Source organism: Oncorhynchus mykiss, chromosome 15 (genome assembly GCF_057628025.1).
Source record: "Oncorhynchus mykiss isolate SJ-2025 chromosome 15, ASM5762802v1, whole genome shotgun sequence".
Classification (NCBI taxonomy): Eukaryota; Metazoa; Chordata; class Actinopteri; order Salmoniformes; family Salmonidae; genus Oncorhynchus; species Oncorhynchus mykiss.
In genome coordinates, this window is record NC_143036.1 from 15,088,491 (window position 1) to 15,160,579 (window position 72,089).

Below are 72,089 nucleotides of genomic sequence, written 5' to 3' on the forward strand. Positions count from 1 at the left end.
TGGCCCATTTCTCCTGACAGAGCTGGTGTAACTGAGTCAGGTTTGTAGGCCTCCTTGCTCGCACACGCGTTTTCCTCCAAACATAACGATGGACATTGTGGCCAAACACTTCTATTTGTATTTCATCAGACCAGAGGACATTTCTCCAAAAAGTACAATCTTTGTCCCCATGTGCCGTTGCAACCCGTAGTCTGGCTTTTGTACCGGTTTCCTCCAGCATCTTCACAAGGTCCTTTGCTGTTGTTCTGGGATTGATTTGCACTTTTCACACCAATGTACAATAATCACTAGGAGATAGAACACGTCTCCTTCCTGAGCGGTATGACAGCTGCATGGTGTTTATACTTGCATGGTATTGTTTGAAGGTTGGCCTTGAAATACATCCACAGGTACACCTCCAATTGACTCAAATGATGTCAATTAGCCTATCAGAAGCTTCTAAAGCCACGACATCATTTTCTGGAATTTTCCAAGCTGTTTAAAGGCACAGTCAACTTAGTGTATGTAAACTTCTGACCCACTGAAATTGTGATACAGTGAATTATAAGTGAAATAATCTGTCTGTAAACAATTGTTTGAAAAATGATTTGTGTCATGCACAAAGTAGATTTCCTAACCGACTTGCCAAAACTATAGTTTGTTAACGAGAAATTTGTGGAGTGGTTGAAAAATGTAACCTAAGTGTATGTAAACTTCCGACTTCATTTGTATGTTGATGCTAATATGATGTATAATATTCAATCATGTTTCTATATGATAACAATAGCGTAATATATTTAATATGCCATAAACCATTTAAAAAAAAGTTTCACTAATTAATTTTAATAAACTTAATCATTATGACACACCCTTCACTATTGTCTACATAACCTGGTTCAAGTATTCATGACATTACCCTGAGGAAGGCACAGTGATGGCGAAGCATTGGTATATAAAATTGTTGGGAGTTTATATATGGAGCGTGCGACTTTCTTTATTTTGATAGTTTATAGTTTATTTGCCGTTAGTCAGCACCTCCACACAAAATACTTTTCTGGGTGTGCGCCAGCTCATGTTTTTCAATCTAGTATTACAAACTCAGTCAGGGACTGGTGAAAAATTAAAGTGAAGACACTTGCCAGTTGGTCAGTGCATGCTCGGAGTACATGTCCTGGTAATCCGTTTGGCCTGTTTAAAGGTCTTACTCAAATCGGATACGGAGAGTGTGATCACACAGCCATCCGGAACAGCTGGTGCTCTCATGCATATTTCAGTGTTACTTGCCTTGAAGCGAGCATAGAAGTAATTTAGCTCATCTGGTAGGTTTGTGTCACTGGGCAGCTCGCGGCTGTGCTTCCCTTTGTAGTCTGTAATAGTTTGCAAGCCCTTAGTACGATTCAATCTTAGTCTTGCATTGACGCTTTTCCTGTTTGATGGTTCGTTGGTGGGTATAGCGGGATTTCATATAAACTTCCAGGTTAGAGTCCCGCTCCTTGAAAGCGGCAGCTCTACCCTTTAACTCAGTGTGGATGTTGCCTGTAATGCATGGCTTCTGGTTGGGTATGTACGTATGGTCACTGTGGGGACGACGTCATTGATGCACTTATTGATGAAGCCAGTGACTGATTGGGTGTACTCAATGCCATCGGAGGAATCCCAGAACATATTCCAGTCCGTGCTAGCAAAACAGTCCTGTAGCTTAGCATCTGACCATTTCTTATTGACCACTGGTGCTTCCTGTTTTTGCTTGTAAGCAGAAATCAGGAGGATAGAATTATGGACAGATTTGCCAAATGGAGGGCAAGGGAGAGCTTTGTACGTGTCTCTGTGTATGGAGTAAAGGTGGTCTAGAGTTTTTTCCCCCTCTGGTTGCACCTTTAACATACTGGTAGAGATTAGGTAGAACGGATTTAAGTTTCCCTGCATTGAAGTCCCTGGCCACTAGCAGCGCCGCCTCTGGATGAGTGTTTTCCTGTTTGCTTATGGCCGTATACAGCTCATTGAGTGCGGACTTAGTGCCAGCATCGGTCTGTGGTGGTATGTAGACAGCTACGAAAAATATAGTTGTAAACTCTCTCGGTAAATAGTGTGGTCTACAGCTTATCATGAGATACTCTGCCTCAGGGGAGCAAAATCAACTTCCTTAGATTTCATGCACCAGCTGTTGTTTACAAATATACATAGGCCGCAGCCCCTTGTCCTTCCAGAATCCGCTGTTCTATCCTGCTGAAAAAGCTTAAAACCCGCCAGCTTGTATGTTAATCATCGTCGTTCAGCCACGACTCAGTGAAACATAAGATATTACAGTTTTTAATGTCCTTTTGGTAGGATATACGTGCTCATAATGCGTCTATTTTATTATCGATTGATTGTACGTTGGCTAATGGGACCGATGGTAAAGGTAGTTGACCCTCTCTGCGACGGATCCTTACAAGGCACCAGGATCATCGTCCTCGATATCTCTGTCTTTTCCTCCTGCGAATGACGGGGATGAGGGCCCTGTCGGGCGTCCGAAGTAAATCCTTCCGGTCCGACTCGTTGAAGAGGAATACCTCCAGTACGGGGTGAGTAATCGCTGCCCTGATATCAAGAAGCTCTTTTCGGTCATAAGACACGGTGGCAGAAACATTATGTACAAAATAAGTCACAAATAACGCGAAAAAACATACACAATAGCACAATTGGTAACAGGATCGTAAACCGGCAGTCATCTCCTTCAGAGACATATATAATCAACTGTCTGTCCTCTGATCTGACACCCCCAGACAGCCAAGCTGAGTTGTGTCCACCGCCTGAGGACATTCTTGAACTGTCACATGCGATCTGCGTTTTTAATCAAAACAACATGCACACACTACCTGATGAGACAGAGATGGTAACCTACTTGTCTACAACACACACAGCAGTTTATACAAGGAATGTGTGTGTGTCCAGCGCTCTGATGTTCAACCAGACTAATTATCTGAATCAACAGAGTAAAGAGCAGTGGAGGGGCACTGACACACACAAACACATGTGGGGTGGCAGGTAGTGGTTAGAGCGTTGGACTAGTAACCGAAAGGTCGCAAGATCGAATTCCCGAGCCGACAAGGTAAAAACCAGTCGTTCTACCCCTGAACAAGGCAGTTAACCCACTGTTCCTAAGCCATCAATGAAAATAAGAATTTGTTCTTAACTGACTTGCCCAGTTAAATAAAGGTCAAATTAAATGTGTGTGTATGTTTGGGTAGGTAAGGTAGCCTGAGACAGAGTAACTGATACTGTGGCTCTCCCTACCCCTAGGGTGACAGGTTGGTTGAGGTTTTTTTATTTGATTAAAATCGGCACACATCCATAATATTCATCTTTAGAACACTGGAATATAAAAGTCTGTTTCAATTTCCTGGAGATATGAAGTCCAGAAACTGTCTTTATGTCATCAGAAAGAAAGACATCTAAAACAGGAAGGAAGGCCACAGTGCGGGGTTGCCATAGAAACCTTGTATGCTCACACACACACACACACACACACACACACACACACACACACACACACACACACACACACACACTAACAGCAGGTAAAGGTGTTCCAGGTATTTTGAGTAGCGTGGTGTCAGAGTACTAGTGAGGCTATGCCCTTGATCCAGAACACTCCAATCAGATAGCAGGAAACAAAAAAATAAGCAAGCCTTTTCAACACAAACAGACAAGAAGGGATTGGAATCGTCTGTCATTGATGTTGATTTCTGGCACAAACTAGTTCGTCTGAACTCTGCCCGAGGGATGATGTAACACTCTGGCTCCAGCGTGAGGTGACGTCATCAACATGCGGGTGAAAAGGAGGGTGAAAAGTCATTTAAATAAACTCCTCTTAATCTTCTCCACCTCCATCTGAAAAAGACAAACACCAAATGTAATGTATAGCTAAGATGAAAAATGTAGCAGCGGTAAATGAATGTTGTTCAGCACTAGATGTGTTCACCTGCATAGTAAGGCGGAACCTCTTCTCCTCGTCCAGGTCACTGGACAACTGCTTCATCTCCTGCCTGGGACAAAGACACCAGTCACTCACACTATTAAACAAACAAACAAACAAACAAACAAACACACACACACACCTGTGTTGGCTCTTCAGCAGTTCTACAGAGGCTCTCAGCTCTCTCAGTTGTTCCCTTAGCTCCTCCAGGGTGGGTGTCGGCCTGGGCTCAGGGGAGGGGCTTATACATGAAGAGGTGGGTTTTGCGTATGAAGGGGAGGGGCTTATAGGACGGAGGGCTAAGCCTTCTGTCGACGGTGGGTGAAGGACAGCAGGCTTGGGTGGCAGCACACCCTTACTGTCAGGTACCTGTGGGGTATGTCACAAATCAGGATTCATGAGTTAGCCAGCTAACTTACTTAAATGTTTGGAAATAACTTTTAAGGAACTTTTTAGGAAGATATGCTTGAAATGGGCATGGATTGATTCTATTGTTTCAACCAGCAACTCATACACAGGTCTAGGTTAATTAATACACCAGAAATCCTTTTTATTTTTCGCAAGCCAACTTGATGGTCCGGGAATACACAAACACACACAGTATACTACACACAATATACTCTGATTCACTGCTAAAATGTAATTAAACACATTTAAATTCAACAAATTCTTACAGTGATGGTGGGAAGTGCTTTCCTCTGAGAGACATCTACTGTTCTAGGACACAAGGAGTCCTGCAGCTCCTCCTTTTCTCTGTCCTTCCCCCTTCTCTGCTCCTCTACCGCAGGAGAGTCCAGCAGGTCAATACTGGACAGAGAAGACTGCGAGAGAGAAGAGGAGAGAGGTGTCACCCAGACATGTTAAAGAAAAGAATGTGTGCGTGTGTGTGTGCGTGCGTACACTTACTGTGCTGATGATCAAGGAGCGTGGTCTGCGGATGAGGACTCTTGGTCGCATTGCGGTGGGATGGCTTAGTTTCTCTCTAGACAAGAATAGCGAGTCCAAATAAACCACATCTACACACAGACACACATTATATTGTCAATCCACAGTAACACATAACATAACATCTTACCAGAGAACAGGCACAAACAAACACACAGTTCCCTGACCAATATGAAGCCTAGGGCAGCTAATTCCTCACATATGGACAGAGAGAGAGAGAGAGAGAGAGAACTGAGGATCTTCATTCATATTCAAACCTCTCTGTCTCTTAAGTCAGCCAAGTCCCTACTCTGATTGGACTAGTGTCCTGTCACATAACTGTCAAACTGCCCCAGGTCTGCCCCTTGTCCTCTCAGTCAAACTCACCAATGTCTTTTGACATGTCAGAGGCAGGATCTGGAGTCACAGCCCCACCCTCAGACTTAGGGCTCTCACACCTGAACAGGCAGACCAGTTGACAACTTTAGTGTGTGTGTGTGTGTGTGTGTGTGTGTGTGTGTGTGTGTGTGTGTGTGTGTGTGTGTGTGTGTGTGTGTGTGTGTATGTACTGACGGTACAGAAGGAGGTCTCTCAGGTCTGTCTGGGCCTCGGGGAGGGAGGTGGGAGGAGCTTGTCTTTGGTGGGTGTTTTTTTTTTGGAGGGATGGACGGAAGGGCGGGCTTAGGGATCTCTCCAACCTTCACCTCCTCACCTACACACAAACACACACAAACACATACACGTATACGGACAGGATAAGTGGGGATGTCACATGCGCGCGCACACACACACACACACAGTGTAGAGGTGAGGTGTGAGCCAGCTGAAGAGGTGAAGAGTGTTAAGGCAGGCAGGCTGAATAGGGCCATATAGGGTAGTAGTCAGGCTGCAGCAAGCCGAAGCAGGCATTGTAGATGATTGTGGAATAGTGTAGTATAGTAATGGTAGTAGTAGTAGCTCTGTTGTCATCAGATCTGTGAGGCAGAGTTAGTAGCTTTTTTTTATAGTATTACTGTAGTAGTACTGTAGTACCTTTGTTGTCGTCAGGTGGTCTGTGAGGCATGTGTTCTGGGCGCTCCGGGGGTACCTTCCTGACCTCTGACTTTTTATCTACAGGTCACATAGGGGTCAGCGGTCAACTGAGGGTGACATTTTTGACACTCTTCCCTATAGATATCTCTATCTTTGGTTCTCTCCCTGTTTATTTATCACCATTCGGTTATATGCCTGTTTAATTACCACCATTGCTCCTAGTTTCTATCTCTCTCCCTTACACACACTAACACAAAACAGAGAAGAGCAGAGACGGAAATAGAGAGATGATTGAGACAAGCACAAAACGGTATCAGTGACGATGGGGGATTACCTGTGGAGAGAGGAGATGGGGGGATTACCTGTGGAGAGAGGAGATGGGGGGATTACCTGTGGAGAGAGGAGATGGGGGGATTACCTGTGGAGAGAGGAGATGGAGGATTACCTGTGGAGAGAGGAGATGGAGGATTACCTTTGGAGAGAGGAGATGGGGCATTACCTGTGGAGAGAGGAGATGGGGCATTACCTGTGGAGAGAGGAGATGGAGGATTACCTGTGGAGAGAGGAGATGGGGCATTACCTGTGGAGAGAGGAGATGGAGGATTACCTGTGGAGAGAGGAGATGGGGGATTACCTGTGGAGAGAGGAGATGGGGCATTACCTGTGGAGAGAGGAGATGGAGGATTACCTGTGGAGAGAGGAGATGGAGGTTTACCTGTGGTGTGTTTACCCGAAGGGACGCTGGGGGGAGGCGGCTTCTTTGGTCTCTGCAAACGCACACAAAAAAAACACTAAGTGATTTTGCTCTCATGGAATGTCATTCCTTGAACACCATAATAACAGTACAAATCAAATGATATTTGCGCGTCTTACCTCTTTCTCTACATCAGGTATTAACAGCTTGACAAAGTTATCAGGGAAGACTCCCTTTCTCCCCCCTATCTCCCCCATCCACCACCCCGTGTCAGCACAGTCCTACAACACACAGAATCCACATACACAGGTTAAACATGCTAGGCTTGGGCGGTATACCGTATAAACTCTATACCGGGGTATTTGGAAATAGCCATGGGATGGCTTTTCAATACCGTTGAAACTATTTTAATAATTTGAATATTTGTAGCTACTTTAAGTAAATACCTGCAGTCAACTTGTGCAATACATTAGGAGATAAAGCAGATCACATTCTTCATTTCACCTGTCACATTATCTTACATTAGGAAGCTTAACGTAGTTCCCCACAACAGTTGAGCCAGTCACGTTAGGAAGCTTAACGTAGTTCCCCACAACAGTTGAGCCAGTCACGTGTTTGTGAGTCCAGCTGAGTATTGACAGGGGTCACGGTTTATATTGAAAGTCAACAGTGTTTTTGTTGCTACAATAGAGTGATCAGGGACGTGCAGCTATAGTTTCCCTTCACAGAAAATACATCAGTGCACCACATTCGGCAGAAAACAGCTTTATTGTCATCAGATGACTACAGAAGTGCGATGCTAATTGGCTGGCAGCCACACAAGTAAATTAGTTTACAGTGAAAAAGCAAGGTATTTCTTTGCAAAAAATTATGCATGGCCATCATATTTCTAATGTTTATCATATAAAGAATGTAACCAGCTACATTTCCTAATGTTTCGCTTAAAGTTAATCTTGTATTTTACCGGAAAAAAATAGGCTGGCTACACCAAGAAAAGTACCAGAGAAAAGTAGTTCCACATCAGTCACAGCGCTGTCTGCTGATAGAATGCCAGTTCGTGAATTCTCATCCGAGTGGAGAAGCGCAACTGAAGCAAAATTAGAAATTACAATAAGAAGCAAGTTAGATCTGCTCTTTACCAAACACAGCAATATATTTCTTATGCATTTGATCTTTTTAGTTTATTTTCATTTGCGCTCGTTAGCAAATTTAGCTAGCAGCCTCCATGGAAATTCACCTTTAGTTATGCTAACTTTGTTAGCATTCTGGTAAAAGATGCCCAATGGGTATTTTGGTGCCCCCTCGTGTACCAAACTAGTAATACAGTCAATTCCAACGTGAGAGAAGGACAGTCTGGATACAACCCAAGCACAATACACACCGGGGTTGGGGTCAATTAAAATGTCATTTGAAATTGCAATTACATTTTTGAATTCACTCATGAAGGGGAGCATTTATGTTGAATACAAAACAATCTTCCAGTTATGCAATTGTAATTGGACTGTTTGAATTTAATTGGAATTGAATGGGCCCTATATGGATAGGCCTAAATTGAAATGTTTCTTACAGAAGAAATGTGAAAAGCATATGCATAACCATGGCGGAAATTGAAAGGGAACAGTTTGGATATTAGGGGATTATTATTATTATGATTTATTTTTCATTTTAGGGGAGGATCAGCTTAATATTGCGGAAAGAATGTTGCTTCCATCAATGTAATTGTCTGCATCATTTCCGATCCCCCATATATTTTTGGGGTAAATATATATGTCCATTTATATACACATATGCATACATATTCATACATATTCATACCTATATAGATATACATACTTTTTTTTAGAATATACCTTTATTATTCCCCACAAACCCTACCACCCCTCGCCCAATTGGAGTAAACTAATAAGCAATAACACTTAGGCTTCTACATTCGGTTTATACATCTTATACACATTTTACAACTATCTATTTTACAGTAGTTATATTTTGTTGGTTTTTAGTCCTTCCTCTTTTTCTGATGTCCATCCAGTTTGATTTCTATTTGTAACTGTGCTATTTCACAAAATGTATGAACCTATATACATTCTACAGACCCCGTATGTTTTACATTGGTTATCTTGTTATTAGTCCCACCCTTCAGCTCCATTCAACCCATTCAATTTTGCACGCCCAATTTTTCAGTTTTTGATTTGTTAAAAAAGTTTGAAATATCCAATAAATGTCGTTCCACTTCATGATTGTGTCCCACTTGTTGTTGATTCTTCACAAAAAATACAGTTTTATATCTTTATGTTTGAAGCCTGAAATGTGGCAAAAGGTCGCAAAGTTCAAGGGGGCCGAATACTTTCGCAAGGCACTGTACCTTGAGGATCTGTTTGAACTATTTGCACATTTGGATCAAAATGACTGTTATTTAAAACCTTCACCCCTTTTGAATTTCTTTGCCCCTGGGAGAAATATATTCCCCCCCCCCCCCCCAAGTCCTTTTTTCACAAAACTTCATCTAAAATTGTTGAATGAGTTTCCTGTAAACAATAGATATTATATTTATTTTCTTTTATCCAGGTAAATACTGTCTTTTCTTATTATCTGCTAAACCATTACAATTGTAACTGGCTATACTTATTTCACCATTTACCATAATGAGACACAACTTTCAATTCTATTTGTCAAAATATATGTTTGTAAACGTAACATTAAAAAGTAACACTATGATTGAGTGTCCATATAGCTGTACCATGATATTTGTATTGCTACTAAGTAAACCTCCAATTGGTCCCCACTAAAAGCCCTCCCCATCCCGAGTTGGGTTGTCATCCCAATGCCCGGTAGACCACCCCCGACCCCACAGTGCCATTTACAGAACAGTAGATCAACCGCCAAATGCATTTCCATCGCCCTCACCTAGATTTGTATTATATATAGCCATCAAAAAAATATATATCTTTTTTTTAAATCCTGTTTCTTATTTTCCATAATTAGCTATTAATATTTGTAGTAATGTAGGCAATTTATGCAAAGAATTACCTCTCACCAGTCTCACCATTACCAAAATTACATTATTACAAGCAATTATTATATTAGCGAACAATTATTGTGAATCATCCTATATTGTCCCTAACATCTTTCACTTCTTCGCAACAGTTGTGGGATACACACATACACACACACACTCATACACACACTCATACACACACACACACTCATACACACTCATACACACTCAACCCTTTCCCCCCACACAACCATAGGCTCACATTCTCAACAGTTCCACCATCCCAGAGCCCTGCAAGACTGTGCAGAAATGGGGAGATTTTATGAACCATTGTCATGTCCTAGATGATGGGAGGTCAAATGTACCCCTTTCCCTGAAACACGGTCCCCCGTATTGACCATAATTCCCAAGCATCTCCATGCAGTCAGACTTTTGATTTTGTACCACCAGGGCCATAATAATATACCCCCTCTCTGAATGTCAGAGTGTGACCCCCTCCCCATGGGTTACTGCAGCTAGTGTTGCCAGCACTGCCACTGCCTGGGTGGGGGCACCCCACCGGAATCCCCACCAGCTAGGTACAAGGTCGTCAAGGTTCTCATTAGCAGCTTTGAGAATTTCCTTGTATAGTATGCTCTCCCTTTAGGGGGCTTTGGCTTTGCAGGACCAACCCAGCCAAGCAGCCTCAGAATCTTTAGGGAGCAGTGCTGCTCTCGGTCTCTGACCGCATTTTGGCTGCATACAGACCGCTTACAGCAGGCCCATAAAACAGTTAGGGACTTCTCCTTAGTATCTGGGTCATTCAGGTGGGTGTCTGGGGTATAGGGTTGTGGACCGTTCCATCAATATAGGATCATAAATAAATAAAGAAGATGTAGAATTCATTATAAAAGTATATCCATCATCTGAACAACATTGAAAGCTCCCTCACACCCCCGCTCGCAGAAATACATAGGTTCTGGGATATGCAACCATTTCCTTTCTCACTCAATGCCACACTTCCCCAAACATAACACAATAACACACACTCCACCATCCACACATACTGCGCCTTCTGTTTACTGAGTTTTTATCTCCACCATGTTGAATTAGTGCTTTTGTGTTCCAATTAGTTATATTTGAAGATATATAGAAAAGCTATATTTGTTATTGTATTATTTCAATCCATAACTGGGACAGAATTGTGTTTCATTATTTTCCTCGTCTATAAGAACTTTGTCATTTTTAAAATATCCATGGAGTAGTCTTTGTGTCTCTGAACAACTGGTTATCAATATATAGTTTATTGACGACGAAAGCTACTCGTTTCCTTTTAATCTAGTTTCCTTGAAAATTGGATACAGAACTTTACGCCGTTCTGCAATGTCCTTCGGGAACTGGTCATTCAGGTGAGGACACAACAGTTCACCTGACAAGACTGAATCCAAACATTACACTGTTGACTGTGTGATCATTTTACATTTACTGGACTTTTTGCTGCATTTGTTGATAAAGAAATCTGAAAATGTTCTGGATATATTTGGGGTAGGTGCAATCTGGGTCAGGTGGGCATCACTTGAAGGTCTGTTCTATTGCCAACATGACTAGCTAAGTTATAAAATACAATATGAGATGGAATAGTCTTTGGTGCGTATAGAAAGGTGTGTATTCAGGTCCGTATAGACTCCTCCTGTTCAGGACTCACAGGTGTTTGACTTGCTTGTATGACATCAAAGCGGTATTTATTATAATCCTCAACGTCTCATCTTTCAAAATATATAGTCCTTTTTTATTTACATAATTTCCCTCAGACCAAAAATCTGCAAAGGTTGCCCAGTTAGCAGGAGGGATGGGAGCAACTTCTTGGCGTGCGGTGCTCAAGTTCAAAACGGCTGTCAGTCAAAATCCACACAGCGCTGTGAACGGAAGAGCCAGAGCTCTGACATCATGTATAGCATGTTACTGTATAGCCACAGTGTTCCAACTTAGGTGCTTATTAGTGCCCAAATCTGCCATTTTAAACCCGTATACGGGTAAGAGTAGAAAGAGCTACTTGAATTAGAATTCAATATTTATACATCTCCCCGTTAATGGATTTAATGCACTTCAAATAAAGAATTTACTCCAGAATTTGAATTAAATGGAATTTGGAATTTACAGGTAGAGGGAATTTAAATGGAATTGAATTTGTGGAATTAACCCCAAACCTGACACACACATGCACAACCGCATGCATGGACACTCAGAGGTTAGACACACACACCCTGTTGATTATGGTGACAATCTCTCCCTCTTTCATTGACAGCTCATCTTCGTTATGGGCGTCGTACGGGAAGATGACCTTACACAGCTCACGGCCTGGGAACCAATCAGAATACAGACACTCACGTTGAATCCCAAAACTCAGGTATATTAAAGTAAATCAAGAGACTAAGCAGGTGTGAATCTTTATCTTATTCTAGGTGTGAAACAGGAAGTGAGAGACTGTCTAGAATAACCCAGGCCCCTCCCTCTCACCTTTCACCATGCGTTCAGGTTCTGCCTTCATGGTTTCCAGGGAAACAGAGGGCGATTTCCTAACCTGTGTCTAGAGGAGAAGAGGGAAACACACAGGAAACTACATTCCCAGAATACTCCATTTGCGATCAATTCCGGACAGACTGGGCTCTGTCTGTCACACACACACACACAGAGCCCGGTCTGTTTCAAACACACACACTTCTCTGTTTCACACTCAGAAGAACATCCCAACTCCTCTCCCCCTTTCTCTCCACCCTGCCTCTCTCTCTCCCTCCCTCCCTCCCTCCCTCCCTCCCTCCCTCCCTCCAGTCCCAGTTCCCTCTCCCTCCACAACTTCCTCCCTCTCTCTCTGCAAAATATCGTACATACAACAGCAAACGCACACACAGCCTGACACGTACCCAAACTCTCACACACACACACACAAAATTGATTATCACACGCATACACACGCTGACACTGTTTAATATACTCATACACAAACACTACACAAGACATACCCTAAACCAAACATGACCCTGCCATCATCCACACAGTCCCGTTATAAATCAGACTCCATTGTAATACAACGAGTGTGTGACAAGTGAAAAGGAGAGAGAACAAAGTGAAGAGAGAAAGAGAGACAGAAGGAGAGAGAGTAAAGTGAATAGAGTGGGGGGAGAGAGAGAGAGAGAACAAAGTGAAGAGAGAGAGAAAAGGAGAGAGAACAAAGTGAAGAGAGAGAGGAAGAGAGTGAGCGAGAGAGCGAGAGAGAAAAGGAGAGAGAACAAAGTGACAAGAGAGAGAGAGCAAATTGAAAAGAGAGGGAGGGAGAGAGAGAGAACTAAGTGAAGTGAATAGCGAGAGAGCAAGAGAGCAAAGTGAAGTGAGAGAGAGAACAAAGTGAAGAGAGAGAGAGAGAACAAAGTGAAGAGAGAGAGAACAAAGTGAAGTGAGAGAGAGAGAACAAAGTGAAGTGAGAGAGAGAGAACAAAGTGAAGTGAGAGAGAGAGAACAAAGTGAAGTGAGAGAGAGAACAAAGTGAAGTGAGAGAGAGAACAAAGTGAGAGAGAGAGAGAACAAAGTGAGAGAGAGAGAGAACAAAGTGAAGTGAGAGAGAGAGAGAGAACAAAGTGAAGAGAGAGAGAGAGAGAGAACAAAGTGAAGAGAGAGAGAGAGAACAAAGTGAAGAGAGAGAGAGAGAGAGAACAAAGTGAAGAGAGAGAGAGAGAGAGAACAAAGTGAAGAGAGAGAGAGAGAGAGAACAAAGTGAAGAGAGAGAGAGAGAGAGAACAAAGTGAAGAGAGAGAGAGAGAGAGAACAAAGTGAAGAGAGAGAGAGAGAGAACAAAGTGAAGAGAGAGAGAGAGAGAGAGAGAACAAAGTGAAGAGAGAGAGAGAGAGAGAGAGAACAAAGTGAAGAGAGAGAGAGAGAGAGAGAACAAAGTGAAGAGAGAGAGAGAGAGAGAGAACAAAGTGAAGTGAGAGAGAGAGAGAGAGAACAAAGTGAAGAGAGAGAGAGAGAGAACAAAGTGAAGAGAGAGAGAGAGAGAACAAAGTGAAGAGAGAGAGAGAGAGAACAAAGTGAAGTGAGAGAGAGAGAGAACAAAGTGAAGAGAGAGAGAGAACAAAGTGAAGTGAGAGAGAGAGCGAACAAAGTGAAGTGAGAGAGAGAGAACAAAGTGAAGTGAGAGAGAGAGAACAAAGTGAAGTGAGAGAGAGAGAGAGAGAGAACAAAGTGAAGTGAGAGAGAGAACAAAGTGAAGTGAGAGAGAGAGAGAGAACAAAGTGAAGAGAGAGAGAGAGAGAGAGAACAAAGTGAAGAGAGAGAGAGAGAGAGAACAAAGTGAAGTGAGAGAGAGAGAGAGAACAAAGTGAAGTGAGAGAGAGAGAACAAAGTGAAGTGAGAGAGAGAGAGAGAACAAAGTGAAGAGAGAGAGAGAGAGAGAGAACAAAGTGAAGTGAGAGAGAGAGAGAGAACAAAGTGAAGTGAGAGAGAGAACAAAGTGAAGTGAGAGAGAGAGAGAGAGAGAACAAAGTGAAGAGAGAGAGAGAACAAAGTGAAGAGAGAGAGAGAGAGAGAGAACAAAGTGAAGTGAGAGAGAGAGAACAAAGTGAAGTGAGAGAGAGAGAGAGAACAAAGTGAAGTGAGAGAGAGAACAAAGTGAAGTGAGAGAGAGAGAGAGAACAAAGTGAAGTGAGAGAGAGAGAGAGAACAAAGTGAAGAGAGAGAGAACAAAGTGAAGTGAGAGAGAGAGAGAGAGAACAAAGTGAAGTGAGAGAGAGAGAGAACAAAGTGAAGTGAGAGAGAGAGAGAGAACAAAGTGAAGTGAGAGAGAGAGAGAGAACAAAGTGAAGAGAGAGAGAGAACAAAGTGAAGAGAGAGAGAGAGAGAACAAAGTGAAGAGAGAGAGAGAGAGAGAACAAAGTGAAGAGAGAGAGAGAGAACAAAGTGAAGAGAGAGAGAGAGAGAGAACAAAGTGAAGTGAGAGAGAGAGAGAGAACAAAGTGAAGTGAGAGAGAGAGAGAACAAAGTGAAGAGAGAGAGAGAGAGAACAAAGTGAAGAGAGAGAGAGAGAGAGAACAAAGTGAAGTGAGAGAGAGAGAGAGAACAAAGTGAAGTGAGAGAGAGAGAGAACAAAGTGAAGTGAGAGAGAGAGAGAGAGAGAGAGAACAAAGTGAAGTGAGAGAGAGAACAAAGTGAAGTGAGAGAGAGAGAGAGAGAACAAAGTGGTGAGAGAGAGAGAGAGAACAAAGTGAAGAGAGAGAGAGAGAGAGAACAAAGTGAAGAGAGAGAGAGAGAGAGAGAGAAAAGTGAAGAGAGAGAGAGAGAGAAAACAAAGTGAAGAGAGAGAGAGAGAGAAAACAAAGTGAAGAGAGAGAGAGAGAGAGAACAAAGTGAAGAGAGAGAGAGAGAGAGAACAAAGTGAAGAGAGAGAGAGAGAGAGAACAAAGTGAAGTGAGAGAGAGAGAGAGAACAAAGTGAAGTGAGAGAGAGAGAGAGAACAAAGTGAAGTGAGAGAGAGAGAGAGAACAAAGTGAAGTGAGAGAGAGAGAGAGAACAAAGTGAAGTGAGAGAGAGAGAACAAAGTGAAGTGAGAGAGAGAGAGAGAACAAAGTGAAGTGAGAGAGAACAAAGTGAAGTGAGAGAGAGAGAGAGAGAACAAAGTGAAGAGAGAGAGAGAACAAAGTGAAGTGAGAGAGAGAGAGAGAACAAAGTGAAGAGAGAGAGAGAGAGAGAACAAAGTGAAGAGAGAGAGAGAACAAAGTGAAGAGAGAGAGAGAACAAAGTGAAGAGAGAGAGAGAACAAAGTGAAGAGAGAGAGAGAACAAAGTGAAGAGAGAGAGAGAACAAAGTGAAGAGAGAGAGAGAACAAAGTGAAGAGAGAGAACAAAGTGAAGAGAGAGAACAAAGTGAAGAGAGAGAACAAAGTGAAGAGAGAGAACAAAGTGAAGAGATAGAGAGAGAGGACAAAGTGAAGAGAGAGGGAGAGAAAAGGAGAGAACAAAGTGGAGAGGGAGAGAAGTGAAGAGAGAGCGAGAGAACAAACTGAAGAGAGAAAGAGAGAGAGAGAGAGGAGAGAACAAAGTGAAGAGAGAGAGAGAGAGAGAGAGCAAAATGGAGAGGGAGAGAGAGAGAGGAGAGAACAAAGTGAAGAGAGAGAGAGAGAGCAAAGTCAAGAGAGGGAGAGAGAACACGGTGAGAAAGAGAGAGAGCGAGAGAACAAAGTGAAGAGAGAGAGAAAAGGAGAGATGTAGGCTTGTCTTACCCTAGTCCTGTGGTTCTAGACACAGCCCTGCTATATCAGCCCTGCCAGCCACAGTGACTCAGTGTGTGTCTGTGTGTGTGTACATGTAGGTAAAAACCTCTACTGCCTCTCCCTCCCTCCCTTCCTCCCTCCATTACTCCCTGTAGAGCGCTCTCACATGCCTTCATCATTGAACGGTGTGTGTGATATAATATGAGGTACTTCCTGAAACTGAAAGACAGGAAGAGGAGGAGCCTGGAATGGACTTCCTTCCTCCCATTTACACGTAAACACTGACATCGTGTTTACGTGTAACTTGTCGTGCAGCGTTTCCCAAACTCGGTCCTTGGGACCCCAAGGGGTGCACGTTTTGGTTTTTGCCCTAACACTACACAGCTGATTCAAATTATCAAAGCTTGATGAGTTGATTATTTGAATCAGCTGTGTAGTGCTAGGGGGAAAACTAAATGTACATCTTTGTGGTTCCAAGGACCGAGTTTGGGAAATTATTTTGTAGTGTATTTCAGGGTTAAAAAGGCTTCCAAACATTTGTGATTTTCCCTTTAAAAATGTCAGACATGATTTACCCTAAAGAAAAATGTCCATGAATTATAATCCATATAATAATTCACATTTCCTGCTGCTGAATAATTATTTTCATGCTTTAGCAAACTAGCTCAAATTAAAATCCTACATCTGTATGCACCATTAAAGGGATAGTTCAGGCATAATCTATATTTGGGTTGTGTCTGAAGGCCCATAGTGACAGAATCCACAATAGTCCATTGTTTCCTTCTGCCATAGCTAGGAGCTTACATAATTAGGATAATCTAAATTCATAAATTTAAACAGCTGGACTATTGTGGATTCTGTCACTATGGGCTTTCAGACAACTCAAGGTAACTATCCCTTTAAGTTTGTGTGCGTGCATCACCTTCTCTCCCTCCGTGTCCATGTCTCCAGATGCAGGTCTCAGTTTGATGGGCTGGTCTTTAAAGATGTCACCGAACCCAAACCCTCGAACCTGGAGACACACGTTACCACCACTATAGTTACCACGACAATACTGTTCTAACACATTACACTTATCATGAAACTGTTATTAAACTACACACACAAACACACCTTCTTGGGTTGAATCTCTCCACTATCAGAGCGACTCTCTCCTCCGTCACTCTCGCTGCCTGGACTGTCTTTACCTACACACACACACACACACACACACACAATTACTATTTATGCTAACAATTGATTAGAAACCAAGTTGAGTTCAGCAGAATCATGTAACAATGTTCTTTAATTCTGTTACATCATATGAATATTGATCTGCCATTTCATGCATATAAAAAACATTTGATCAGTAACCAGGTTTCCGTTCAACCTTTTTATGTGTGTAAAAGTACACGTTGGATAAAAATATGTCACGACAGGCCTGACGGAAAACTTTCCAAATGTCAACAAAACTAAATCCACTAGACAAGGTGGTGAAATGAATTATACGCATTGATATAACAACCATCATATAGAAGTCAGCTTGGAGTCCTGCGATGGATGACATGTTGTGTGGTCCTCCCACTACGACTCGTGGGGAAACCATGCAGTTTATTAGACTACAGATGAAATACGTTATGATGAATTTCACAGGGTGGTGAAAGTGCATGGTAATGAGCTTGAGGGTCTTATTCTGGTGACATGATTGATGCTTGACTGCCATTTGACAAATAGAAATCCATAATCATCTCATCATGTAGACTAGACAACCCTCACAGTCTGCCCGCACTGTATCTGCGAGCTGTTGGCTGGAGTAGAGTTGAAAATGCGATAGAAACACATTGAATTTAATAATTTTTATTCGGTATGTGAAAATATAAGGCAAAAAGTAAATGTTGTGTGCAGTACCTCATCACGCACTGATTTTTATCCGTAACATGTCTCTTGGTGGAAACACACCACTGGTGGGAAAATGCATATTTACTTTATGCAGATTTTAGAATATTTGCATGAAAATCTGTTACCAATTGGATGGAAACCTAGCTAGTGATGGTTTGTGCATGTGCATGGCTATGATGAGTGTGTGACTCACTGGTCTTGTTGCTGCGTAGCTCCTCTTGTGATGACCTAGTGGATGTGTCTAGTGAAGGGGGCGTGTCCTCCAGCTCTATGGTGAAGTTGGAGGGAAACATCCCTGTCTTACCGTTCAGACTGCCCTGCCACCAGCCCTCCTCCACCTGAACACATGAAACATCCCTGTCTTACCGTTCAGACTGCCCTCCCACACCGTTCAGACTGCCCTCCCACCAGCCCTCCTCCACCTGAACACATGAAACATCCCTGTCATACCGTTCAGACTGCCCTGCCACCAGCCCTCCTCCACCTGAACACATGAAACATCCCTGTCATACCGTTCAGACTGCCCTGCCACCAGCCCTCCTCCACCTGAACACATGAAACATCCCTGTCATACCGTTCAGACTCCCCTGCCACCAGCCCTCCTCCACCTGAACACATGAAACATCCCTGTCATACCGTTCAGACTGCCCTGCCACCAGCCCTCCTCCACCTGAACACATGAAACATCCCTGTCATACCGTTCAGACTGCCTTGCCACCAGCCCTCCTCCACCTGAACACATGAAACATCCCTGTCATACCGTTCAGACTGCCCTGCCACCAGCCCTGCTCCACCTGAACACATGAAACATCCCTGTCATACCGTTCAGACTGCCCTGCCACCAGCCCTCCTCCACCTGAACACATGAAACATCCCTGTCATACCGTTCAGACTGCCCTGCCACCAGCCCTCCTCCACCTGAACACATGAAACATCCCTGTCATACCGTTCAGACTGCCCTGCCACCAGCCCTCCTCCACCTGAACACATGAAACATCCCTGTCATACCGTTCAGACTGCCCTGCCACCAGCCCTCCTCCACCTGAACACATGAAACATCCCTGTCATACCGTTCAGACTGCCCTGCCACCAGCCCTCCTCCACCTGAACACATGAAACATCCCTGTCATACCGTTCAGACTGCCCTGCCACCAGCCCTCCTCCACCTGAACACATGAAACATCCCTGTCATACCGTTCAGACTGTCCTCCCACCAGCCCTCCTCCACCTGAACACATGAAACATCCCTGTCATACCGTTCAGACTGCCCTGCCACCAGCCCTCCTCCACCTGAACACACAAGTCAATATTGTAATGAAACAGGAAGGGAGAGTGAAGTTGTCTGAAGATGAAAATTGAAAGCACAAGGTTCTGGTCGGGAGCCCTGCATGTTCTCCATGGTGTAAGACAGCTAGCTCCCGTGGAGGAGCTAATATACATGACTGTGAACACAGGGTCACTACAGTATTATAATGTGGTTTAACAGATCTGTCATGTGGCCACCAGAGGGGGAAGTTACTACAGTAAAGAAAAAGTTGAAAACGACACACCCAAACACACAGTGAGCCTCCCCTCTCACCTCCCCCAGATGTCAGCCTCCCCTCTCAATTCCCCCAGTATGTCAGCCTCCCCTCTCACCTCCCCCAGAATGTCAGCCTCCCCTCTCAATTCCCCCAGTATGTCAGCCTCCCCTCTCACCTCCCCCAGTATGTCAGCCTCCCTGCTCAACTCCCCCAGTATGTCAGCCTCCCTGCTCAACTCCCCCAGTATGTCAGCCTCCCCTCTCACCTCCCCCAGTATGTCAGCCTCCCCTCTCACCTCCCCCAGTATGTCAGCCTCCCCTCTCACCTCCCCCAGTATGTCAGCCTCCCCTCTCACCTCCCCCAGTATGTCAGCCTCCCCTCTCACCTCCCCCAGTATGTCAGCCTCCCCTCTCACCTCCCCCAGTATGTCAGCCTCCCCTCTCACCTCCCCCAGTATGTCAGCCTCCCCTCTCACCTCCCCCAGTATGTGGATGACATCTCCTATCTTCAGCTCTAACTCATCCTCGTTCTGGGGAACATAGCTGAAGGAAGCCTTACACCTCCTCTGGGGGGTCTGATCTCCTGGAACACACACACACACACACACACACACACTAGTATATTATAACTATTTATTATGTTCACAAATATTATTTGTTGCCCACTGCACACGTACATATATATATATATATATATATATATATATATATATATATATATATATATATATATATATATATATATATATATATAATGTACGTGTGCAGTGGGCAACAAATAATATTTGTGAACATAATAAATCTTTACACATATATACATATATACATATATATACATATATACACACACACACTACCGGTCAAAAGTTTTAGAACACCTACTCATTCAAGGGTTTTTCTTTATTTTTACTATTTTCTACATTGTAGAATAATAGTGAATACATCAACACTATGAAATAACACATTTGGAATCATGTAGTAACCAAAAAAGTGTTAAACAATATATTTTATATTTGAGATTCTTCAACAGCCACCTTTTGCCTTGATGACAGCTTTACACACTCTTGGCATTCTATCAACCAGCTTAATGACGTAGCCACCTGGAATGCATTTCAATTAACAGGTGTGCTTTCTTAAAAGGTAATTTGTAGAATTTCTTTCCTTCTTAATGAATTTGAGCCAATCAGTTGTGATGTGACAAGGTAGGGGTGCTATACAGAAGACAGCTTTATTTGGTAAAAGACCAAGTCCATATTATGGCAAGAACAGCTCAAAAAAGCAAAGAGAAATGACTTTAAGACATGAAGGTCAGTATACGGAAAATTTCAAGAACTTTGAAGGTTTCTTCAAGTGCAGTCGCAGAAACCATCAAGCACTATGATGAAACTGGCTCTCATGAGGACCGCCACAGGAATGGAAGAGCCAAAGTTACCTCTGCGGCAGAGGATAAGTTCATTACCAGTGGAAATTTGTCCTTTGGTCTGATGAGTCCAAATTTGAGATTTTTGGCTCCAACCAGAGGGATGCAGGGATCATCCATTCACCTACTTTGCATCTCACAAAGACACAGCTGTTGGAACAAAAAATCTCAAATTTGGAATCATCAGACCAAAGGACAGATTTCCACTGATCCAATGTCCATTGCTTGTGTTTCTTGGCCCAAGTAAGTCTCTTCTTCTTATTGGTGTCCTTTAGTAATGGTTTCTTTGCAGCAATTCGACTATGAAGGACTGATACAGTCTCCCCTGAACAGTTGATGTTGAGATGTGTCTGATACTTGAAATCTGTGAAGCATTTATCTGGGCTGCAAAATGAGGTGTAGTTAAATCTAATGAATTTATCCTCTGCAGCAGAGGTAACTCTGGGTCTTCCTTTCCTGTGGCGGTCCTCATGAGAGACAGTTTCATCAAAGCGCTTCATGGTTTTTGAGACTGCACTTGAAGAAACCTTCAAAGTTCTTGACATTTTCTGGATTGACTGACCTTCATGTCTTAAAAGTAATGATGGAATGTCATTTCTCTTTGCTTTGTTTGAGCTGTTCTTACCATAATATGGACTTGGTCTTTTACCAAATAAAGCGATCCTCTGTATACCACCCCTACCTTCTCACAACACAACTGATTGCATTAAGAAGGAAAGAAATTCCACAAATTAACTTTTAACAAGGCACACCTGTTAACTAAAATGCATTCCAGGTGACTACCTCAATAAGCTGGTTGAGAGAATGCCAAGAGTGTGCATTCAAGGCAAAGGGTGGCTACTTTGAAGAATATCAAATATAATTTATTTATTTATTTGTTGAACACTTTTTTTGGTTACTATATGAATCCATGTGTTATTTCATAGTTTGTCTTCACTATTATTCTACAATGTAGAAAATAGTAAAAAATAAAGAAAAACCCTGGAATCAGTAGGTGTGTCCTCTTGACTGATACTGTATACTGATACTGAAGTCGGAAGTTTACATACACCATAGCCAAATACATTTAAACTCAGTTTAACAATTCCTGACATTTAATCCTAGTAAAAATTCCCTGTCAGAGGTCAGTTAGGATCACCACTTTATTTTAAGAATGTGAAAATGTCAGAATAATAGTAGAGTAGTATTAGTATTAATAGAGTAGTATTAGTAGTAATAGTATTTAATTCAGTATTTCATCACATTCCCAGTGGGTCAGAAGTTTACATACACTCAAGTAGTATTTGGTAGCATTGCCTTTAAATGGTTTAACTTGGGTCAAACATTTCGGGTAGCCTTCCACAAGCTTCCAACAATGGGTACATTTTGGCCCATTCTGGTGTAACTGAGGCAGGTTTGTAGGCCTCCTTGCTTGCACACGCCTTTTAATTTCTGCCCGCAAATGTTCTATAGGATTGAGGTCAGGGCTTTGTGATGGCCACTCCAATACATTGACTTTGCTGTCCTTAAGCCATTTTGCCACAACTTTGGAAGTATGCTTGGGGTCATTTTCCATTTTGAAGACCCATTTGCGACCAAGCTTTAACTTCCTGACTGATGTCTTGAGATGTTGCTTCAATATATCCACATCATTTTCCTTTCCTCATGATGCCATCTATTTTGTGAAGTGCACCAGTCCCTCCTGCAGCAAAGCACCTCCACAACATGATGCTGCCACCCCCGTGCTTCACGGTTGGGATGGTGTTCTTCGGCTTGCAAGCCTCTCCCTTTTTCCTCCAAACATAACGATGGTCATTATGGCCAAACAGTTCTATTTTTGTTTCATCAGACCAGAGGACATTTCTCCAAAAAGTATGATCTTTGTCCCCATGTGCAGCTGCAAACCGTAGTCTGGCTTTTTTTATGGTGGTTTTGGAGCAGTGGCTTCTTCCTTGCTGAGCGGCCTTTCAGGTTATGCCGATATAGGACTCGTTTTACTGTGGATATAGATACTTTTGTACCAGTTTCCTCCAGCATCTTCACAAGGTCCTTTGCTGTTGTTCTGGGATTGATTTGCACTTTTCGCACCAAAGTACGTTCTCTAGGAGGCAGAACGCGTCTCCTGCCTGAGGGTTATTTTTTTCTGAAGTCTTGGATGATTTATTTTGATTTTCCCATGATGTTAAGCAAAGAGGCACTGAGTTTGAAGGTAGGCCTTAAAATACATCCACAGGTACACCTCAAATTGACTCAAATAATGTTAATTAGCATATCAGAAGCTTCTAAAGCCATGACATCATTTTCTGGAATTTTCCAAGCTGTTTAAAAGGCACAGTCAACATAGTGTATGTAAACTTCTGACCCACTGGAATTGTGATACAGTGAATTATAGGTGAAATAATCAGTCTGTAAACAATTGTTGGAAAAAATTACTTGTGTCAGGCACAAAGTAGATGTCCTAACTGACTTGCCTAAACTATAGTTTGTTATCAAGAAATGTGTGGAGTTTTAATGACTCCAACCTAAGTGTATGTAAACTTCCGACTTCAACTGTATGTATATATATAGTACTGTTAATATTGTGGATAATTCCTTTAGTGAACGGTAGTACCAGGAATGTGTGCATGTGTGTGTGAAGGACAAAGGATAACCTCACGCTAATCCCTATCACTCTAATAGGATCTGTGTATGAGCATGGAGACATTAATCTACCTAAAGATGTGTGTGTGTGTGTGTGAAGGGGGGGTACCTTTCCTGGCTGGTCGTAGGTCAGGCTCAGGTACAGGGCTTGTACTGCCATTGGACAAATCAGATTTAGGACCCGCCGCTCTCTTCACCTCCTTCTTCATCTCCTGGACAGAGAGAGAGAGAGAGAGAGAGAGAGAGAGAGTTTGAATGTTTGTTTTGTATCTTGTCTCCCATCTATTTATCAGGTGCTGAAGTCATGGTAATGGATAAAATGTCTGTAACCCGAGTCACCTAACCCTTTATGAGCAGGAAGAGGAATACACACACACACACACATCCTTAACTTCATGTCCACCCACAAACGCTAATGCAGTTATTGTGTCTTGCCCTTTTTTTCTTATGGAAACTATCACAGGACACACACGACCTGAGTTACTGTGTGTACGTCAGCATTGCCCTACCCGAGTTACTGTGCGTTCGTCAGCATTTCCCTACCCGAGTTACTGTGTGTTCGTCAGCATTGCCCTACCAGAGTTACTGTGCGTTCGTCAGCATTGCCCTACCCGAGTTACTGTGTGTTCCTCAGCATTGCCCTACCCGAGTTACTGTGCGTTCGTCAGCATTGCCCTACCCGAGTTACTGTGTGTTCCTCAGCATTGCCCTACCAGAGTTACTGTGTGTACGTCAGCATTGCCCTACCCGAGTTACTGTGTGTACGTCAGCATTGCCCTACCCGAGTTACTGTGTGTACATCAGCATTGCCCTACCCGAGTTACTGTGTGTTCCTCAGCATTGCCCTACCAGAGTTACTGTGTGTACGTCAGCATTGCCCTACCAGAGTTACTGTGTGTACGTCAGCATTGCCCTACCAGAGTTACTGTGTGTACGTCAGCATTGCCCTACCCGAGTTACTGTGTGTTCCTCAGCATTGCCCTACCAGAGTTACTGTGTGTACGTCAGCATTGCCCTACCAGAGTTACTGTGTGTTCCTCAGCATTGCCCTACCAGAGTTACTGTGTGTACGTCAGCATTGCCCTACCAGAGTTACTGTGTGTACGTCAGCATTGCCCTACCAGAGTTACTGTGTGTACGTCAGCATTGCCCTACCAGAGTTACTGTGTGTACGTCAGCATTGCCCTACCAGAGTTACTGTGTTCGTCAGCATTGCCCTACCAGAGTTACTGTGTGTACGTCAGCATTGCCCTACAGCTGCAACATACACAGCCTTTTTATTCACACACACGACTGTATATTTCCCAGTTCTTTAATGCATTCGTCAGGATGCAGTTTCATAATCCCTGCTCTGCAGCTAACAGACTGACGCAATAACACACACACACACACACACACACACACATTCACACGCACACCTGAGTGTGTCAGAGTATAAGTGAGTGCGTTTCTCTATAGAAGGAAACCAAACTGATATAACAAAAGGAAGAGGAACAGATTTGCAATGTCAGAACAGGAAACACCTGCTTACTGTACAGTCGTGGCCAAAAGTTGAGAATGACACAAATATTAATTTTAACAAAGTCTGCTGCCTCAGTTTGTATGATGGCAATTTGCATATATTCCAGAATGTAATGAAGAGTGATCTTCATTACTTGCAAAGTCCCTCTTTGCCATGCAAATTAACTGAATCCCCAAAAAACATTTCCAATGCATTTCAGCCCTGCCACAAAAGGACCAGCTGACATCATGTCAGTGATTCTCTCGTTAACACATGTGTGAGTGTTGACGAGGACAAGGCTGGAGATCACTCTGTCATGCTGATTGAGTTTGAATAACAGACTGGAAGCTTCAAAAGGAGGGTGGTGCTTGGAATCATTGCTCTTCCTCTGTCTACCATGGTTACCTGCAAGGAAATATGTGCCGTCATCAAGTGCTTCATAGGCAAGGATATTGCTGCCAGTAAGATTGAACCTAAATCATCAAGAACTTCAAGGAGTGGTTCAATTGTTGTGAAGAAGGCTTCAGGGTGCCCAAGAAAGTCCAGCAAGTGCCAGGACCTTCTCCTGAAGTTGATTCAGCTGCGGGATCGGGGCACCACCAGTACAGAGCTTGCTCAGGAATGGCAGCAGGCAGGTGTGAGTGCATCTGCACGCACAGTGAGGCGAAGACTTTTGGAGGATGGCCTGGTGTCAAGGGCAGCAAAGAAGCCACTTCTCTCCAGGAAAAACATCAGGGGCAGACTGATATTCTGCAAAAGGTACAAGGATTGGACTGCTGAGGACTGGGGTAAAGTCATTTTCTCTGATGAATCCCCTTTCCGATTGTTTGGGGCATCCAGAAAAAAGCTTGTCCGGAGAAGACAAGGTGAGCGCTACCATCAGTCCTGTGTCATGCCAACAGTAAAGCATCCTGAGACCATTCATGTGTGGGGTTGCTTCTCAGCCAAGGGAGTGGCCTCACTCACAATACTGCTTAACACAGCCATGAATAAAGAATGGTACCAACACATCTCCCGAGAGTAACTTCTCCCAACCATCCAGGAACAGTTTGGTGACGAACAATGCCTTTTCCAGCATGATGGAGCACCTTGACATAAGGCAAAAGTGATAACTAAGTGGCTCGGGGAACAAAACATCGATATTTTGGGTCCATGGCCAGGAAACTGCCCAGACCTTAATCCCATTGAGAATTTGTGGTCAATCCTCAAGAGGCGGGTGGACAAACAAAGACCCACAAATTCTGACAAACTCCAAGAATTGATTGTGCTAGAATGGGCTGCCATCAGTCAGGATGTGGCCCAGAAGTTAATTGACAACATGCCAGGTCGGATTGCTGAGGTCTTGAAAAAGAAGGGTCAACACTGCAAATATTGACTCTTTGCATCAACTTCATGTAATTGTCAATAAAAGCCTTTGGCACTTATGAAATGCTTGTAATTATACTTCAGTATTCCATAGTAACATCTGACAAAAATATCTAAAGACACTGAAGCAGCAGACTTTGTGAAAAATAATATGTGTGTTGTTCTCAAAACTTTTGGCCACGACTGTACACACACACACACACACACACACATAATGATACTGTCATGGGACACATCTAGTGTCTCTCTTCCTCTGAGATAAACATTTTCCAACCCTGTTCCTGGAAAGCAGTTTAAAAAAAAAAAAAATTTTACAGGTTTTTGTTCCAGCCTAGCACCAACATACCAGCAGGGCCCATATCCATAAAGCATTAGACTAGGAGTGCTGATCTAGGCTCAGGTACACTCTGTCCATGTAATGTTATTCATTATGATCTAAAGATCAGCACTCTGCTCTGAGATGCTTTATGAATACCAAAACAAATCATAATAATCCAAATCAAATGTATTTATAAAACCCTTTTTACATCAGAAAATGTCACAAAGTGCTTATATAGAACCCCAGCCTAAAACCCCAAACAGCAAGCAATGCAGATACACGGTGGCTAGGAAAAACTCCCTAGAAAGGCAGGAACCTAGGAAGAAACCTATAGAGGAACCAGGCTCTGAGAGGTGGCCTATTCTTGCTGTGCCGGGTGGAGATTATAAGAGGACATGGCCATTAAGGCCTCTTTTCAATTCATGAGATGGAGGTGAACAAGTGCACACTTCAGAAAGATGGCAGAAGAGAATCATAACATTTGTAATTCTTGGCACAGCCAAGCCGACAAGGTGGTGCAGCTTGTTTGGGGAGAACCCTGCCATAGTGACCATACAGAGCCTTCTGAAAGAATATACCCCCTGACTTACTTCACACTTTGTTGTCACAGCCTGAATTTAAAATGTATTCATTGAATTTCTCTCTCATCCATCTACACACAATACCCCATAATGACAAAGTGAAAAGATGTTTTTAGACATTTTTACATTTACATCTCAGTATGTGTAGACCATATACAGTGGGGCAAAAAAGTATTTAGTCAGCCACCAATTGTGCAAGTTCTCCCACTTAAAAAGATGAGAGGCCTGTAATTTTCATCATAGGTACACTTCAACTATGACAGACAAAATGAGGGAAAAAAATCCAGAAAATCACATTGTAGGATTTTTTATTAATTTATTTGCAAATTATGGTGGAAAATAAGTATTTGGTCAATAAGAAAAGTTTATCAATACTTTGTTATATACCCTTTGTTGGCAATGACAGAGGTCAAACGTTTTCTGTAAGTCTTCACAAGGTTTTCACACACTGTTGCTGGTATTTTGGCCCATTCCTCCATGCAGATCTCCTCTAGAGCAGTGATGTTTTGGGGCTGTTGCTGGGCAACACGGACTTTCAACTCCCTCCAAAGATTTTCTATGGGGTTGAGATCTGGCTAGGCCACTCCAGGACCTTGAACAGCTCTTTGGACTTGGCCATAGTGGAGTTTGGAGTATGACTGTTTGAGGTTGTGGACAGGTGTCTTTTATACTGATAACAAGTTCAAACAGGTGCCATTAATACAGGTAACGAGTGGAGGACAGAGGAGCCTTTTAAAGAAGTTGTTACAGGTCTGTGAGAGCCAGAAATCTTGCTTGTTTGTAGGTGACCAAATACTTATTTTCCACCATAATTTGCAAATAAATTCATAAAAAAATCCTACAATGTGATTTTCTGGATTTTTTTCCCCTCATTTTGTCTGTCATATTTGAAGTGTACCTATGATTAAAATCACAGGCCTCTCATCTTTTTAAGTGGGAGAACTTGCACAATTGGTGGCTGACTAAATACTTTTTTGCCCCACTGTATCTAATGCTGTCTGGACCAAAATAGTATAGCATGTCATACTATTTCTGCCCAGGCCGAGATACATGGTCTATATGCAGAATGGTGCTGTTCCACTCGCTTAGATGCTTTCTCCGGTGATGTAGTTTTAGCAGACAGGAAAAGGAAAAAGTGACAGGGCTCACTCCAAATCTGTCCAGTATAAGTACAATGCTGTTCTAGGGGTATAATGTGCAGACCTGTGTGTGGCCAAGATATGGTGCAGCTCTCCAGACTGTGCTCAGCTGTCTACATCCACATTGTGTGAATTCTTTGCCCTTTGATGGTAAATGTTTTTATCAATTCCCCATTACATATGACTCACGTAAGCCTAGTAAAATGTACTGTTATTCTCTCATCATATGGTTACATACACTTCTATCAATGCATGTCTTAATTACAGTAATTCGCCGGTCTCATTCTCGGAGTGGAAACATTGTTTGCAGAGTTCACAACCTTCTAAACTTGTGAGAAACAAGTTTTGGTTTTGTCAATCTTGTCATTGTCTTTTGTTTGGAGCGCTCGGTGAGCAATGAGTATGTGTTCCCCTGTCCTGATAACGTTGAGGGAGCGAGTGCCCCTGAGCACGCATTTAGAGTAGGCTTACCTGGCCCGCGGCATGCAAATACAGGAGGGTGCCCATTTGTTCATGTCTGATTGTCTTAACTCACCACGTCCACCACTAATAAACTGAGCTTCTCAGTATGGTTTTCAACTCACACATCGGAAACAAAGTCAGTATTTTTTCTTTCTTTCTTTCTTTCTTTCTTTCTTTACATCCATTGCAAATTATAGTTCCTCAGTATTTAAAAAATATTTGTAACACTCCCGGCCTCAATAATCACCACGCCTCGGTGTGAAAGAGCAACATATCATGATCTGATGACCCCATATAGTCAGTGGAAATGCTATTTTAAAAAACAGCAGTCTGTCTAGAGCTCACTGGGTGGGAAACTCTGAGGGCCCAGAATAGGCTAGTTGATACAATGTTGCAGTTCACTAACAATAGCTCAAGACAGATAGAAAGGGAGGCAGACAGGTGGAGAAGAGAGATGATTGTGATTGAAAGAAGCAGAATTTTCATCAGGTCATTTTCTACTGTTTTTATTTGTCAGCTTTACTTAGTTGAGATGGAAGTTACAGGCCTACTGCTGCATTGGCCTATAGGCTGTCTCGGAGTTCTATGAGCTCATTTCTTTAGCCAATGGATCACAGTGTATCAATGTGTTCATGTGGCAGAGGCTGCTGCTCTCACCTCAGTTCAATTTTAACTGACATTTTTATCATTTTATTTCAGATTTTTATGATTAACCACGTGACAATGATTGAGAAAATAAAATGTTATTTTTGAAATTAAACTGTTCCACAAAAATGTGCATATAAAAGATGGGTAGAAATGGTAGGATAAATTGGAAGCTTCCTCAAACTTGAAACTCATCAGCTGCCTATTGTCTTTACTATTGCACCTATTAAAACAAATGATCTATAGAAAAAGAGATGCGCATTAGGTTTCTAAGAAGAGGCTATTCGTCACAATGTGTGGATGAAGCTCTTAAATTTGGCTTTGGGAAAAACACGAGATGAACTGCTACAAAAAAAAGACACCCTAAAGCTGAAGAGAAGCTTTGTAATGTTCACAACTACATATACTTTGAACTCGTGAAAAGTGGGAGGTGTGGTCAAGAAACACTGGCATATTTTATCATCGGACCAGAGGGCTATTTTACGCCCTCTACCAAATGGTAACTATAAATGCAGAGGATGCGCACAGTGCAACAATATGATGAAGTGTGAATATTTCTGCCACCCACACACAGGAAAATGGTTCCAAATAAATGACATTATTACGTGTTCCATCACCCATGTTATTTACATTATTAAATGTCCATGTGGGCTCTGCTATGTCGGTAAAACCTCTCGTTCTCTCAAACAGAGAATTAGTGAACATAAAAGTTCAATCAGGAGAAACGACAGGGATTATCCAGTCGCAGTACATTTTAATGACCTAAAGCATGACATTTCTACCTTTAGATTTTGTGGCATAGAGAAAGTTAAGATATCAGACAGGGGAGGAGATAATAATACTCTGAGTAAAAGAGAATGTGTTGGGATTTTCAACCTCCAGACTTTATTTCCTAAAGGACTTAATGATGAAATGTTATGTTGTGAATTTGAACATGAGTTAGGTCCCTATTTAAGATTACTCTGTTTTTCGTCGATGTACCCAACAATTAATGAAAACTTGCTATGTCCTCAGTGGTTTTACAGACGTGGTTGTTCTCATTGTGGTTTTCCACACTTTATTCTAATATATATATGTGAAATGCATATGGTAGCACTTATTTGTTTTTCCTTTGCCTCCAACCCCTTTCGATGTGTGAACGGATGTGGGTGGGGCTAGGTCTACATAAGGGTGCTAATTTTAAGAAATTCACAAAAGCTCTGACGAAGGCCGTGAGGCTGATACTCAAGCTTATTAAAGATCAGTGATACTATCAAGAGCAGTGTGCGGTTTCCTGTTTCCTTCATCAGGTTATTGTCCTGCTGAAAGGTGAATTCATCTCCCAGTGCCTGGTAGAAAGCAGACAACCAGATTTTCCTTTTCACTCTGTCAGTTCGGTTAGTATTCTGGAGTAATAAATACAATGTTGTTGATCCATCCTCAGTTCTCTTATCACAGCCATTCAACACTGTAACTGTTTTAAAGTCACCTTTGGCCTCATCTTCATATCCCTGAGTGGTTTCCTTCCTCTCTGCAAACTGAGTTAGGAAGGACGTCTGTATCTTTGTAATGACTGGGTGTATTGAGACACCATCCCAAGTGTAGTTAATAACTTCACCATGCTCAAACGGACATTCAATGTCTGCTTTTTTTGTTACACCCATCTACCATCTTTGCATGTCATTGGAAAACCTCCCTGGTCTTTGTGGTCGAATCTGTGGTTGAAATTCACTGCTCGACTGGGGGACCTTACAGATAGTTATTTCTCGGGACGCTCGGCATAACATGTATTATTCCTAGTGTTGAAACCTGAAAGATTCTCTGGAAAATATTCATCCCTAAAACTGACCACAGGGTGAGTGTAATCTGAGTCCACGAGGGGAGTGAACAAATGCACATTTTATTGTGAAGAACAAGAGAATGATAACATGCATGACTCATGCACTCACAAACTGACCACAAGGTGAGTGTAATCTGAGTGAGCAGTGACATTCAACACAACAGTAATTAAATAATGATTTTTAGGAGCAACAATTCAGCAGTTGAATATCTTGTCTGTTCTATTCTAGATCGACTTTATCATTGACCATTCAGGGTTAAAGAAACACACAACAACACTGGGTTCATGTTTGCTTGTGTTATTTTTACTTCCTCTACTGTGAAAGGAAGTGGATGCTTCCCCCGTACCACACAACCACACCACTGTTAGATACTGGTGTCAGTGCTTTTGTTGCAGCATCTGGTCTCCATTCCAGGACATTCAAAGAACAGGTTTGTGTTCTTTACAGATTCGCAGAACCAGTCATTAGGTTCATTAGGTTACACTGTAAAAAAACAACATGAAACATGACGCGTTTAAAACTTAAACGTTAAACGTTATTTTGATTTGGCAATAGGTGTTCTCATACTAAACACAAGCATTTAGAATGCAAGATTAAACATGAGTCAGCTTTTTCACAGTTAGTTTCCAACCAGTAGAACACCTTCATCTCCTAAGTGTTCACATTTTAAACACTAGTGTTTACTTTCCCATAGTCCTGTTAGGAGTGGATTTAGTCAATAGCAATGGATGTGACTTTCCATGCCTTCTATTCAGATCAGTGTTAGGAATGTCTGCCACCTTTCCCTCTTCAAAAGGACCACAATGGGAATAAGCTGTTAAGATGTATTGTGTTATCCTTGATGATTTCCTTAAAATGTATGTGGAGGCGTCACCAGCTGGAGCTCCCTTATGTATGGATTTTACAGACTGTCGAATAAATTCAATCAAACCTACATTTCAGAAAAACTGAACAAGACATTTGATTCAAGAAATGTTTCCATTCAATGCAGGTTGATTTTTTAGAATAGTTTGTTTTAATATCTATGTTTCCTCATGCACATTGATTGATTACTTGATTGTATACTATACAAAGATAAATAACTTCCATTTTTCTAAACTAATCCAATCTGTAATGGGTTGGATTTATTACACCCGTTACTGAGATGTTGGTTCCAGTTAAGAGGGTTAAGGTAGTATTGTTTGTTAAGTCCTTCACCACGGCAGTCATTCTGAGTGCAGGTTTGGGTGAAAAAATATTGCCTTTAATATTTTATTTATTATATATATTTTTTATAATACAAAATATCCACATACAAAACGACAACATGCAGATGCACACAAACATCCATGACATCACTCCTGCCAGGATGCAACACACCCCTCATCTCCAGCGCCTGCATCACTCTCACATGGCCTTAAACTGCACCATTTTGTTTCTCTCCATCGCCCACACACTTGCAACCTTTAGATAGTAAAGCATTTGACCTTTGGTTGATTTCCAGTTTTCAAAAGCTGCAATATGTAACTTTTTTTTTAGGCGGACTGACCAAATTTACATAGAAATGTGTGTTCTAGATCTCAATGAAAGCAAGTCTAAGAAGAGGTAGATCTGTTCTGTGCGCGCTATTTCTACACTTTCTGTTCTTAAGTTTAGTTTTTTTGCGTATTTCACTTTCAGTTTTTATACACCAGCTTCAAACAGCTGAAAATACAATAGTATTGGTTATGCAAATATATATTTCAGAGCGGTTTAGACAGTACAATGATTCTCTGCTGTTTGTTTTGCCACATAAACTGAAATTGGAAGAACTTTTGGAATTCTAGCAAACAGGAAATGGTGGAGCGATTCCTGCATAGTGCAATCTTTAACTATACGTTTTCTTTCGAGATGATTGACGAGAAAAGTATCATCTAACCGATTGGGTATCTCACTGCTCCCCCATCTGCCATGTCTTGAAAGATTTTTTTAAATATTTTTTTTATTTTTTAAATTGTTGGATAAACACCCTCTATCTGTATTCCAACAAGATTTATTAATCACGTCACAAACCAGTGTACTGTGATTTGCAGGTCTGATGTGGCCCATGAGTCAAGATTTTCAGAACACATTATGGAGGACAACTAGGTCATAACTAAACATCTCATGACATGTATAATATGTGAATGGCCTTCAGTTATGGCCAAGTTAGAGTATATTTTACATTTTAAAAAGTAACATGTTCACATATGGTCAATCAAATTATTGAAATCAACAACAATGTCTCTCTCACCAACAAACACAGTCATGGGTGGGTCTTTCACATTCACTTGAAAGGCATGCTGGGAAATATTCAAACCGTGCTTTACACCCTACACTGTTAAAACCTCATCCCCAGTGTTTCGTTTTTTAAATCTAAAACGTCTTTGCTGAATAAATATGTTAATGTTTTTAAAAAGTGTTACGGTAAATAAACATGTTGACGTATTTACAATGTAAACACTGTAAAGCATTTTCATAGACATTCTAAATGCATTGACACATTTAGAAAGTGCTACAGATCCTAAACACTTGGTTGTACAATGCTCTTAAAACACAATATGGGAACAACAACATTGATTTGAGTGTGTGTTGTAATTGTTACTCACTCTGACAAAGTTGTCTGGGAACAGCCCCCTCCGTCCGTCTATCTCTCCTTTCCACCACCCTCCGTCATCCTTGGTTACCTTGACGATGATGTCACCGACACGCAGACTCAACTCATCCTCCTGTTGAGCCTCATAGTCAAACTCTACCACCGCCTCCACTGGAAACACACACAGAGACAGAGAGAAAGAGAGAGAAGAGAGAAAAAAGAAACAATTTATGACTAATGGCTAACAAACTTAAGCCTGAATCTTAATGTGAGAGATCTGTGCCGAAGTCATCAAGTTTTTGATTGACATGAATGCATCATTTAGTTCCTGTTAAAAAAAAGGTTGAATTGTAGTCATTTACTGCATTGATTGATAGGGTCTAGGAAGATAAGCATTTCACTGCCCCGCCACACCTGCTAAACCGTGTACGTGACCAATAAAATGTTATTTGATTTCCGCAATAGTTGAGTTGTGTTTGCATTCCAAGTCAGGAATGCGCCCAAAGAGAATACCTCAGTTTGTAAAAGGACACACAAATACACAGATCGCTGTCATAGTTGTGTGGGTGGTGGTGGGGATGTAACTACGGGAATGGTGGAATGAGACGGAGGACTGCTATGACTCAATCCCCCTCCTCCTAGCTCCCAACCCCTAAAACAGCCTCTCATTCTCTCCCTGTCTATCCCCATCTACCCTGTGTTTCTCTGTACTGAGAGAAAGAACAGAGGAACCATAAGAGTGTACCAACTATGCCTGCAGACATAATACACTCCCAACTCAGTAGTAGAACACACACATACAATACTGATGACACAGCTGCATCATGAATATTCATATGTCAGCTGGCCACCAATAACAATCCCCATGGAGGTGCTGCTGAGGTGTCTAGTTACCATGGGGACCAGGACTCCAACTGATGGTGCCAGGTGGTGTATGTGTGTATCTGTGAATGAGTATATTATTGGTCACAACTAGGGGGGTGGCTTATACAGCCACTACAGGAATAGAATGAAGAGAGGAGAAGAAGAGAGGATTGAAATAATAGAGGAGGAAGAGAGGAGGGGACATCTGGCCTATCTACACAACAGCTGCTATCTCAGTCTATATTACAGTGAAGATCATGGAGCTGTTTTCTCTTCCGGTCCTCCCCCTCCTCTCTCCCCCCACTTCTCCCTGGGGTTTACCTGGAGGGATCTACACTACCTATTAGTAACTCTACAACTAAACCCATTTAAACTCAGGCTATATTAGCGCAAAAACGGGGAGAGGAAGAACGAGATAGGGGAAGAGAGAGGACGGAGAATAAAAATGTAAACGTGTCAACATCTGTAGCACATCAATGTCTTCTTACTGTCTGCTGTACTCGCAACACACACGCAAGTTCCCCGCCTAAGCATCGCGTTTTGGTCATCAGGACACGCAGCTAACGAAAACATAGTTTAGACTACATTCAGCATCTGTACGGTAAAGTATCCAGGTGTGTCCAGTTGTGTTTAGGTTTTCTACTGTTACAACTATAAATTGACGCATCACAAAGGTTAAAAAAATAAAAATCATCTTGTCTCAACTCACCCATCTGTTTCCGTGACGCTCAGCTACTGCTGCAGGGACTACCGTGTTAAACGGGAAAGGCAGGAATCCTGGTTATTCCGTGGACCGAGTACAAGCCCCAGCCGCCCCGCACGAAAACTCCGTTATGACAGCGCTGCAGCCGGAGGGACGTGAGATGGAACCATATTCCTTCCGCTTTATCCCCTTATCACACCACACACCAGTCAAGATAGCGGAAAACCACTGATGTACAAAAAGAACTGCGCGCTCGCTTTCTCTGAGCTGAGCTGCGTACCACGTCAGTACAAATAATATCGCGAGAAATTGCGAATCTTCCTCCAAAAGATTGGGTGCGTTCCAGATACACAAACGATATAATTGTTTACAGGCCTATACAGTGGCGATCCGTCATTCAGGGCAGGTTGGGCAGAGGCTAGCTTCAGTCCTTTAGTAAGGGTAGACATCCAAAATGTCAGGCCTTTGGGTCCTATCATAGAGTTATATTAAAAGTGCCCTTCCAAGAAGGCTCAAGGTCATTGGCCACAGAAATGACGTCAAGTCACCTTATATGTACAGTAGCTTTGATTGGACTGATCATGTCAACATCTTACTTTCACAATCTCAGCTAGCAGTCATCATCGTGAATCAAATTTACTGACAAATCCTTCTTAATCCTTGTCAAATTAAGAGAAAAAATGAAGAGAAATATAGATGAAACGTATCAGTGCTCATCGGCCATTGAACATAAACATTACCGCAACAAGTTGGAAATCGCAAATTCAACAATGAGTTGTTTGGAAGGAATCGGTGACAGTGGATATTCGCAAGCATTGCAACTGGGAAGTCAGACTGGGAAAATATGTTTTGAACGGTCATCCAACTCAGAATTGTAAATCTTTTTTTTTAAATGACAAAATTTGCCAAAGAAGGAATGCAGCGTAGAACAAAGTCAGTCCAAAAATGTCTTATATGCTGCTGCATAAATGATGTAATATGCCAGGAAAATATGGTCAGCCATAACAGCTATGTTTTTTTTTTAAAGGCAGTAAACGAAGCTGAATGAATTGTTTCGCTGCCAGATAAGACTCTGATAAGATGCTAAGATGCTGATCACCTGGTGTAGCGGTGGTAAAGATTCACTCCATTGTGCTGGCAAGAAAGCTCTGCTGTTGGGACAGCTTTATGTAGGCCCGAAACGATAGTGGGCACCGCTTGTTGCCGTTATAGTGCAATTCACGTATTGTTTTGTGTTGTGTAGTGGCTTTGCTGGCATGCAATCTAAAAAGAAATTGGGGGAGTTTACCCCCACCAAGATTTACATCCTAAAATCGCCACTGGCCAATACTATTAATGTGGATTATCTGATGATAAACGTCCTCCGGCCATTGAAAATAAAGACTGGATAATCTGCACAAGTATGAACAGAATTTGGTGGCGTTCCATGCTGCAGACATTGCAGACATGTTGAGCAGATTATCACATAGTTCCTCGTATGTAGAGACCTTATATACATTTGATCTGTATCCGATCTCTGAAAATGTGGACGTTGTGTTTGACATGGCATATTGATATATTTACACTGAACAAAAATATAAATGCAACAATTTCTAAGATTTTACTCAGTTCATATAAGGAAATCACACAATTTAAATAAATTAATTAGGCACTAATCTATGGATTTCACATGACTGGGAATACAGATATGCATCTAATGGTCACAGATACCAAATAAAACGGGCATGGATCAGAAAACCAGTCAGTATCTGTCAGTTACCTCATGCAGCACGATATCTCCTTTGCATAGAGTTGATCAGGCTGTTGATTGTGGCCTGTGGAATGTTGTCCGACTCCTCTTCAATGGATGTGCTTACTTGCTGGATATTGGAAAACTCTGTCGCACACGTTGATCCAGAGCATCCCAAACATGCTCAGTGGATGACATGTCTGGTGAGTACACAGGCCATGAAAGAACTGGGACATTTTCAGCTACCAGCAATTGTGTACAGATCCTTACGTCATGGGGCTGTGCATTATCATGCTGAAACATGACGTGATGGTGGCGGATTAATGGCCCGACAATGGCCCTCAGGATCTCGTCACGATACTTCTGTGCATTCAAATTGCCATCGATAAAATGAAAATTGTGTTCATTGTCCGTAGCTTATGCCTGCCCATACCATAACCCCACCCCCCTCCACCATGGGAACTCACAACATTGGCATCAACAAACTGCTCACCCACACAACGTCATACACGCTGCCATATGCCCGGTACAGTTGAAACCGAGAATCATCCATGAAGAGCACACTTCTCCATCGTGCCAGTGGCCATTGAAGGTGAGCATTTGCCCAATGAAGTCAGTTACGACGCCAAACTGCAGTCAGGTCAAGACCCTGGTGAGGATGACGAGCACACAGATGAACTTCCCTGAGAAATTATTTGGTTATGCAAACCCACAGTTTCATCAGCTGTCCTTGTGGCTGATCTCAGATGATCCTGCAGGTGAAGCCGCATGTGGAGGTCCTGGGCTGGCGTGGTTGCACGTTGTCTGCGGTTGTGAGGACGGTTGGACGAACTGCCAAATTTTCTAAAATTATGTTGGAGGCGACTTAAGGTAGAGGAATGAACATTCAATTCTCTGGCAGCAGCTCTGATGGACATTCCTGCAGTCAGCATGCCATCCTGTGGCGTTCTGCATTAGCATCGAATAGTCCCCGCGATATGCAACTTTTCAGGGAAGTCAGGAACCAATATACTCAGTCAGTTAGGAAAGCGAAGCCTAACTTTTTCAAACAGAAATTTGCATCCTGTAGCACTAATTCCAAAAAGTTTTGGTTTTACAAATCAGCCGGGCTAGACAATCTGGACCCTCTCTTTCTAAAATTATCCGCCGAAATGGTTGCAACCCCTATTACTAGCCTGTTCAATCTCTCTTTCGTATCGTCTGAGATCCCCAAAGATTGGAAAGCTGCTGCGGTCATCCCCCTCTTCAAAGGGGTAGACACTCTAGACCCAAACTGTTATAGACCTATATCCATCCTGCCCTGCCTTTCTAAAATCTTCGAAAGGGAAATTAACAAACAGATCACCGACCATTTCGAATCCCACCGTACCTTCTCCACTATGCAATCATGTTTCGGAGCTAGTCATGGGTGCACCTCAGCCACGCTCAAGGTCCTAAACGATATCATAACCGCCATCGATAAAAGACAGTACTGTGCAGCATCGACCTGGCCAAGGCTTTCGACTCTGTTAATCACAGCAATCTTATCGGCAGACTCAATAGCCTTGGCTTCTCAAATGACTGCCTCGCCTGGTTCACCGACTACTTCTCAGATAGAGTTCAGTGTGTCAAACCAGAGGGCCTGTTGCTCAGACTCCTGGCAGTCTCTATGGGGGTAACTCTGTGTTGTTTGATTTTGTCGCACTGCTCTGCTTTATCTTGGCCAGGTTAAGGGTTGTAAATGAGAACTTGTTCTCAACTGGCTTACCTGGATAAATAAAGGTGAAATAAAATAAATACAAAATTGCACTCTCTCTAAACTTGCAGTTGCCATACCAGGCAGTGATACAGCCCGACAGGATGCTCTCAATTGTGCATATGTAAAAGTTTGTGAGGGTTTCAGGTGAAAAGTCACATTTCTTCAGCTTCCTGAGGTTGAAGAGGTGCTGTTGCGCCTTCTTCACCACACTGTCTGTGTGGGTGGACCATTTCAGTTTGTCCATGATGTGCATGCCGAGGAACTTAAAACTTTCTACCTTCTCCACTGCTGTCCCGTCGATGTGGATAAGGTGGTGCTCCCTCTGCTGTTTCCTGAAGTCCACCATAATCTCCTTTGTTTTGTTGACATTGAGTGAGAGGTTGTTTTCCTGACACCACACTCCGAGTGCCCTCACCTTCTCCCTAGAGGCTGTCTCGTTGTTGTTGGTAATCAAGCCTACTACTGTTGTGTCGTCTGCAAACTTGATGATCGAGTTAGAGGCGTGCATGGCCACACAGTCATGAGTGAACAGGGAGTACAGGAGGGGGCTGAGCACGCACCCTTGTGGGGCCCCAGTGTTGAGGATCAGCAAAGTGGAGATGTTGTTTCCTGCCTTCACCACCTGGGGGGTGGCCCGTCAGGAGGTCCAGGACCCAATCGCACAGGATGGGGTTGAGACCCAGGGCCTCAAGCTTAATGATGAGCTTGGAGGGTACTATGGTATTGAATGCTGAGCTCTAGTCAATGAACAGCATTCTTACATAGGTATTCCTCTTCTTCAGATGGGATAGGGCAGTGTGCAGTGTGATTGCAATTGCATCATCTGTGGACCTATTGGGGCAGTATGCAAATTTCAGTGGGTCTAGGGTGACAGGTAAGGTGTAGGTGAAATGATCCTTGACTAGTCTCTCAAAGCACTTCATGATGACAGAAGTGAGTGCTACGGGGCGATAGTCATTCAGTTCAATTACCTTTACCTTCTTGGGTACAGGAACAATGGTGGCCATCTTCAAGTATGTGGGGACAGCAGACTGGGATAGGGAGAGATTGAATATGTTCGTGAACACACCAGCCAGCTGATCTGCGCATGCTCTGAGGATGCAGTAGGGATGCCGTCTGGGCCAGCAGCCTTGCGAGGGTTATCCACTGTATTGTAATGACCTCTGAACAGTGGGAGGGGGCTTCAAAAGCCTCTGCATTTGGGTGGGGTCGGCTGTGAAACTCTCCTGACATTTTTGGGCTCAAGGGCTTTGACACCTCTCACTGCTAATTGCAGTCAGATATGTTCTGTCCTAGCAAGCTTGGTAGCCTTACCTTAGCATTCAGTCCTTATAAATAAAATATATAATTGTATTGTATTTTTCTTCTTGGCTTTAAAAGTAGATTCTGACTAGACATTACTCACTCAGTTCCAGGTTAGATGGTGTTTTCAGGTTTATGTTGTTTGTTTGCCAGCGCACCCTCTGTATAGCTTGGAAATAAGAGTCTTGGTAGTATGAATCCTTCCAGGAAATGTTTTCCAAAATCACATTGTAGGTTTGGAGTTTTGATTTGGAGTGAAGGTTATGTTGTGGAGGGTAGTATCTTGTATATGTTCTTGCAGAAAAATTCAAGTTTATCTAACTCTAAATCTATCTTTATGTAAAAACATGATGAAAAATGTGGGCGCTCATCTGCTCAATTCAATTCAAGGGCTTTATTGGCATTGGGAAACATATGTTAACATTGCCAAAGCAAGTGAAATAGAAAATAAACAAAAGTGAAATAAACAATAAAAATGAACAGTAAACATTATACAAGTTCCAAAAGAATAAAGACATTTCAAATGTCATACTATGTCTATACAGTGTTATAACTCTCTCTCTCCCTTTCCTCTGCGCAAGCTCCCACTCATTCACTGATAACTCAGAGCCACACAGAATGTGATAGGGACAGCTGAAAGATAGGAGAGACGTGTGGCAGCGCAAAATTCAAGTCAAAATTATTTTTCTAATCCAGTTTTTAATACAGTCAAATATATCATCATCTGTGTGTACCTATGAATGCATAAATTAATATACATATTGTCACAGGTCTGAGCCCTCACCTAGCCTATAGATGCACCAAGTTAAGGCCTACATACAGGCCCATACACAAGTCATTTTCATTCATGTTCACCTCAGTTAGGCCTACAACATGCAGGTATTATGATACTGATGGTCTGTCGGGTCTGACAGTTTCTACCGTTGTGGCTAGATTGAGTACAGCTCCATCTAGTTGTCGCGTCGGGGACAACAGTTGTTGATAACAAGGATTTTACTAAGCCTAACACTAACCCTTTTCTCTAACCTTAAACTCATTCTCCTAACCTGCTACGTAAATTCTCCTACACTGATACTCAGTGGCAATTTTAGCATGTAAATCTTGGTGGGGCAAAAACAAATAAAAAAGTGGGATCCATGGCAGCAAAGCCACTACACAACAAAACACTAAACAATACATTAATTGCACTATAACAGTGACAAATGGTGCCCACAAAACACCTGCATAAAGCTGTCCCAACATCTTACCACTGCTACACCTGGCTATCAGCAGAGTCCCAACATCTTACCACTGCTACACCTGGCTATCAGCAGAGTCCCAACATCTTACCACTGCCACACCTGGCTATCAGCGGAGCCTTGTCTGGCAGCGAAACAGTTCATTCAGCCTCATTTACTGCCCTTTAAAAAAACATAGCTGACATGGCTGACTTGCTTAAACAAATGTGGTTTCTAATGACAATTGAGATGTACAAACTATGGCATAATGGGATGACAAGCGGATAAGAGGCTTTCCGTAATTTCGATTAAGACATTGATGAGCGAGCTAGGACCGACATAGTCAATATAACTATTTGTTTAGCACTTTTGAAATGTACAGCGACACAATTCAGAACATGGGCCGTTCTTACAGTGTTCTCCTTGTACACCAAGTCAGAACTGTAGGATAAATAAAGGGGCCATATAAACAGACAATGAAAGCTCTTACAATATTCAATGATTACATTTTTCTAAAACAAGTTATAGGCTACATGTGCACCACCAAGTTAGAACAGTAGGCAAAATTAAGAGGGGTAAAAATACCAAATTATTAGGGTGAGGCACATGGGCTACTGACATCTTATTACACAACATAATCTTAGTATTACTTTCTTAGCTACAGGATACATATCTCCCTGGCATATTGCATAATTTATGCAGCAGCATACAGCATACTCATCTTGCTGTGCTGTACTCACTTGAACAGAAAGGTGGCGCGGAGGTCCTTCGTGGGCAAATTTTATCATCAAAGTCTAACATTCTCTGGATTTATGGTGCTTTCACAACAACTGGGAACTCTGAAAAAGTCGAATCATGATGACGTCATTTATCTTCAGGTCGGAGCTCTAGAAAGAGGCCGGATTTACAATTCCGTGTTGGATGACCGTTCAAAACGTATTTTCTCAGTCGGAGCTTGTTTATTCCCGACTTCTCAGTTGTCTTGAACTCACTGAAGTCAAGTTATCGCAGTTCCGATTCAACAATTATTTTGAATGCGGCACAAATCATGCATTGACATTCATTGACAGCATGGCATTGACAGCATGGCGAATGTTGAATGTTTATCATTTTAAACTTGGACCACACAGCCACTCCACTGAATAGCAGGTGAGTGATTGCTTTGCAATGCTTGCAGTTAGCCACTGTCACTGATTTCTTCCAAACCACTCATTGTTGAATTTGCCATTTCTACCTTGTTGTGTAATGTTTATGTCCAATAGTCGATGAGCACTGATACGTTTATCTATAATTTCCCTTTATTATTTATCTTCATATGACAAGGATTAAAAAGTATTTGCCAGTAGATTGTCGACTTGATACATGATGATGACTGCTAGCTAAGATTTTTAAAGTATGATGTTGACATGATCAGTCCAATCAAAGCTACTGTAGATATAATGTGATTTGACATAATTTTATCTGTAGCCAATAACCTTGTGCCTTCTTGGATGGGCACTTCTAACGTAACTCTATGGCAGCACCCAAGGAGCTAGAATTCTCTAGCTCTACCCTTTGACTTGGTGGTGATGTAGTGTTCCCATGAGTGACAGAACACTGGGCCAATCACGACGCAACGCTGCATATTTTCTGCTGGCTTGCCCCACCACCACAGAAAGCACTGAGCTAAGCTGAAAGACCTGCATTTTGGAGCTGTATTAACTCAATGATATATATATATATTTTTTTTTACATTGTTTAAAAAACTGATATGTGACACATATTAATGGCAAAATGACATGCAAAACAGGCAAGCCCCCCCTCCCACACAATTTTTTAAATTACATTTTCGGTATTTCATTTTTTTTTTAGGTATAAATGTGGGGCTCAAAACAGCCCCACCTGCCCTGAATGATGGGTCACCACTGATACGTTAATTATCCAAACCTGATACATTAATTATCCTAACCTGTTACATTAATTATCCTAACCTGCCATGTTAATTATCCTAACCTGTCACGTTAATGATCCTAACCTGTCATGTTAATAATCCTAACCTGCTATATAAACAAACCATCAGACCCGACAACCCATCAGTGTCAGCACGCTGGCAGACCGCTGATGTAGAAGTAGGCCTATGTAACTTTTTAGGGTCCACTGTAAATAATTCCCATGCACTGCACTGGAACGCAACATATTGCCTGTAAAATAGGCTAAACTAGAACAATGGTCAAGGTTCCTTTCTGTGGAAGATAAGATAAAATACATTTTATTAGTCCACGCCAGATGGGACTTTGTCGTCTGGGCGTTCCCTTTCTCGTGCTCCGTCTGGCCAGAAAAAAAATACCAAGTGCTTATCTATGGTCACGTTCGTGTGGGTGAAACAAAAATACATTAATTAGAGACAATAGAGCCTCCCACAATGCAGGCGATAGCTGCAGGATGCAGTTGGTGAAGAACTGCAGTAAAAAACGAGACGTTTTTTTTTTTGTAAAGTTCATGCAGTCGACATGTAGGCGCAAGTCGGGCAATTTTTATTCCCGAAATGCAACACACGTTGAAAGGCAGTGATCAACGATGGTCACCTACTTGACAAAAGTAATCTGCTCGAACGCGCCCATTCACTAAGGGCCTAATTCATTGAACTCATAAATCGACGCAATTGCCTCTTTCTTATCTTTCTCGATAATATGACTCGAGATAGGCATGGCCGAATTTCTCAACACTTTAACAATGGTTAGGGTACGTGCACTCTTGAAACATTGTTAACACGTATTTTGTCGGCAGAGGGCAGAAAGAAAACACTGTGTAATACATTTATGATAAAGTAGTTTGTTCCTTTGCTTACAACGGGAAGCCGGTCTATGGTCAACATGGTGTCAGGTCTGCTGTTACGGAGAATATTTCTGACCGTTGCGGAAACCAGCAGCCGCGTTTCGCTCGGTATGAGAGGCCAATGGTGTGGTTTCACGACCTCAACAACCAGATTCAGCGAGTCCTCCTTGCCCAACCCCGGTAGGCTATAATGCTTCCATCTGTCACGGTCACCACTCTTCTTGAGGCCTGTCAATTTGGTTAATCAGTTGTTCAACCTGAATCCAACATAGTTGTTAGTTGTTGTTCAATGTGACTGCACTATATAAACCCGTGCCTATGTGTTACCATGTCATCATATAGCCTAAGGCACATTTTGAGTGTTAATTTAAGGGCAATCTGCGATTGATACAACAATTTTGGACTTTTGAATTAATTATATATAGCCTACCCATTGACGGTGCTTAAAATGTATGCACTGTGCAGAAATCACTCCGCTATTTCCTGGTTGCTAAAATATTAATAGTTTGCCTAATTTCAGTTTGTGACAAAACAAGCAACTATAGTAGAGAGTCATTGCACCATCTAAACCAATGTGCAATATATTTTCCATAACCAAAACTATTTTGTATTAAGCTACTTGAAGCCGGTGTGCAAAACCGAAGTTTAAGATGCAAAACCTAAACTTAAGAAAGGGAAATATAGAAATAGCGCTCTTAGACCGCTTCTTAGAGTGGCTTCCATTTTTCAATGTGAATTTGGTCAGGTAGCCCAAAAAGTTACATATTACAGCTTTTAATTTGAGCCACCTCTCAGTTTTGGACTGTTTCGTTCCAGAACCTATTGTATAATTTTCAATGCAATGTAAAAGTTAATTGGAATGGCCTTCTAGTAAAATTTCCTGCCCCCTAAAAAAAACGGAATGTAGATTTTCAGCCGCTGCCTCATTATTCTAAGACTTGATTCTGGTTGGGAGGCCTGGGTTTATGGTTTGTGCAACTTTGTGGACAGAATGGTGCCGGAGGGGATGGCTGCCATTTTTATGTACTCCTAACCAACTGTGCGATTTTCTTTTTTTTTGCGTTGTTTGTAACTTACTTCTTTACTTATTTTGTACATAATGTTGCTGCTATTGTCACTTATGACCGAAAATAACTTCTGGACATCAGAACAGCGATTACTCACCTCAAGCTGGTGCAGTTTTCAGTCCATCGGCAAGATAGAACAGCTGCCTCTGGTAAGACAAGTGGTGGCGGTCTGGGTCTATTTGTAAATAACCTCTGGTGCACAATCTAAAATTAAGGAAGTCTCAATGTTTTGCTCGCCTGAGGTAGAGGATCTCATGATAAGCTGTAGACCACACTATTTACCAAGAGTTTATCTATATTTTTTGTAGCTGTCTATTTACCACCACAAACCGACGCTGGCACTAAAACGGCAATCAACGAGCTGTATAGGGCCATAAGCAAACAGGAAAATGCTCATCCAGAGGCGATGCTCCTAGTAGCCGGACAATATTGCAGGGAAACTTCAATCTGTTTTACTTAATTTCTACCAGCATGCTAAATGTGCAACCAGAAGAGAAAAAACACTCTAGACCACCTTTACTCCACACACAGAGACGCATACAAAAGCTCTCCCTTGCCCTCCATTTGTCAAATCTGACCATTACTCTATCCTCCTGATTCCTGCTTACAAGCAAAAACTAAAGCAGGAAGTACCAGTGACTCGCTCAATAAGGAGGTGGTCAGAGGACACAGATGCTAATTCTGCTATGCCCTCCGACAAACCATCAAAGAGCCAAAGCGTCAATACAGGACTAAGATTGAATCATACTACACCAGCTCGAGTGTTCGTCGGTTGTGGCAGGGCTTGCAAACTATTACGGACTACAAAGGGAAACACAGCTGCCCAGTGACACAAGCCTACCAGACGAGCTAAATAACTTCTATGCTCGCTTCGAGGAAAGCAACACTGAATCATGCATGAGAGCATCAGCTGTTCCAGATGACTGTGTGATCACGCTCTCTGTAGCCGATGTGAGTAAGACCTTTTAAACAGGTCAACATTCACAGGGCCAGACGGATTACTTGTACTCTGAGCATATGCTGACCAACTGGCAAGTGTCTTCACTGACATTTTCAACCTGTCCCTGACTTAGTCTGAAGCCATTCTTGTGATTATTGTTACTTGCCATTGTAATTGTTTGTAAGCTTGTGTAGTCTAAAATGAATCTATGATTGTATGCTATCCATTTGTTGTTTGTATGCTGTTCTTTGTATGCCATTTTAATAATTGAGAATTAACCAATGATATTAGGCCACTCGTGGCCATGATTACAGACACCTGTGTCTTTTGACACTATATAAACGAGTAATTCCGCAGTGTTTGTGATTATACCCTGATGACGGCTTGGCTGTCGAAACATTTGTAATTACATTTTTGCATCTGAGCTCCTAGAGTGTGCAGCTCTTTTATTTTCAAGTTTTTCTACTCCGCTAGCCAGCACCTCACCTAAATAGGTGTGCATTTATTTTTCTTCTAGATGAGTCTTTAATACCAACATGTTTCAAGCAGACCACCATAGTCCCTGTGCCCAAGAACACCAAGGTAACCTGCCAAGGTAACCATGAAGTGCTTTGAAAGGCTGGCTATGGCTCACATCAGCACCATTATTCCAGAAATCCTAGACCCTCTCCAATTTGCATACTTCCCTAACAGTTCCACAGATGATGAAATCTCTATTGCACTCCACACTGCCCTTTCCCACCTGGACAAAATAACACCTATGTGAGAATGCTATTCATTGACTACAGCTCAGCGTCCAACACCATAGTGCCCTCAAAGCTCATCACTAAGCTAAGGACCCTGGGACTAAACACCTCGCTGTGCAACTGGATCCTGGACTTCCTGACGGGCCGCCCCCAGGTGGTGAGGGTAGGTAACAACACATCCGCCACACTGATCCTCAACATGGGCTCCCCAGGGGTGTGTGCTCAGTCCCCTCCTGTGCCCCCTGTTCACCCATGACTGCATGGCCAAGCATGACTCCAACGCCATCATTAAGTTTGCTGATGACACAACAGTGGTAGGCCTGATCACTGACAATGATGAGACAGCCTATAGGGATGAGGTCAGAGACCTGGCAGAGTGGTACCAGGATAACAAACTCTCCCTCAATGTGATCAAGACAAAGGAGATGATTGTGGACTACACAAAAAGGTCTGAGCAAGCCCCCATTCTCATTGACAGGGCTGTAGTGAAGCCGGTTGAGAGCTTCAAGTTCCTTGGTGTCCACATCACCAACAAACTATCATGGTCCAAACACACCAAGACAGTCGTGAAATGCGCATGACAATGCCTATTCCCCAACAGGAGAATGAAAAGATTTGGCATGGCCCTCAGATCCTCAAAAGCTTCTACAGCTGCACCATCAAGAGCATCCTGATTGGTTGCATCACCACCTGGTATGGCAACTGCTCGGCCTCCGACCGCAAGGCACTACAGAGGGTAGTGCGTGTGGCCCTGTACATCACTGGGGCCAAGCTTCCTGCCATCTAGGACCTCTATACCAGGTGGTGTAAGAGGAATGCCCCAAAAATTGCCAAGGACTCCCGCCACCCTAGTCATACACTTTTCTTTCTGCTATTGCACGGCAAGCGGTACCGGAGCTCCAAGTCTAGATTTTTTTTAAAGTCTTAAAACTGCATTGTTGGTTAAGGGCTTGTAAATAAGCATTTCACTGTTCACTACACCGTTCGCATGTGACAAATAACATTTTGATTTGATGTTTGAGAACAACACATGGCTGACTGGCCAATTGTTTGCCAATTGTGGTGAGAGATGGCAGAATTGTAATTCGTAACATCATACGAAATGGATGATGCATTGAAATAAATTTGACAAAGTTATAGAATTACTGCAGTCTGTTCAGAAATAAATGAAACAATTCAGAATACTACACCAGGAGTAGGCTTATAACTTCGCCACAGAGGATCCTAGCTGTTGATTGTGTGTAGCCCAATCACAAGCCATAGCCTACAGTCGGGAACTTGCTGCAAATCTTTCAGTGAACAGCATACAGCCAAAACAGGCCTTTCACAACATTTCATTCAAATACAATCACAGGAAAACACAGGTTGGAAAGCAAATGGCTCCTGTTGATCAAAGGGAAGACTTTTTCATCTGTACATTTCAGAATGGGGGGGCATGTCCCCCCCCGTCCCATGTGAAAGTTGCGCCCCTGCATATACAGGTTAAAGGACTATTTTTACCCATGTAATACAGTGGTTTTGTTGTTTTTACTCGTCTATTGTAGACACTTTCACAAAACATTGTATTTTAAAACAATGTCTGAGTCTAGATATCTAGCTTTGAATGTCATGATCAGTCCTGATGTTCCCAATTCCAACAACTCCCAAGATTCCCCTCTCTCTAACTAGGTGGAGTGGGCGGTGTGTGGGTTGAACCTCATCAAATATAAAACCGAAGAGATTATTTCACAAATGTTTGAGTGACGAAAAGCAGCTCGCAGCCATGCTCTGTGCTCTCATGTCTGGTCATTGAGCCCAAGCGGAGTTGTTGCTATACTCACTCAGAGCAGCCATGAGCAGAACACATGCAGAGCGAACAGCACGCAGGTAGCGGGTGACACAGGGAAAAGCGGCTAATGGATTTAGGTGTACTAACAGGAAGTTATTTCTAGTTTCGGGTAGAAGCAATCGTGCCTGGGTAGGGTCTTAACAGGCATGGGTAGGGTCTTAACGTAGCAGGCATGGGTAGGGTCTTAACGTAGCAGGCATGGGTAGGGCTGAGGCAGGGATCTAGTAAAAATTGGTCACAGAAGATAATTAGAATTAAACCCCCAAAAATCTGGACCCTAGGATGCAAAAAATGTTCCATGTGTGGAATGTATAAGTGCCTCTACTCTACTGCTCAGTTCTCTATGCCACTACGTAAATGCGGTGACATGCATTGCGTTATTATGAAGGGAATTTTTTTGGTTCCTTTGCCACCAGAGCTCCCAAGGAGAATGAAAAAAAAAACCTCTTGCGCTCACTTTTTGTTCCGGCACCTCCTGATTTACACATTTAAGCACTACCCATTGATTGTTGAAGAATATAACTTAGAAATGCCTCATGAACTCACTCATACCCCATACAACTGTCATGCCCCATCAGAACCCAAAATATAAGCTTGTTTTACTCCATTGTTTGTAATGTAGTTTTAACAGAGTTCGTTTACAATTATCATTTTGATCTCATGGTTAGTCAGTGCTAGCATCCATAACTCTGTCTATGAATTTGAGAGTGGAAACATTTATCCAGCCACATCCCTCAGATTTTTACCAATACAGTGGCGGGGTATCTGCTTTGTGATCATTTGATTGGCAGATTTCCCCTTTAAGGAAACTAGTTAAAGGCTATTTAATTGCAGCATTTCTGCTGTAGCCATATTGGTGACTGGTTCCATAACATGCTCCCTAACATGCTCTTGTTTTCAAATGCTCACCTAGAGTAGCAAAACATAATTAGAATGGCTGATGAGTGGATTGGTTGGTTAGCCCAGATGTTAGGACTAACTGAAAAAAAGGTAATCAGCACTTTCCAGTAAAAAGTGTGTGTGTGAATGGATCTGCTGCCATGCAGTTTGTGGTTGGGCCTGGTTCAAGTGATTCATTCATTGGCTTATTCATACTTTTCAACTATAGACTGTGTTTGGGGGTCCAGCACTATAGTCAACCTTTGTAACACAGCCTGCAATCCTCTATTAGTAAACCTCTGTCCTGAACAGTTTAGTTTCACTGAATTCACCACCAGTAGGATCCTTTTGGCTGAAATCATTCCTGGTTTACAAGTCTTTCTTTCAAGCAATGGATGGTGAGTCCAGGTTTATCAAGGTTTTAACAACAGACAACAATGTATATTGATGGGACAGGGGATATGATTATGGATTAGCAGTGAACCCATTATAGTGGTGTGTGTGTGTGTGTCTCAGATTCGGTGGTGAGCTACAAGCAGCTGAAGAACATGTTGTCCACTCACAACGTCCAGCTGTTCGATGTCCGCAACCAAGATGAGTTCATGGCTGGACGCATCCCGGACTCTGTAAACATCCCATGTGAGTAGACTACACAACATGGTGTATATTAACCTATCAAAGGTGTGTATTTTTATGTGTACTGTATCTGTGCATGCGCGCAATCTCTACTAATGTTCAGCGTGTATGTGTGGGTCTGTCAGTGAGCCAGCTGGAGGAATCTCTAAAGCTGTCACCAGATCACTTCCAGCTGCAGTTCGAGGTGAAGGCTCCTGGGAAAGATGATGACAACATTGTGTTCCACTGCCAGAAGGGCCGGAGGAGCGCCGAAGCTCTAGCCATTGCCCGACAACTGGGCTTCAACAGGTAGAACACACTTTAACTCACCTGGCATACCTTATTAGGGTACATTAGTGTGGACATACAGTATTCTCATATACATATACTGGAAGACACCTGAAAGATCTCCCCCTCTCTCCTCCCCTTCTCTCTCCTAGGGCTCGGCACTATCAGGGGGGGTACAGTGAATGGGCCGCACATGAGGGAAAGTGAGTCACTTTACATCCATAACATGAAGCCTGTATTGGAGTTGTGGTCCAGCCCTATAACTCCTCTAGTCTGAGTACTGCACCAGAAAACCAAGACCCACATTGAAACACACGTCTTAGAGGACTCAAGTTTTCAGTTACTGTTCCTGACTGATTGACCTCAGTTATCTATGACAACTAACTTACTTGGAAGAGGTTGTTCTGCATCCTTATTTCCTACCTCATTTGGCTGAAAGACTGATGTGAAATGTAAAAGGCAAGATCATAAACTGAGATACTTACTTCATCAATAAAGTCAATATTTAGGATTTATATGGTTGTATTACTGTTTATTTTATGCAGGAATTTTACATAAATTAACAATAAACAATGACATACAGTACCAATCAAAAGTTTGGACACACCTTCTCATTCAAGGGTTTCTTTATTTTTACTATTTTCTACATTGTAGAATAATAGTGAAGACATCAAAACTATGAAATGACACATGGAATCATGTAGTAACCAAAAAGTGTTAACCACATCAAAATATATTTTAGATTCTTCAAAGTAGCCACCCTTTGCTTTGACAGCTTTGCACACTCTTCGCATTCTCTCAACCAACTTCACCCGGAATGCTTTTCCAACAGTCTTGAAGGAGTTCCCACATGCTGAGCACTTGTTGGCAGCTTTTCCTTCACTCTGCGGTCCAACTCATCCCAAACCATCTCAATTGAGTTGAGGTCGGGGGATTGTGGAGGCCAGGTCATCTGATGCAGCACTCCGTCACTCTCCTTGGTCAAATAGCCCTTACACAGCCTGGAGGTGTGTTGGGTCATTGTCCTGCTGTAAAGAAAAATGATAGTCCCACTAAACACAAACCAGATGGGATAGCGTATCGCTGCAGAATGCTGTGGTGTGCCTTGAATTCTAAATAAATTACTGACAGTGTCGCCAGCAAAGCACCCCCACACCATCAAACCTCCTCCTCCATGCTTCACGGTGGGAACCACACATGCGGAGATAATCCTTTCACCTACTCTGCAGCTCACAAAGACAGCGGTGTGAACCAAAAATCTCAAAGGACATATTTCCACCAGTCTAATGTCCATTGCTCATGTTTCTTGGCCCAAGCAAGTTTCTTCTTCTTATTGGTCTCCTTTACTAGTGGTTTCTTTGCAGCAATTCAACCACAAAGGCCTGATTCATGCAGTCTCCTCTGAACAGTTGGTGTTGAGATGTCTGTTATTTTAACTCTGTGAAGCATTTATTTGGCCTGCGATTTCTGAGGCTGGTAACTCCAATGAACGTATCCTCTGCAGCATAGGTAACTCTGGGTCTTCCTTTCCTGTGGCGGTCCTCATGAGAGACAGTTTCTTCATCAGCGCTTGAGGGTTTCTGCAACTGCACTTGAAGAAACTTGAAAAGTTCTTAATTTTCTGTATTGAGTGATCTTCATATCTTAAAGTAATGATGGACTGTCGTTTCTCTTTGCTTATTTGAGCTGTTCTTGCCATAATATGGAGTTGGTATTTTACCAAATGGTACTATCTTCTCTATAGCACCCCTACCTTCTCACAACACAACTAATTGGCTCAAATGCATTACGAAGGAAATTAATTCCACAAATTAACTTTAAACAAAGCACACCTGTTAATTTAAATGCATTCCAGGTGACTACCTCATGAAGCTGGTTGAGAGAATGCCGAGAGTGTGCAAAGCTGTCATCAAGGCGAAACGTGGCTACATTTTGAAGAATCTCAAATATTAAATATTTTAACACTTTTGGTTACTACATGATTCCATATGTGTTATTTCATAGTTTTGATGTCTTCACTATTATTCTACAATGTAGAAAATAGTACAAAAAAAGAACCCTGGAATGAGTAGCTGTGTCCAAACTTTTGACGGGTACTGTAGGTGTGCACCTCTGTTATCAAATCAATAGTGAAACAGTTTGCAATTCACCTATTCAGCCATAAGATGGCAGCAGTGTTTTATGTACCCCATAACTTTAACGTCTCCACTGATAACCATGCTCTTCTTAGTCAATTATATTGTTGTTTATGATGGTCCCGTGAGCGTTCACGGCCATTGATGTTGTTCAAACCTGCATTATGCTGACAGGGATGCAGCTGGTAAATAACAGCCAGACTCAACAGCTGTCAAACACAGGGTCAGCTGTCAGACACAGGGTCAGCTGTCAGACACAGGGTCAGCTGTCAGACACAGGGTCAGCTGTCAGACACAGGGTCAGCTGTCAGACACAGGGTCCGCTGTCAGACACAGGGTCCGCTCATGGTCTCTGCATCACCCATTCAGTAGGAAAGCTGCTCCCAGCTCTTTTTTTTCTCTCTGTCATTTCTCTTTTCTCACTTTTTTTTTTTTTTTTTCTCACGCTGTTTTTTTTTCTCTCCCTCATCTCATTTCATGTGTCTGCCGGTCAATGTCAGTACAGTAGACAGTGTGATTCCCCCCCCCCCCCCCCCCCCCCTCTTGTAATGTTTACTAACTACACTGCTGATGTTTACTGGGGGGAGGAACATAAATACATATACTACTTAACTAAAACAATAATTGTCTGCCTCCCGGTTCAGCTGTCAGCGATTTGATCACTAAATGTATCAGGACATAGTAAACATTACAAACTACACTGCAGATTTTTACTGGGGGGAGGAACAGGGCGTATAGGGGGGGTCACAATCTCACCATTTCAAGGACGTGATAGTAGTCTCCCAGCTGGAAGGGAGTCAGGATAGATGCTGGCCTTGGTGACATGATGAAGTTGTTCTCCCTCGGCTCCGACTTACTGTTGATTGAGCCTTTCATTCCCACATAGTCTCCTGCTAGTCTGCTCTAATGCTAGCTGACACTGAGCAGCTTTGATAGTCCACAGTTCTGCAGAGATTCTATAAAGCAGAGGGAGCACCACCCTATCCACGCTATCATCCAGAAGGCGAGGTCAGTACAGGTGCATCAAAGACGGGACCGAGAGACTGAAAAACAGCTTCTATCTCAAGGCCTTCAGACTGTTAAATAGCCATCACTAGCTGGCTACCACCCGGTTACTCAACCCTGCACCTTGGAGGCTGCTGCCCTATAGACATAGACATGGAATCACTGGTCACTTTAAATGTTTACATACTACTTTACTCATTTTATATGTATATACTGTGTCCCATTCTACCATATTTTTGTCATTGCCACTCTGACATTGTTCGTCCTAATATATTTATATATTTTTTTATTCAATTATTTTACTTGTGTGTGTATTGTTGTGAATTGTTAGATATTACTGCACTGTTGGAGCTAGGAACACAAGCATTTCGCTACACCCACAATAACATCTGCTAAATATGTGTATGTGACCAATCAAATTTGATTTGATTTGAAAACCATGTCGGAGAAGATTGTTTCTCTCTGCATCTCTCTCTCGCTGCTTTGGGGGCTGATAGTCTACAGTACATGTATCAAGTGTGGATCTGGTTCTAGACTCTAAAATGCCTTTTCCAATTCTCTTTTCTCTTTCCTTGGCTCCTGTCTTTCTCGTCTCACCTCCCACTCATAGACCACTGGTGTGCAGCATACAGCATAATTCATCATCAGGACAAAAGGCCTCTGAAAATATAATTAGATGCTGTCAATCTTTCTCATACCCATTCATTTAGGGTTGAAGCCTGCTCATTTCCTCTAATGCATAGTGATGGTGTGTAATAAGGGGGAAAAAATGATTCATCATTTACTGCATGAGGTTGCAGGAAGTAGGGGTGCTGCGGGTGCAGAAACATTCAAATAAACATTTTTTTTTTTTTTTTTAATTATGAAAAAAATAAACAAGCAATGCACTGGGCCTTTATTAGTCTTGAATTAGCGGACAAAAAATGATCAACTATTTGCTCTAGAGTTATACTGACGCTGCATACCCTGTTCTGTATGTCCTGGACAGACCTTGAGCTTTTCAGGTTGGCTACTTCTCTCTTGTGTTTCTAACAGAACACACCAGACACAGACAGAACATTTTGCTAGAAGGTAACTTTTGTTTCAGTCAGTTTTAACAATTAGGCTAACCCAATAAACAACTCAAGGTGTCATGAAAAAATCAACGGCCTCCTCCCCAAATTGAACACCCTCCCCCCTCATAGAATTAACCAAAAATAATGTTTACGACCACAACTAATAATAACTGTAGCAACCCTTTGTTTATAAGTGTGAATATCTACTTTGCCTCTTCAGGATGCTTTTGTGGCACAGCCGATGCCACGCAGGGCTACGGGCCAGAAGGTTGAGGGTTCGCTAACCACCACTGAAGAGCTCACGCTCACTGCATGTTTATTACACTACGATCAGAGCCAGTTGCAGACAATGATCAGCTAGGGGGAAATCAGATGTTCAACATTTTGATGCCATATTTATAGTTGTGTTAAATATATGGAACAAATGTTCCACCAACAGATTTCTGAGCCAATGCACCACAAAACCAATAAACAAAGCATATTAACTTCGGGCACTTCAATATCATGGTTTGTGTTTTCAACACCACAATAAGTCGTCTGTCAATCTGGACTAACAGAAAATACATCACTCCCCACTTTGTAGGATTACCCAGTATAGAAGGCTTGGCTTGACAATCTCTGAATGTCATTAAACGTTTTGGTGTTTTGTTACAGATGTCTCTTTCCATTAATCAATTGGCCGCTGCACTGTTTGGATTTTTTTAAATTTTTTTTAATTTGTCAGTTTAAAAAAAAACAACATTTTTTTAAGTGACTGGGATTGCACAATAAAGTCTGGGACATATTTCTATTTTGGTCCCCATTTGGTTTTACATAAATACATATACAATTACATAGATACAGAGAGACAAAAAAATGCTCAACCTCCAGATGAGTATGAGGGGGAATTTAAGTACAATTCTTACAAGCTTTTTTGGTTGGAATCCTATTCGTAACCATGATGTGCAGGCACAATCAAAGTGACAGTGGACTAGCACACTGGCTTGGTGTGTCTATAGCTAGGTTTCCATCCAGTTGGCGACAGATTTTAATGTGGATATTCTAAAATCTTCATGAAGACAATATGCCATTTCAGAGTGTACTTTAGGAAAAGTTGGCGCCGGACAACATGACAGGGAAGATTTTAATTTACCAGACATTTCAGAGTGTACTTTAGGAAAAGTTGGTGCCGGACAACATGACAGGGAAGATTTTAATTTACCAGACATTTCAGAGTGTACTTTAGGAAAAGTTGGTGCCGGACAACATGACAGGGAAGATTTTAATTGACCAGACATTTCAGAGTGTACTTTAGGAAAAGTTGGTGCCGGACAACATGACAGGGAAGATTTTAATTGACCAGACATTTGAGAAATGTTATGGGCATCCATATACATTCAGATCCAACCTGGTGTAGCCAGGTTTATTAATAAAATATGGATGTTGGCCAAATGAGACGCATTTACGTGTCCTTAAACAGCCTATAACAAATGATAACACTATATTCCTTGTGTTTCAATGTGTAATAAATGCAAAACTTTTTAGCCTATTTTTATTTTTTATTTTTTTGGTTACTTTCCTAAAACAATAATTGTCCACCTCACGGTTCAGCTGTCAGTGATTTGATCACTAAATGTATCAGGACATTACATGCCAGGGTCTATAGGTTTAGGTGTCCACCACAGGAGGTTGGTGGCACCTTAATTGGGGAGGACAGGCTCATGGTAATGGCTGGAGTGGAATAGTATCAAATCCATCAAACACATGGTTTACAGGTTCCATTCCATTTACTCTGTTCCAGACATTATAATGAGCTGTTCTCCCCTCAGCAGCCGCCATTGGTGTATACCGTGTGATATTCCTATATATTTTATATATATATATATATATATATATATATATATATATATATATGAATGAGAGAGAGATGCCACCAGCATAAAGAAATGTCTTTATGTCAGACGGCTACTAAGTCTGATATGGGCGGCAGCGTAGCCTAGTGGTTAGAGCGTTAGACTAGTAACGGTTGCAAGTTCAAATCCCTGAGCTAACAAGGGAAATCTGTCGTTCTGCCCCTGAAACCCACTGTTTCTAGGCCGTCGTTGAAAATAATAATTTATTCTTAACTGACTTGCCTAGTTAAATAAAATATAGATAGACATACATATTGGCTAATTTTCTATCTGACTATTTTGTATAAAGATCCATCATTGTTAGATTATAGGAGTAACTCTGTTAGGTCTGAAACAGTCTTCCTCAGCTCAAGTTAATCTGTCAGTCAGTTGAACACCGGTGTACACCTCCTTCTTATCATAAGCCTACAGTAGCCAAAGCCTAATAATAGCTATACCATACCAAACCTTCACAAATGTTTCTTAACTTTTTTAGGATATAACAAAATTAAGCCAAGCCATTGTTTATAGGGAAAATGTGAGCAGAAAAGCAAATGTAAACTAGGGAAAAAAACGCACTACCCTCCCTTGTACCCCCCCCCAAAAACACGCAACCCTCCCCAAAGCCCAATAAATAAGTTTCACAACCCTCCCCTATTTTGGACCTGCCCCCTCCCCCCCAGTACATTTCCATCTGTTCGTTACCTCTCACTACCTGTGAAGATTTATATATTTTTTTAAAGATAAAAATACTCAATGGCTCACGCAGAACCGACTTCTTAACCACATGTTGAATGAATTCGTCTCAGATGGGGTGTGTTTTAAGACATTTCAGGTAATTAGCAGACGCGCTTATCCATAGCGATTAGAAAGTGCGCTCATTTTTGTACTGGTCCCACGTGGGAAACGAACCGACAACTCCGGCTTTGTAAACGCCATCCTCTATCAAGTGAGCCACACCGGACATTTGCTCTTTAATGGCACCCGCACCAACAGTCACGGGCGCAATAAATGTCTCCCACGCTCTTTCCCCTAAAAAAAAAAACGGTTGTCAGTAATGGGATGTTTGGACCTGCAGCCTGATGTAAACTAAGCTGTCATGCTTTTCCATCGACTTCTACACGGGCATTTGACTAATGTTTATGAATGTACTTTAAGCCCCCATAGGGCATTGTTCATTTTCTGATTTGTTTTCTTCAATCCCAATAGCCTAATTAGCGTCAACCATATAACTGTGTTACATTAAGAACACTTATATAGGCCTAAATAGTACATTTGCTTGAACATGACTTGTAATGACCAGGTAGATGAACCACCACCACCATTAGCCTACTAATCACACTTTAAGCTCATTTTCATCGAGCCTAGTTGGCTACATCACGTTCCGAGATGCAGTCTCGTGCGCAACTCCAGAGATCAAAAGGGACAAGTGAACCAGTTGCTTTGCTAGAATAACTCAAGGGACAAATAGTCAATCGGAGTGGGTGAGTATTTATAGTCTTGTGCATTAATGAGGCTCCGTCTCTGGGCTCTCTGACTCAGAGCGCGCGGAGAATGGGCGCCTCACAGCTCTGGGTACGGTTGGAGTGCATAAAAACAGACCGGACAACTTTTACCTTTCAACCGACAGATTCCGCGATGGCACCTCGTGCATTCTGCGCTGGAAAAGCCTAACAGGTAGGACTCTGTTTTTGGCGCACACATAATACAGGTTTAGATTCATGTTGGGATTGTTATGGTCACCTGCCAAGTCTTGTTCTGATGCTTAAACGTTTTACATCCAGGGTTGTTTTTGTGTTTGTTTATTCTAGCCCAGCCTACTTGATGCATGACTTTCAATGATTTTCAAAAACTTTCTGCCGACTATTACCAATTTTCATTGTATGTGTTCCATTTGGGAATGCATGTTGGCTTGATATACTCCCCACACGTGATTGTGGTTTAGGTATCAGGGACTGACCCCTATTCAACGTCTTTTCCACGTTGGTTCTACGTAATTTCCTTGAAATGAAGAGGAAACAACGTTGATTCAACAAGTGTGTGCCCAGTGGTTCACGAGAGGCGTATCGAAGGTGTCGTCTGCCTTTCACGTAAAATGGAACGGATTTTCTCATTCACAAAAGTTGAAGGAAATGCAGCGTGACAACATTTCAGTTGACATAATATGTATATTAACTGTAATATGTTATAATGAATTTCTCAGAGGTGTGCATATTTCTAACAGGCATGAGGATGTCTTAACACCAGGAAAAATTGTTCAGATAAACATAAATTATTTCAAGAACTGCAGGTGGGAGATAGCATCCCCAAATTGATTTGTACAGTCAAACTGATTTGCTAATTGAACATTTCCAGTGATACTGACTGATTAGGAGTCAATCATTGTGATATAGACTATCAGAATAATGTGTAACACCTTTATTTTTGATAACCAGATTACATATGTCTATTAGCAATGTATTCTTGGATACATGCTTTTGATGCCTACTGCTCTGTCAGTCCAGTCATTCTTCTCAGGTCAAAACCTTTATGTAAACCTGTGATTGCAGTGTGTGTGGGCCGTCTGATGGAGGTCGGTGTTATTGCTACATGTCCAAGTACATTGGCACCTTAACCTGAGCCAACAACAGGACAAACATGCACTGCTCTGTTCCCAAGCGTGTATGTGTGCGCTTATGTGTGTGCGTGAATCCATGGGTGTGTGTGCATGTGTGTGGAAGAGACACACACTCTGCCAAAATATGTCTTTCTTTTTCTCTGTCTCGAACACACGCAGACCCACGCTGCATTGCTGTATTTTCGTTCCACATTTCCCATGATAGAGGTGTTTATCATCAGAGAACAGGAAGTGTGCAGCCCCAGTCACCATGAGTACTCTGAGTCACCATGTCTACATGCTGATGGAAGATCTCCCTCCCGGTAGACTCTGGTTGGGTCTGTTCAATCTCAGTACATGATCAAGAACTAGACCATAGACATAATTAAGTGATAAGGCGGTGTTTGGAGGATATATTTGCACGGGTCTTGTTAGGCTCAAGACAAAGTCGAGGGCTCGCAAACCGTGCCAATATATCCTCCAAACACCTGCTTTATTACAGCTGTAGAGAGTAGCATACGCAAATATGAGTCTGGAACAGCAAGGCTAGTATGGTGGGGATGGGGAGTAATGGGAGCTCTGTGGGACTACAAAACTTGAGGAGAAGAGGGAAGGGAGAGAAGGGAAGAGGAGGAAATAATACGAGGGGAGAGGAGGAAACAATACGAGGAGAGAGGAGGAAACAATACGAGGAGAGAGGAGGAAACAATACGAGGGGAGAGGAGGAAACAATACGAGGGGAGAGGAGGAAACAATATGAGGGGAGAGGAGGAAACAATACGAGGAGAGAGGAGGAAACAATACGAGGGGAGAGGAGGGGAGGTTAGAATACCAGGGGAGGGGAGATATGAATACGAGGGGAGAGGAGGATAACAATACGAGGGGAGAGGAGGGAACAATACGAGGGGAGAGGTGGAAACAATACGAGGGAAGAGGAGGGGAGAGGAGGAAACAATATGAGGGGAGAGGAGGAAACAATATGAGGGGAGAGGAGGAAACAATACAAGGGGAGAGGAGGAAACAATACGAGGGGAGAGGAGGGGAGGTTAGAATACGAGGGGAGAGGAGGAAACAATACGAGGGGAGAGGAGGGGAGGTTAGAATACCAGGGGAGGGGAGATATGAATACGAGGGGAGAGGAGGATAACAATACGAGGGGAGAGGAGGGAACAATACGAGGGGAGAGAAGGAAACAATACGAGGGGAGAGGAGGATAACAATACGAGGGAAGAGGAGGGGAGAGGAGGAAACAATATGAGGGGAGAGGAGGAAACAATATGAGGGGAGAGGAGGAAACAATATAAGGGGAGAGGAGGAAACAATACGAGGGGAGAGGAGGAAACAATACGAGGGGAGAGGAGGGGAGGTTAGAATACGAGGGGAGAAGAGGTTAGAATACCAGGGGAGGGGAGATATGAATACGAGGGGAGAGGAGGATAACAATACGAGGGGTGAGGAGGGAACAATACGAGGGGAGAGAAGGAAACAATACGAGGGGAGAGGAGGATAACAATACGAGGGGAGAGGAGGGAACAATACGAGGGGTGAGGAGGAAACAATACGAGGGGGAAACAATACGAGGGGAGAGGAGGAAACAATTTTGATTTTATTTTACCTTTATTTAACTAGTCAGTTAAGAACAAATTCTTATTTTCAATGACGGCCTAGGAACAGTGGGTTAACTGCCTGTTCAGGGGCAGAACGACAGATTTGTACCTTGTCAGCTCGGGGGTTTGAACTTGCAACCTTCCGGTAACCTACCCTGCCGCCCCGAATACGAGGAGAGAGGAGGGGAGGTTAGAATAACAGGGGAGAGGAGATATGAATACGAGGGGAGAGGAGGATAACAATACGAGGGGGGAGGAGGAAACAATACGAGGGGGGAGGAGGAAATAATACAAGGAGAGAGGAGGAGACAATACGAGGGGAGAGGAGGTTAGAATACGAGGGGAGAGGAGGAAACAATACGAGGGGAGAGGAGGAAACAATACGAGGGGAGAGGAGGAAACAATACGAGGGGAGAGGAGGAAACAATACGAGGGGAGAGGAGGTAACAATACGAGGGAAGAGGAGGAGAGGTTAGAATACGAGGGGAGAGGTGGAAACAATACGAGGGAAGAGGAGGAAACAATACAAGGGGAGAGGAGGAAACAATACGAGGGGAGAGGAGGGGAGGTTAGAATACGAGGGGAGAGGAGGAAACAATACGAGGGGAGGTTAGAATACCAGGGGAGGGGAGATATGAATACGAGGGGAGAGGAGGATAACAATACGAGGGGAGAGGAGGGAACAATACGAGGGGAGAGAAGGAAACAATACGAGGGGAGAGGAGGATAACAATACGAGGGGAGAGGAGGGAACAATACGAGGGGTGAGGAGGAAACAATACGAGGGGAGAGGAGGAAACAATACGATGAGAGAGGAGGGGAGGTTAGAATAACAGGGGAGTGGAGATATGAATACGAGGGGAGAGGAGGAAACAATATGAGGGGAGAGGAGGGGAGGTTAGAATACGAGGGGAGGGGAGATATGAATACGAGGGGAGAGGAGGGGAGGTTAGAATACGAGGGGAGGGGAGGTATGAATATGAGGGGAGAGGAGAGGAGGAAACAATAGGAGGGGAGAGGAGGAAACAATACGAGGGGAGAGGAGGGGAGGTTAGAATACGAGGGGAGAGGAGGAAACAATATGAGGGGAGAGGTGGGGAGGTATGAATACGAGGGGAGAGGAGGAAATAATACGAGGGGAGAGAAGGAAACAATACGAGGAGAGAGGAGGAAACAATACAAGGGGAGAGGAGGAAACAATAAAAGGGGAGAGAAGGGGAGGTTAGAATACGAGGGGAGAGAAGGGGAGGTTAGAATACGAGGGGAGAGGAGATATGAATACGAGGGGAGAGGAGGAAACAATACGAGGGGAGAGGAGGGGAGGTTAGAATACGAGGGGAGGGGAGGTATGAATATGAGGGGAGAGGAGGGGAGGTTAGAATACGAGGGGAGAGGAAGAAACAATATGAGGGGAGAGGAGGGGAGGTTAGAATACGAGGGGAGGGGAGGTATGAATATGAGTGGAGAGGAGGGGAGGTTAGAATACGAGGGGAGAGGAGATATGAATACGAGGGGAGAGGAGGAAACAATATGAGGGGAGAGGAGGGGAGGTTAGAATACGAGGGGAGGGGAGATATGAATACGAGGGGAGAGGAGGGGAGGTTAGAATACGAGGGGAGGGGAGGTATGAATCCGAGGGGAGAGGTGGAAACAATACGAGGGAAGAGGAGGGGAGAGGAGGAAACAATATGAGGGGAGAGGAGGAAACAATATGAGGGGAGAGGTGGAAACAATACGAGGGAAGAGGAGGGGAGAGGAGGAAACAATATGAGGGGAGAGGAGGAAACAATATGAGGGGAGAGGAGGAAACAATACAAGGGGAGAGGAGGAAACAATACGAGGGGAGAGGAGGGGAGGTTAGAATACGAGGGGAGAGGAGGGGAGGTTAGAATACCAGGGGAGGGGAGATATGAATACGAGGGGAGAGGAGGATAACAATACGAGGGGAGAGGAGGGAACAATACTAGGGGAGAGAAGGAAACAATACGAGGGGAGGAGGGTAGCCTAGAGGAGGGGAGAGGAGGAAACAATATGAGGGGAGAGGAGGAAACAATATGAGGGGAGAGGAGGAAACAATATAAGGGGAGAGGAGGAAACAATACGAGGGGAGAGGAGGAAACAATACGAGGGGAGAGGAGGAAACAATACGAGGGGAGAGGAGGGGAGGTTAGAATACGAGGGGAGAGGAGGTTAGAATACCAGGGGAGGGGAGATATGAATACGAGGGGAGAGGAGGATAACAATACGAGGGGAGGAAACAATTTTGATTTTATTTTACCTTTATTTAACTAGTCAGTTAAGAACAAATTCTTATTTTCAATGACGGCCTAGGAACAGTGGGTTAACTGCCTGTTCAGGGGCAGAACGACAGATTTGTACCTTGTCAGCTCGGGGGTTTGAACTTGCAACCTTCCGGTTACTAGTCCAACGCTCTAACCACTAGGCTACCCTGCCGCCCCGAATACGAGGAGAGAGGAGGGGAGGTTAGAATAACAGGGGAGAGGAGATATGAATACGAGGGGAGAGGAGGATAACAATACGAGGGGGGAGGAGGAAACAATACGAGGGGGGAGGAGGAAATAATACAAGGAGAGAGGAGGAGACAATACGAGGGGAGAGGAGGTTAGAATACGAGGGGAGAGGAGGAAACAATACGAGGGGAGAGGAGGAAACAATACGAGGGGAGAGGAGGAAACAATACGAGGGGAGAGGAGGTAACAATACGAGGGAAGAGGAGGAGAGGTTAGAATACGAGGGGAGAGGTGGAAACAATACGAGGGAAGAGGAGGGGAGAGGAGGAAACAATACGAGGGGAGAGGAGGAAACAATACAAGGGGAGAGGAGGAAACAATACGAGGGGAGAGGAGGGGAGGTTAGAATACGAGGGGAGAGGAGGAAACAATACGAGGGGAGGTTAGAATACCAGGGGAGGGGAGATATGAATACGAGGGGAGAGGAGGATAACAATACGAGGGGAGAGGAGGGAACAATACAAGGGGAGAGGAGGAAACAATACGAGGGGAGAGGAGGGGAGGTTAGAATACGAGGGGAGAGGAGGAAACAATACGAGGGGAGAGGAGGGGAGGTTAGAATACCAGGGGAGGGGAGATATGAATACGAGGGGAGAGGAGGATAACAATACGAGGGGAGAGGAGGGAACAATACGAGGGGAGAGAAGGAAACAATACGAGGGGAGAGGAGGATAACAATACGAGGGAAGAGGAGGGGAGAGGAGGAAACAATATGAGGGGAGAGGAGGAAACAATATGAGGGGAGAGGAGGAAACAATATAAGGGGAGAGGAGGAAACAATACGAGGGGAGAGGAGGAAACAATACGAGGGGAGAGGAGGGGAGGTTAGAATACGAGGGGAGAAGAGGTTAGAATACCAGGGGAGGGGAGATATGAATACGAGGGGAGAGGAGGATAACAATACGAGGGGTGAGGAGGAAACAATACGAGGGGAGAGGAGGAAACAATTTTGATTTTATTTTACCTTTATTTAACTAGTCAGTTAAGAACAAATTCTTATTTTCAATGACGGCCTAGGAACAGTGGGTTAACTGCCTGTTCAGGAGCAGAACGACAGATTTGTACCTTGTCAGCTCGGGGGTTTGAACTTGCAACCTTCCGGTTACTAGTCCAACGCTCTAACCACTAGGCTACCCTGCCGCCCCGAATACGAGGAGAGAGGAGGGGAGGTTAGAATAACAGGGGAGAGGAGATATGAATACGAGGGGAGAGGAGGATAACAATACGAGGGGGGAGGAGGAAACAATACGAGGGGGGAGGAGGAAATAATACAAGGAGAGAGGAGGAGACAATACGAGGGGAGAGGAGGTTAGAATACGAGGGGAGAGGAGGAAACAATACGAGGGGAGAGGAGGAAACAATACGAGGGGAGAGGAGGAAACAATACGAGGGGAGAGGAGGAAACAATACGAGGGGAGAGGAGGTAACAATACGAGGGAAGAGGAGGAGAGGTTAGAATACGAGGGGAGAGGTGGAAACAATACGAGGGAAGAGGAGGGGAGAGGAGGAAACAATACGAGGGGAGAGGAGGAAACAATACAAGGGGAGAGGAGGAAACAATACGAGGGGAGAGGAGGGGAGGTTAGAATACGAGGGGAGAGGAGGAAACAATACGAGGGGAGGTTAGAATACCAGGGGAGGGGAGATATGAATACGAGGGGAGAGGAGGATAACAATACGAGGGGAGAGGAGGGAACAATACGAGGGGAGAGAAGGAAACAATACGAGGGGAGAGGAGGATAACAATACGAGGGGAGAGGAGGGAACAATACGAGGGGTGATGAGGAAACAATACGAGGGGAGAGGAGGAAACAATACGATGAGAGAGGAGGGGAGGTTAGAATAACAGGGGAGTGGAGATATGAATACGAGGGGAGAGGAGGAAACAATATGAGGGGAGAGGAGGGGAGGTTAGAATACGAGGGGAGAGGAGGAAACAATATGAGGGGAGAGGTGGGGAGGTATGAATACGAGGGGAGAGGAGGAAATAATACGAGGGGAGAGAAGGAAACAATACGAGGAGAGAGGAGGAAACAATACAAGGGGAGAGGAGGAAACAATAAAAGGGGAGAGAAGGGGAGGTTAGAATACGAGGGGAGAGAAGGGGAGGTTAGAATACGAGGGGAGAGGAGATATGAATACGAGGGGAGAGGAGGAAACAATACGAGGGGAGAGGAGGGGAGGTTAGAATACGAGGGGAGGGGAGGTATGAATATGAGGGGAGAGGAGGGGAGGTTAGAATACGAGGGGAGAGGAAGAAACAATATGAGGGGAGAGGAGGGGAGGTTAGAATACGAGGGGAGGGGAGGTATGAATATGAGTGGAGAGGAGGGGAGGTTAGAATACGAGGGGAGAGGAGATATGAATACGAGGGGAGAGGAGGAAACAATATGAGGGGAGAGGAGGGGAGGTTAGAATACGAGGGGAGGGGAGATATGAATACGAGGGGAGAGGAGGGGAGGTTAGAATACGAGGGGAGGGGAGGTATGAATATGAGGGGAGAGGAGAGGAGGAAACAATAGGAGGGGAGAGGAGGAAACAATACGAGGGGAGAGGAGGGGAGGTTAGAATACGAGGGGAGAGGAGGAAACAATATGAGGGGAGAGGTGGGGAGGTATGAATACGAGGGGAGAGGAGGAAATAATACGAGGGGAGAGAAGGAAACAATACGAGGAGAGAGGAGGAAACAATACAAGGGGAGAGGAGGAAACAATAAAAGGGGAGAGAAGGGGAGGTTAGAATACGAGGGGAGAGAAGGGGAGGTTAGAATACGAGGGGAGAGGAGATATGAATACGAGGGGAGAGGAGGAAACAATACGAGGGGAGAGGAGGGGAGGTTAGAATACGAGGGGAGGGGAGGTATGAATATGAGGGGAGAGGAGGGGAGGTTAGAATACGAGGGGAGAGGAAGAAACAATATGAGGGGAGAGGAGGGGAGGTTAGAATACGAGGGGAGGGGAGGTATGAATATGAGTGGAGAGGAGGGGAGGTTAGAATACGAGGGGAGAGGAGATATGAATACGAGGGGAGAGGAGGAAACAATATGAGGGGAGAGGAGGGGAGGTTAGAATACGAGGGGAGGGGAGATATGAATACGAGGGGAGAGGAGGGGAGGTTAGAATACGAGGGGAGGGGAGGTATGAATCCGAGGGGAGAGGTGGAAACAATACGAGGGAAGAGGAGGGGAGAGGAGGAAACAATATGAGGGGAGAGGAGGAAACAATATGAGGGGAGAGGTGGAAACAATACGAGGGAAGAGGAGGGGAGAGGAGGAAACAATATGAGGGGAGAGGAGGAAACAATATGAGGGGAGAGGAGGAAACAATACAAGGGGAGAGGAGGCAACAATACGAGGGGAGAGGAGGGGAGGTTAGAATACGAGGGGAGAGGAGGAAACAATACGAGGGGAGAGGAGGGGAGGTTAGAATACCAGGGGAGGGGAGATATGAATACGAGGGGAGAGGAGGATAACAATACGAGGGGAGAGGAGGGAACAATACGAGGGGAGAGAAGGAAACAATACGAGGGGAGAGGAGGATAACAATACGAGGGAAGAGGAGGGGAGAGGAGGAAACAATATGAGGGGAGAGGAGGAAACAATATGAGGGGAGAGGAGGAAACAATATAAGGGGAGAGGAGGAAACAATACGAGGGGAGAGGAGGAAACAATACGAGGGGAGAGGAGGAAACAATACGAGGGGAGAGGAGGTTAGAATACGAGGGGAGAGGAGGTTAGAATACCAGGGGAGGGGAGATATGAATACGAGGGGAGAGGAGGATAACAATACGAGGGGAGAGGAGGAAACAATTTTGATTTTATTTTACCTTTATTTAACTAGTCAGTTAAGAACAAATTCTTATTTTCAATGACGGCCTAGGAACAGTGGGTTAACTGCCTGTTCAGGGGCAGAACGACAGATTTGTACCTTGTCAGCTCGGGGGTTTGAACTTGCAACCTTCCGGTTACTAGTCCAACGCTCTAACCACTAGGCTACCCTGCCGCCCCGAATACGAGGAGAGAGGAGGGGAGGTTAGAATAACAGGGGAGAGGAGATATGAATACGAGGGGAGAGGAGGATAACAATACGAGGGGGGAGGAGGAAACAATACGAGGGGGGAGGAGGAAATAATACAAGGAGAGAGGAGGAGACAATACGAGGGGAGAGGAGGTTAGAATACGAGGGGAGAGGAGGAAACAATACGAGGGGAGAGGAGGAAACAATACGAGGGGAGAGGAGGAAACAATACGAGGGGAGAGGAGGTAACAATACGAGGGAAGAGGAGGAGAGGTTAGAATACGAGGGGAGAGGTGGAAACAATACGAGGGAAGAGGAGGGGAGAGGAGGAAACAATACGAGGGGAGAGGAGGAAACAATACAAGGGGAGAGGAGGAAACAATACGAGGGGAGAGGAGGGGAGGTTAGAATACGAGGGGAGAGGAGGAAACAATACGAGGGGAGGTTAGAATACCAGGGGAGGGGAGATATGAATACGAGGGGAGAGGAGGATAACAATACGAGGGGAGAGGAGGGAACAATACGAGGGGAGAGAAGGAAACAATACGAGGGGAGAGGAGGATAACAATACGAGGGGAGAGGAGGGAACAATACGAGGGGTGAGGAGGAAACAATACGAGGGGAGAGGAGGAAACAATACGATGAGAGAGGAGGGGAGGTTAGAATAACAGGGGAGTGGAGATATGAATACGAGGGGAGAGGAGGAAACAATATGAGGGGAGAGGAGGGGAGGTTAGAATACGAGGGGAGAGGAGGAAACAATATGAGGGGAGAGGTGGGGAGGTATGAATACGAGGGGAGAGGAGGAAATAATACGAGGGGAGAGAAGGAAACAATACGAGGAGAGAGGAGGAAACAATACAAGGGGAGAGGAGGAAACAATAAAAGGGGAGAGAAGGGGAGGTTAGAATACGAGGGGAGAGAAGGGGAGGTTAGAATACGAGGGGAGAGGAGATATGAATACGAGGGGAGAGGAGGAAACAATACGAGGGGAGAGGAGGAAACAATACGAGGGGAGAGGAGGTAACAATACGAGGGAAGAGGAGGAGAGGTTAGAATACGAGGGGAGAGGTGGAAACAATACGAGGGAAGAGGAGGGGAGAGGAGGAAACAATACGAGGGGAGAGGAGGAAACAATACAAGGGGAGAGGAGGAAACAATACGAGGGGAGAGGAGGGGAGGTTAGAATACGAGGGGAGAGGAGGAAACAATACGAGGGGAGGTTAGAATACCAGGGGAGGGGAGATATGAATACGAGGGGAGAGGAGGATAACAATACGAGGGGAGAGGAGGGAACAATACGAGGGGAGAGAAGGAAACAATACGAGGGGAGAGGAGGATAACAATACGAGGGGAGAGGAGGGAACAATACGAGGGGTGAGGAGGAAACAATACGAGGGGAGAGGAGGAAACAATACGATGAGAGAGGAGGGGAGGTTAGAATAACAGGGGAGTGGAGATATGAATACGAGGGGAGAGGAGGAAACAATATGAGGGGAGAGGAGGGGAGGTTAGAATACGAGGGGAGAGGAGGAAACAATATGAGGGGAGAGGTGGGGAGGTATGAATACGAGGGGAGAGGAGGAAATAATACGAGGGGAGAGAAGGAAACAATACGAGGAGAGAGGAGGAAACAATACAAGGGGAGAGGAGGAAACAATAAAAGGGGAGAGAAGGGGAGGTTAGAATACGAGGGGAGAGAAGGGGAGGTTAGAATACGAGGGGAGGGGAGGTATGAATATGAGGGGAGAGGAGGGGAGGTTAGAATACGAGGGGAGAGGAAGAAACAATATGAGGGGAGAGGAGGGGAGGTTAGAATACGAGGGGAGGGGAGGTATGAATATGAGTGGAGAGGAGGGGAGGTTAGAATACGAGGGGAGAGGAGATATGAATACGAGGGGAGAGGAGGAAACAATATGAGGGGAGAGGAGGGGAGGTTAGAATACGAGGGGAGGGGAGATATGAATACGAGGGGAGAGGAGGGGAGGTTAGAATACGAGGGGAGGGGAGGTATGAATATGAGGGGAGAGGAGAGGAGGAAACAATAGGAGGGGAGAGGAGGAAACAATACGAGGGGAGAGGAGGGGAGGTTAGAATACGAGGGGAGAGGAGGAAACAATATGAGGGGAGAGGTGGGGAGGTATGAATACGAGGGGAGAGGAGGAAATAATACGAGGGGAGAGAAGGAAACAATACGAGGAGAGAGGAGGAAACAATACAAGGGGAGAGGAGGAAACAATAAAAGGGGAGAGAAGGGGAGGTTAGAATACGAGGGGAGAGAAGGGGAGGTTAGAATACGAGGGGAGAGGAGATATGAATACGAGGGGAGAGGAGGAAACAATACGAGGGGAGAGGAGGGGAGGTTAGAATACGAGGGGAGGGGAGGTATGAATATGAGGGGAGAGGAGGGGAGGTTAGAATACGAGGGGAGAGGAAGAAACAATATGAGGGGAGAGGAGGGGAGGTTAGAATACGAGGGGAGGGGAGGTATGAATATGAGTGGAGAGGAGGGGAGGTTAGAATACGAGGGGAGAGGAGATATGAATACGAGGGGAGAGGAGGAAACAATATGAGGGGAGAGGAGGGGAGGTTAGAATACGAGGGGAGGGGAGATATGAATACGAGGGGAGAGGAGGGGAGGTTAGAATACGAGGGGAGGGGAGGTATGAATATGAGGGGAGAGGAGAGGAGGAAACAATAGGAGGGGAGAGGAGGAAACAATACGAGGGGAGAGGAGGAAAACAATACGAGGGGAGAGGAGGAAAACAATACGAGGGGAGAGGAGGAAACAATACGAGGGGAGAGGAGGAAAACAATACCAGGGGAGAGGAGGAAACAATACGAGGGGAGAGGAGGGGAGAGAAGGAAACAATACGAGGGGAGAGAAGGATGAGAATATGATGGGAGAGGAGGAAAGAATATGAGGGGAGAGGAGGAAACAATGCGAGGGGAGAGGAGGAAAGAATACGAGGGGAGAGGAGGAAAGAATATGAGGGGAGAGGAGGAAAGAATATGAGGGGAGAGGAGGAAACAATGCGAGGGGAGAGGAGGAAAGAATACGAGGGAGAGGAGGTAAGAATACGAGGCGAGAGGAGGTAAGAATATGAGGGGTGAGGAGGTAAGAATATGAGGGGAGGTTAGAATACGAGGGCAGGTTAGAATACGAGGGCAGAAGAGGTATGAATATGATGGGAGAGGAGGAAAGAATACGAGGGGAGAGGAGGTAAGAATACGAGGGGAGGGAAGACTACAAGGGGAGGGGAGAGTAGTGGAGGAAAGAATACGAGGGAGGGGAGGAAATAATACGAGGTTAGAGGGGGGAGGAAGGAATACGAGGGGAGAGGAGGGAAGAATATGAGGGGAGAGGAGGGAGGAATATGAGGGAAGAGGAGGGTTGAAGGGGCATCACCAGGAAGGAGACAAGTTGTACGTTTCCAACTTCCAATCCACTCTGTTTCTTCTGCCCTTGTGCACACCCCCTGCTGATCTGAAAGGTCTGGATAGGTTAAATGAATATAGCTGAAAGGTTTTTATAGGTTAACTTAATCTACCTACCACTGGGCCAGGTACAACAAAGGTATGTCATGCTTGGAGTGTGTATTTGGACTGCACAGGTGTTCGGCATTACCATTTTGCTGAGAGAGAGAGTGAGAGAGAGAGAGACACCGCCATCTAGGGAGTGATTAGCTCTCTCTGATGGCGAGGATTTACCGGAACAGGCCAAAGGCAATAAGACATGACTGTTGGGGATGATTGGGAAATCATTATTTTTTTTTAATTAAAAAGTGAATAGTTTCAATAAAATGAGATTGATGATGGTGCCAACCAACTATGTGTCTGCTGCAGTGGTCCAGCAGAAAACAATAACTTAACCTCTTAACCTCTACCAGCCTTCATCAAATACACATCTCCGACATTAAGCTGTTAAACTGCCGGAAATATAAAGTGAATAACAACAGTAACGTTTTATTGTAAAGACTGAGAACTCATTTATTTAGTCATTAAGACGATAAGATTTCTTTCTGCTGGGAGTCTGAGATTACGTCCCTCTGACCATGGCCTGTCATTCTCTGGAGGATATTGTGTTTTGTGTTTGCTGCGATGGCCTCATTGTGTAGGTGACACTATCATATGTGATGGCTTTATATCAGATGTGAGAGAGGGATAGTGTGTTCTGAATGGGGAATGGTTGACATATATTTGTGCAGGGTGGCATTTTTTGAGATGGAGGCAGCTCTGCAGAGTGGGCACAAAGTCATAAAATCTCATTTTAAACCAGACCCTAATCACACTGCTAACCCTAATGCCTAACCTTAAATTTAAGCACATTTTTACGATATAGCCAATTTTGGCTTTGCAGCTGGCCTATTTAGTGGAAATTCGCTCAGTTATGACTCTAGGACAAGACTTATGACAACAAACGTCAACCTTATGTGTATTCAATATTGTATATACACTCAGTGACCACTTTACCAGGTACACTCCTTTGCCTCCAGAACAGCCTGAATTCTTCGGGGCATGGAAACGTTGCTCAATTGGTATCAAGGGACCTAATGTGTGCCAGGAAACATTCCCCACACCATTACTCCACTGCCAACAGCCTGTACCGTTGACACCAGGTAAAATGGGGCCAAGGACTCATGCTGCTTACGCCAAATCCTGACTCAGCATGACGCAACAGGAACTAGGATTCCTTGGACCAGGTGATGTTTTTCCATTCCTCAATTGTCCAGTGTTGGTGATCTTGTGCCCACTGGAGCCGCTTCTTCTTGTTTTTAGCTGATAGGAGTGGAACCCGGTGTGGTCGCCTGCTGCAGTAGGACTGATGAGTTGTGTGTTCCGAGATGCCGTTCTGAACA

The 72,089-nt window shown here is 43.6% G+C and overlaps 2 protein-coding genes across 10 annotated transcripts; one reads left to right on the forward strand and one right to left on the reverse strand.

Annotated features, from left to right (window-relative positions):
• Positions 1 to 3,270: 3,270 nt before the first annotated feature.
• On the reverse strand, positions 3,271 to 35,741 carry LOC110489648 (SH3 domain-containing kinase-binding protein 1). Of its 9 annotated transcripts, none has more exons than XR_016486569.1 (19): positions 35,258 to 35,710; positions 33,698 to 33,855; positions 23,369 to 23,471; positions 19,697 to 19,803; positions 17,892 to 18,036; positions 16,934 to 17,007; positions 16,743 to 16,832; positions 12,079 to 12,148; positions 11,825 to 11,919; positions 6,767 to 6,868; positions 6,609 to 6,660; positions 5,894 to 5,971; positions 5,435 to 5,573; positions 5,249 to 5,319; positions 4,844 to 4,919; positions 4,612 to 4,758; positions 4,080 to 4,306; positions 3,944 to 4,007; positions 3,271 to 3,852 (listed from the first exon to the last, which is right to left on the reverse strand). XR_016486569.1 is itself a non-coding variant. In XM_036943837.2 (19 exons), the coding sequence occupies exons 1-19, from the start codon at positions 35,259 to 35,261 to the stop codon at positions 3,814 to 3,816; spliced, it is 1,875 nt and encodes a 624-aa protein (XP_036799732.2). In that variant the 5' UTR covers positions 35,262 to 35,741; the 3' UTR covers positions 3,271 to 3,813. The 9 variants fall into 9 exon arrangements, 6 of the variants coding, with proteins under 6 accessions (XP_036799732.2, XP_090055472.1, XP_036799733.2 ...); XR_016486568.1 differs by having other exon boundaries at positions 6,582 to 6,660; positions 35,258 to 35,542; XM_036943837.2 differs by having other exon boundaries at positions 4,844 to 4,953; positions 35,258 to 35,741.
• Positions 35,742 to 43,637: 7,896 nt separating this feature from the next.
• On the forward strand, positions 43,638 to 50,929 carry si:ch211-161h7.8 (thiosulfate:glutathione sulfurtransferase). Its single transcript, XM_021562393.3, has 4 exons — positions 43,638 to 44,231; positions 50,028 to 50,150; positions 50,273 to 50,435; positions 50,567 to 50,929. The coding sequence occupies exons 1-4, from the start codon at positions 44,081 to 44,083 to the stop codon at positions 50,619 to 50,621; spliced, it is 492 nt and encodes a 163-aa protein (XP_021418068.2). The 5' UTR covers positions 43,638 to 44,080; the 3' UTR covers positions 50,622 to 50,929.
• Positions 50,930 to 72,089: the final 21,160 nt, after the last annotated feature.

Coding starts and splice junctions, on each gene's coding strand:
- LOC110489648 (XM_090199346.1), bottom strand. Junction 18,037..19,696: donor TCATCCACATACTGGGGGAG/GTGAGAGGGGAG, acceptor TCATGTGTTCAG/GTGGAGGAGGGCTGGTGGCA. Junction 5,972..6,581: donor TCCATCTCCTCTCTCCACAG/GTAATCCTCCAT, acceptor TGTGACCTGTAG/ATAAAAAGTCAGAGGTCAGG.
- si:ch211-161h7.8 (XM_021562393.3), top strand. CDS start 44,081: ATGGTCAACATGGTGTCAGGTCTGCTGTTACGGAGAATATTTCTGACC. Junction 44,232..50,027: donor GTCCTCCTTGCCCAACCCCG/GTAGGCTATAAT, acceptor TGTGTGTCTCAG/ATTCGGTGGTGAGCTACAAG. Junction 50,436..50,566: donor CGACAACTGGGCTTCAACAG/GTAGAACACACT, acceptor TCTCTCTCCTAG/GGCTCGGCACTATCAGGGGG.